The sequence below is a fragment of the Salvia hispanica genome, chromosome 4 (genome assembly GCF_029641045.1).
Source record: "Salvia hispanica isolate PSC_SH4W2 chromosome 4, Shi_PSC_v1, whole genome shotgun sequence".
Taxonomy (NCBI): domain Eukaryota; kingdom Viridiplantae; phylum Streptophyta; class Magnoliopsida; order Lamiales; family Lamiaceae; genus Salvia; species Salvia hispanica.
The window spans coordinates 52,900,228-52,970,984 of record NC_142695.1 but is presented as its reverse complement, the minus strand read 5'-3'; the positions used below and the strand labels follow the sequence as shown (position 1 = coordinate 52,970,984).

Here is a 70,757-nt window from a genome sequence, read left to right as displayed (position 1 = left end):
GTGTTCAGTATGATACATTCCGAGATGCCTGTTTTGCTTTTGGATTGTTGGACGATGATAAGGAATATGTTGATGGAATTATTGAGGCATCATTTTGGTCATCTGCCCATTCCATAAGATTGCTATTTGTTAGTTTGTTGACTTCAGATTCTATTTCTAGACCGGATTTTGTTTGGCGAAGTTGTTGGAAATATTTATCTGAAGATGTTTTGTATAATCAAAGAAAATTGAGAAGTCTTCCAGGTAATTTTTATATAAGTTATTTTACTTTTTGTAATTTTTTTCTATATTAAATAATATTGTTTAGTATAATAATAAATTACTATTTATTGTAGGGTTGTTGCTGAGCGACGAGGATGTCCAAAATTTTGCTTTGGCGGAGATTGAGAAGTTGTTGTTAAATATTGGTAAAAGTTTGCAAAATTTCCAGGGTATGCCTTATCCGAAATCTGAGTTTTTTGAAACATTTGAAAATAGATTGATTTGCGATGAGTTGTGTTATGATCGTGAAACTTTGGGAAGAGAACATTTGGACTTTCTTTCTAAGTTTACTGATGAACAACTTCATGTTCATAATACTATTATGTCATCCGTTGACTCAAATGCTGGGGGAATATGGTTATGGAGGTACTGGTAAAACTTTCATATGGAAGTCTTTGTCAGCCGGGATTCGTTCGAGGGGTGAAATTGTTTTAAATGTGGCATCAAGTGACATAGCTTCTTTATTGTTGCCTGGAGGTAGAACAGCTCATTCTCGCTTTAAGATTCCCATCATTGTTGATGAAGATTCTATGTGCAACATAAAACCTGGGAGCGCGCTTGCTGAACTCATTATTAGAGCTAAGCTTATCATATGGGATGAAGCTCCGATGGTTCATAAACATTCGATTGAAGCTGTCGGCAGGACCTTTAGAGATATCATGCGTGTATGTGATGAGGGTAGTATGCAGAAACCATTTGGTGGAAAAACTGTTGTTTTTGGTGGTGACTTTAGGCAAATCTTGCCTGTTGTTCCAAAGGGTAGTAGGCAAGATGTTGTGAATGTTGTTATCAACTCTTCTTACCTTTGGAAGTATTGTACGGTTTTGAGGCTTACGAAAAATATGAGACTGTTGAGTGCTGCATCATGTGATGAAGCGGAACGTTTGAAGGAATTTTCTTCTTGGGTTGCTTCAATAGGGGATGGTGTTCTTGGTGGTCCAAATGACGGTGAAGTGTCTATTGGTCTTCCTTCTGACATTGTTTTGTCTGATTCTGGTGATCCTTTGAAAACAATTGTTTCCAAGATATATCCCTCTTATATGAATCACGAAGAGTTGAGCGGTTGTTTGCGTGATCGTGCTATACTTGCTCCGACGTTGGAGATTGTTGACGAGGTTAATCAATTCATGATGTCGTTGGACCAGTCTGAAGGTCGTATTGATATGAGCTCCGATAGTATTGCTCACTCAGATTCGACATCGGGTGGTTTAGCTGCGCTACATTCAGTTGAGTTTTTGAACAACTTGAAGTGTTCAGGTACACCTAATCATGAATTGTTGCTGAAAGTTGGTACTCCTGTTATGCTCCTAAGGAATATAGATCACTCGAACGGATTATGTAATGGCACAAGATTGTTGATTACACGATTAGGTGATTATGTTCTGGAGGCTCAAGTGTTGGCTGGGCATAATGTTGGGCATAAAGTTTTGATCCCTCGAATGTCTTTAATTCCTTCTGATCCAAGGTTGCCGTTCAAATTACAACGACGGCAATTCCCTGTGGCTGTGTCGTATGTAATGACCATTAACAAAAGTCAAGGTCAATCTTTGGCTCATGTTGGGTTATTCCTACGAAAACCAGTATTCAGTCATGGACAGTTGTGTGTTGCTATATCTCGAGTCACGAGTCGCGCAGGTCTGAAGATTTTGGTCTGTAAAGACGAGGATGATGATAATAGGGGTGATTCGACTGTTAATGTTGTTTACAAAGAGGTTTTCCAAAATTTATGAACTATTACTGTTTTGTATATAGTATTTTGTTGAGTTTTTTGTCTTTTTCTATTTAGCCTGTAATTATTTTTTTTTTGCCTTTTTTTTTGCATATTGTTTATATTCTTATCTGTTTTATATATTTATTTTTACTTCTAATCTCTTTTTCATCGGACGTCGCACAATTTTATCTTTATTTACACATATTTTAAAAATCTTATGTCCCGTGCATAGCTCGGGTGTTGACACTAGTTAGGTAAAACTGCCGGTAGATAGACTACTACTTGGTTCAGTTGTAGAAAGTTAGTACCCCTTGCTAAAAGTTACTGTTACCTCCGTCCCAACTCAAGTTATTAATGTATTTTTAACTATTGTTTTGCGAAGATATAATAAATAGTCAAAGTGGCGAGAAAGTAAATAAGTTTCTCCAAACATGTATGAAAAAACAGTCAATCACTTGAGATAGGACATAAGGAGTACATCATTCTTAAATTGTAAAGTAGAAATATTACTAGTAAGTACTACCTCCGTCCCCCAAATTTTGAGACACTTTGACTCGGCACGGGTTTTAAGAAATGTAATGGATAGTGAGTTGAAAAAGTTGGTGGGATGCAGGTCCTACTTTTAAAGTATTAGTTTTATACTCCTTCCGTCCCAAGATAAGTGACATACTTCTTTTGGGCACGGGATTTAAGGAATGATATTTAAATAAGTTAAAGTGGAGAGAGTAAAGTATGAGAGAGGGAAAAGTAGACGAGAGAAGAGAGAATAAAGTAGGTGGAGAATAAAGTAAGAAAGATGACTTTTTGCTAAAAATGGAAATAGGTCACTTATAGTGGGACACCCCAAAAAGGAATACAAGTCACTTATCTTGGGACGGAGGGAGTAATAAAATGTGAGTAGGAATGAGTTAGTGGAATATGAGGTCCACTACCAAAAATGGTAAAGTGAAGTGTGTCAAATTTTCAGGGATGGACCGAAATGGTAAACTATGTCAAAATTTGGGAGATGGAGGTAGTATAATTTAAGAGAAGTCCACTAAATTACTATAGCATGGTGTAAGAAAAATAAATATAGCCGATCCACATTCTCAAACATTAATGTGAAGAATGGAATGATACCTGAAGGCAATGAGTTAATAAAATAAATAATTCCATTATTAAAATGATTGAATCTGAAAAAAACAAAAATTAGTCTCATATACCCACACACACTCTTTCTAAAATTTTTTTTGTAGTGAATGAAGATTTTGCTGCGTACAATAACCTTATAAGTATAGGACAACTCTTTAATCTCAAAAAGGGCATTTAGTTCTACTCAAAATAGAAAAAAAAAATGTTTTCACATATGAAGCTGGTTTTCATTCTATGCTACTTAGGTCTTGTGCTTGGAGGTGTAACGAAAGTTAATGCTGCAGTTCGTTTCTACAGATTTGAAGTAAGTATAATATATACTGGTGGTATTTTTTCCCCTCTTTTTGCTATTTATAAGAAAAAACTTGGTCTAAATATTTGAACTTGTTTCAGGTGGTAAATTTTGAACACACTAGGCTATGCACCAAAAAGACCATGCTCACCATAAACAGGCGACTCCTGGGACCAACCATATATGCCAGAAGGGGAGATCTAGTCACAATCAATATTGTTAATCATTCCGATCAAAATATAACTATCCACTGGTATATAGGAGTATATCTTATGATGATCATATATCTGGTAACGGAGCATTAGTAAAATTATATGTATGTGATAATTATTATATGTAGGCATGGAGTATAAATGCCAAGATATCCATGGACGGATGGGACCGAGTACGTGACACAATGCCCAATTCAACCTGGCAAAAACTTTACCCAGCGCATGATCCTCTCCGACGAGGAAGGCACATTGTGGTGGCATGCTCATTGCGAATGGTCGAGAAATTCTGTGTATGGCGCCATTGTCATTCTACCGCCGAGGAGAGAGACTTATCCTTTCCCCAAGCCTCATGCTCTTGTTCCCATCCTAATAGGTATGGCATCTCATTATCTGTTGAGATATTCATATGTTGATTTCTTTTTTGCGTCGAAAGTACGAGATAAAGAGAGAAAAATTCAAATGCCAATTGGTTTTACGATGAAACCTCTCTTATAACTAATGAGCATGGAGTGTTGCAGGAGAGTGGTGGAATTCTAAGGTTGAAACAATCTACAAGAAATTCCGTAGTAGTGGACTCGACCCGGATCCTTCTAATGCTTTCCTCATCAATGGCCAACCAGGCGACTCAAAACAAGGTATATTTAGGGTTTAGGGTTCACATTGTTTGGGAGTGCTAAGCAATGGAGTACTATTTTATGTAGATACTCCCTCCGTCCCAAATAATTCGACCCAATATTTCATTTCGGGTCGTCCCACATAATTTGTCCCACTTCACTTTTACCATTTTTGGTAGTGGACCTCATATTCCACTAACTCATTCCTAAAAACATTTTATTATAAAACTAATACTTTAAAAGTAGGACACACGTCCCACCAACTTTTTCAACTCACTTTCCATTAGATTTCTTAAAATCCGTGCCGGGTCAAAGTGTCCCGAATTATCTGGGACGGAGGGAGTACATACAAGTTGCGAGTGGAATATTGGAAAACATACCTAATCAAATTGGTTAACACGGCAATGAACAACATCATGTTCTTCAAAATCGGCAACCACAACTTCACCGTGGTCGGCGCTCTTCCCGGGCCAAACCCTAGATTTGCTTCTAGAAGCCAACCAGCCCCCGAGCCGTTACTACATGGCCGCAAGAATATACGCCAGCGGCACAACTGTCTTCTCACCACCCCCGCCACCGCAATCATCGAATATGTCGGGAAAAACATGCCTCCGTCATCCCTACCACCGCTGCTCCCATCCTTCCCTGAAGTCAACGACTCCACCGCGTCGATCGGCTTCACTGACCAACTAAAAAGCCTCGGCAACAACGTGGACGTTTCTAAAGAAGTCGACGAAACCTTCTTCTACACTCTCTCGGTGAACTATTGCCCTGCAACACCTGCTCCAATTCCACGAGGTTTCTCTCGAGCGTCAACAACGTGACGATGCTGCTCCCGACAACCATCGACATTCTCCAAGCTTACTACAGAGGGATACAGGGAGTGTTCACCACTGATTTCCCCGACTTCCCGCCTTCTTCCTTCAACTATGCGTACGGTGCACTCCTGCGGGAAGAGAGTGGGTCCCCGTTCGGAACCGCCGTTCGTGTGTTGGAGTATAACACCACCGTGGAAATAGTGTTCCAAGGGACCAACCTCGCCGGAGGCGAGGAGCATCCCATGCATTTACACGGTCACAGCTTCTACGTTGTCGGGTCCGGGTTAGGGAACTACGACAGGATCCGGGATCCACCCAAGTATAACCTCGTCGACCCGCCTTTAATGGAAAACATCGCCGTGCCCAAAAAGGGATGGACTGCTATAAGATTTAAGGCTAACAATCCAGGTAATTATTTTGTGTGTTAAGTCGATAGAGAATGATAAATGGAAAAAATAGAAAAAAATGGAATGAGCAAGGGGCTTTAATTTAGCCCCTATTAAATTCAATTTTTAATTTCTTTTTCTATTGTAAAGTTTTATATTTTGCTCATATTTTATATAGTATACTACTATATCATTATATGAGAGCCCCTAGTAATAATAATAATCTAAATCACCTAAAATTATATTTTTAAGTAATAAGCATATTATGAAAATCTAGCCCCTACTCACATCCATTTATGTTAACTCCAGGAGTGTGGTACATGCATTGTCATATCGAGCGACATCTGAGCTGGGGAATGGGAATGGTGTTCATTGTCAAGGACGGGGAGAGAGCCGAAGAGAAGATGCTGCCGCCTCCACCGAATATGCCACACTGCGGCGGTGAAATGTCATATCCTCCTCTTGTGTTTGGTGATCCTCATACAACAATGGATAAGACAGAAGAAGATGCTGAATAATTCTATATAGATTTATTTGAGCTTATTGTCTGGTTTGAGGGCTTTTTGGATTGTGCTAATATTATAAATTACTATATTCATGAATTTCAAATCCATGTCACAAGTTAGGCCTCTAAAATAAATGGGTTCATTGAAAAAGGAAAAAACGTGTCATTAGATGGGCTTTTGAGCTTATGGTTGTTGAGTGTAGTAATATTGTGAGCCTTTAATTGTCTTACCTTATTTACAGGCTTGGGTCCGTTAAAATGGCTTTCAAACATTTTTAAACTAACGGTAGAACAATTTTATGGAGTATTTTCAATCTGTAAAATTCTTATTCCCTATTAAAAATAAATAAATAAATAAAGAAGAAAAAGAATCTCTATAATCTCAATAAAAAATGGCATTCTATGATTCTATCGTATCATTTGTAAATATTTTATTTATCACCGTCTTTTATCTTATTCACCATTATTTTTCAATGATAAATTCTTATTGCATACCCTCTGTTAATAATGAATTTATCCATTGTCGATAAAACGAGTTTTGATAAAATGGTTGATAATGTATTAGTGGAGTGCCATATTATAAATGTGGTGAATATTGTTAATTGTACGAAACCATTACGCTACGGGTATAGCGTGACAATTTTTATGGACCAATAAAAAACAAACTTTTTGTAATTTTGGTGTTCGATATTCAACAAACTTTGACGGTTTGAACCTTGGAAAAGGGTTGGAGTTCTGAATCATTTTGTTTACTAGATAAATAAAAATTATCACTACCACAAAAAATAAGACGTTTTTAATACTAACATTTACGTGTTTAAATATTCCACCAAAGCTTTAAAAAGTGCTTTTATTGTTAGTGTTACAACTAAAATTAGAGAATCAAAATGAAAAGGTTCTAAACAAACCAAAAAATTAAGTTAATTTATCATTAATTTAGAAACAATTTTTTGGGTCTTAAATTGTTGTTATTTTTTAAAATTTTCCAACGCAAGTAATTGCATCTCGATTTTTATCTCTTTAAAAAGTAGTAATCCTTCCGTCCCACAAGAATATGCACTATTTCCTTTTTAGTCAGCCCCACAAGAATATGCACTTTCTAATTTTAGAAATTCTTTTCACTCTAAAAATTATGGATATTACCGCCGCTGCCGGGCGCCCTACGCCTCCGCTGGGTATCCGGCTCTTCCACCCCGCCGCGGCGCTTACGGTTTGCAACAGGGCGCCACGGCGGCTGCCGAGGCACACCTATTGTGGACACTCTTATGAATATAATTGAAATAGTTTTTTTAGAATTAAATACTTTGAATAGTTTAATATACCCATATTGTGTTTGATGTGGTTCACAGAACAAGAACTCAATTACTTTAAAAATGGGATGCTACCCAACAAATACCAATCGTTTTACAACAAGTTCAAAAATACAAGATTATTGAAACCCTAGCTAAGCAATATACATAGCATAAATGGCATTCAAACCCTGAAAAATTATTTCAATCATGTATTGAACATATAAAAACATTCAAACCCTAAATAATAGTTCTAGAGGAGGCGTATCACAATGCGGCATATCCGGCGGTGGCGGTAGCATCTTCTCGTTGGGGCGACCACCATCTTTGACGATGAACACCATCTTCATACCCCAAGTTTGATGACGCTCGAAATGGCAGTGCATGAACCAAACTCCTGTAGAATGAAACATTAGCAAGTTTAGCACTCACTCCATTCCTAATTACATAACTTACTTTTTGTCACTTGGGTTAATTTTAAGAATTTTGAACGCGGAAAAAGTTAGTGAAACATAGGTCTCATCTTTATATACTCAATTCATTCCATAACTATAGACACTATTCTATTTCTATATTTGACCATCTCGATAAAATAGCCAATTAGAGCTATTTGTCATCCCAAAAATGTTACTCCATTATTTGGGACAGAGAAAGTCGAATATTAGTAAAATAAGTTAAATAATAAAATGTTGGGTTTGTAAAAAGTGAAATGAGACAAATAGTACCCGGATTGCTAGCCTTAAATCTTATAATGGTCCATCCGTTTTTCGGAACGACCGTGGTGTCCACAAACGGCGGATCATCGAGGTTCAAGTTAGGGCGGTCCCGGGCTCCATCGAAGTTCCCCAATCCAGAGCCGAGGACGTAGAAGCTGTAGCCATGTAAATGGATGGGATGATCGATTCCACTCCTGAGAATAGTTCCTTGAAACACGATTTCAACAGTCGCGTTATAATCCAACATATACACAGCAGTCGCATAATGCGGATGCGACTCATTCTTCTCCAAACTAACTTGTGTATAATTGAAGACTCTTTCCGGTCGATCTGGGAAATCCGGCGTGAAAACCCCTCTTATCCCTTTGTAGTAAGCTTCTAGAATGCTTGTTTGCGGCATTATCATCGAGAAGTTGTTTATACTTGCCTGGAGCCTGTCGTCTTCCAAGCACGACGAATTCGTCCCACACGGCCACAGATTGATGGAGAGGACGAAGAAGAGGTTTACTGTGATGTTGATTGGGACATCAATGGGGTGTTTATCGTCGGCTAAGCTTCGGAGCTTGTTGCTGAAATAGATTGACCTCACGGAGCCTTTGAATTCCGGGAAAGAGGGGAACAGCGGCGACGGTGGCGGGGTGTAGTTCCCGACGTACTCGAGGATTCCGGTTGCCGGGACGTGGTCGGATTCCGTGTGTACTCTGGAAGCCATGTGGTAGTGGCTCGGCGGCTGGTTGGTTTCGACGAGGAAATCGATGGTCTGGCCGGGGGCGATCGCGATGTAGTGGGTGTTCAACGGCTTCGTGTAGGAACCGTCTGTTCCTACCACGGTGACGTTGTGGCCGGCGATCTTGAAGAACATGATGTAGTTCATCATTGCACTCACCAATTTGAAAAGGTAGGTCTTGCCTGGCTCGACTTTCAACCTGAATGTATCTGCAGGTCAAAATTAAGTCTAGCATGTCAAGAAAGAGAGTTCATTTAGTCTGTAAACATCATATCAATTGATTTATTAATCCACCTTGTGCTGAACATGGATACAGATCCCCAGGTTGACCATTCATGAGGAAAGCATCACAAGTCGCGGGATCGCGCCCCTCAGCAATAAAGTTATGATAGACTTCTTGAATATCGGCATTCCACCACTCTCCTGCACATCCCAAAAGACTAGCTTATCAAGACATACACAGACTCAATTTGGTCTATAAATCTGACATCAAATGTCACATTATGACATACTCACTCCGTTCCATAGTAATGGAGGCGTTTCTTTTTGGCACGAGGATTAAAAACAAATGTGTTAGGTGAGTTAAGTAAAGGGACAATAAAGTGGAAAATGAAAAAGGTAGAGAGATGAATAGAGAGAAAAGTAAGAGAGAGTAAAGTAGGTGTGAAAAAATGTGTTGACTTTTACTAAAAAGAGAAATGACTCTGTTATTATGGAACGTACCAAAATGGCAAAATGACCCTATTACTATGGAACGGATGGAGTACCTAGTAAGATGGGAATTTGAGCATGAGGCTTGGGGAAAGGATAACTTTCCGTGGTGGGCGGAAGGACGACAATGGCGCCATACACAGTAGCCCGAGACCAGTCACTGTGAGCGTGCCAAAATATTGTGCCTTCTTCGTCAGAGAGAATCATTCTCTGTCGAAACTTGTTGCCGGGAGTGATAGGACACATCGTCACAATGTTGGTGCCATCTGACCATGGGTATCTCGGCATTTTTACTCCATGCCTGAATTTACGAACCAATAATTAATTAACTAGGGTTTTCTTATAGTACTCATATAATAGCATTTTATGTATTTTTACGTACCAATGGATGGTTATATTTTGATCAGAGAGATTAATAATATCGACTAAGACCACATCTCCCCTTCGAGCATATATAGTTGGTCCCGGGAACTGTCCGTTCACCGTTAGCATGCTTTTGGTGGTGCATAGCCTAGTGTGTGATGATCTTCTCACCTGCAAAATAGGGTTTTCTAAAAATTTAAACATTACAAGAACAAAAAATACAGATTCCATATATTAGTGATGTGGAACTTACTTCAAACCTATGAACCAATGCATGGACCGGTGTCATGCCTCCCAGCAAAATAATACATGAGAAGCACACAAAGAAAAACTTCATAGCCGAAAATATTTTCTTTTTGGGGAAAGTATGGCTGCGTCTCTATTTTTTGAAAAAAAATCGGTTTATGTATAATTGAGATTGGAGAAAATTTGATCGATATTTATAGTTGATTTTAGAGTAACCATTCGATTTTCACAACTTCACACGTGGGAAAGTGTGGCTCCCTCTCTATTTTTTGAAATAAAAAATCGGTTTAAGTATAGTTGAAATTGGAGAAAACTTGATCGATATTCAGAGTAATCATTCGATTTTCATTTTTCACAACTTCACACGTTACACAACGCTATAGTCATTGACTGGATTAGTCCTTTTTTTTCTTATTCTTTTTTTTTTAATTATCAAGGGCTCTGATGGCGGGCTAAGTGACTATTCACCACGGCCCAAGGATTTAAAGTTGATTCATATCCAAAAGTATGGATCGATCTCCTGACCATTTGGTTAAGGATGGACGAGTCTCATGCCACTCAACCACACCCCTTGGGTTGGACTACTTTTTCAATATTTTAGTACAGTAAGTTTTAACAAAGTAACTTTTATTTTTAAAAAAAAAACGGCTAGCAGAAATTTGCAAAAGCGTGCACAGACACACAGTGTTCTTGCCTATTGTCGATCGAGTACTGTGTGTGTACATGCTCTCCCAAAACATTTTATTCTACAGAGTAATATCGCATGACGAATCTAGTAAACAAAATTAATGGGGTCAAAAAACTAAAGGCTTGAAAATGAATTTTATAGGTTGTAGAAATTTATTTCTCTATGCGTGTATGATTTATAGTTCCATTTTGACTTTACAACGATTTTAAGAAATTGTTTGATTGTGTGAAGAAATGAAGACGGGAAAAATTAGTGTATAGCTAGAGAGTTTTATTTATATTACTCCCTCCGTTCCGGATAATTCGGGTCACTTTGACCGGGCACGGATTTTAAGAATTGTAATGAAAAGTAGGTTGAAAAAGTTAGTGGATAGTGAGTCCTACCTTTATATATTAGTTTTATAATAAAATGTGAGTAGGAATGAGTTGGTGGAATATGAGGTCCACTACCAAAAATGGTAAAAGTGAAATGGGACAAATTATGTGGGACGGACCGAAATGGAAAACTGGAACGAATTATCTGGGACGGAGGGAGTATTAGTTTTATAATGAAATTTGAACATAAGGGATTCATGTAGTGTAAAGTTCAATTATAGAAAATAATAATAAAAGAAGTAAATTAAACTTTAAATTGAGGGTGTTATTTCGTTTAGGGAGGGGAATAGTATAAGCTCGTTTAAATTGTAACTGCATGCAGCAAAAGACAGCTACATAAATATTGACAAAATATTTAACAAAAGTCAAAAGTAGTACTACCAATTTTCTGATCATAGTGATAACTAATCAACAAGTAAGATATGATTATATGAATGAAATCTGATGTACTGTACCCATGTGGCCATATCTTAGCTGGATCTTATCGTGTGGACTTGTACGTACTGTGTTTGTTTGTATATTTGTAATTTGTTTTCTTTATTTAGTCAGAATTCCAATATCCATACATAGATCTTATTAACATGTGACACAATCTGAAATTCAATTCTGTTTATTTCACAAATTGTAATTATCTTTCTTGTAAACACATAATAAACATGAGTAAAAAATGAAACTCAAAACAAGAAAATCAAACGCCATAAACGGGATGATATATAACGTTTAAAGAAATAGAAATTTAAACTACTTTTTACCGACGTAACACTAATTAATACACCCCCGTTCATGTTAATTGAGTCATTTTTTCTATTTTGGGAACCTCTAAGATAACTGAGTCATTTCTCTTTCAAAGTAAATCTCTCTCACTTTATTCTCTTTTCATCTTTGTTACTTTATTTACCGTTCACTTAAAACACTATTCTTAATCTCCATGCCGAAAAGAAGTGTCTCTATTAGCAAGAAACGGTGGGAGTACTTAATACTCCCTCCGTCCCACAAAAGATGTCACACTTGTGGGACGGCACGAGATTTTAGGAGGTTTTGTTTTGTATGTTAAATGGAGAGAGAAAATATAATTTTTATATTCATGTGAGAGAGAACTTTTTCCAAAAAGGAAAATGTGACATCTTTTGTGGGATAAACTAAAAAAGAAAGTGTGACATCTTTTGTGGGACGGAGGGAGTATTACTTAGTAATATTTTATTTTAGTGTAAGTTATTCTAATGAGAAATTATTTGAACATTTAAAATTGAATTACCATATTCACAAAATTTTTGAAGAAATGAACTTATGGTAATACGTAGTCTCTTGTTTAGATTTAGAATACATCGAACATGTCCAAGGAAATTAGGAACAAATACTTTGGAAAATGTATTTAATAGAACAAAATATCTTATAGGTAAAAACGTTATATATCGTCTCTATCATTCTATGCAAATAATGTGCAAGTTATAACAACAAAGTCACAATTTCAAGAGAATATTAGGCTGCAAGAATGGACTATGGCAATTATGGCCTATTTAAGTCAAGTTCTGAACTTGAATCAATATGCAATTATAAAATCTGTCCAGTTGCAATTCGATCCTCAAATTATGATAGGTTATCAATATAAGTATGAATACTATAGTTGGATACCCATTTTAATGAATAATTTGTAAACTAAAAGAGAGGCAGAAAAATGAAAATATTGTTAGGGGAGAGTAGGGTCCACATTATAAGTAATGTAGTTGAATTTCCAAAATTGAAAAGTTAAATATTTTTCACATAGACTAATTAGAAAATAGTTCATATTTTTTATACCGGGAGTACAATTTTTTTTTAAAAAAAAATCAATCGAGGAACGTTGTACCCTCTGGTGTGTTATGTGTACTTGCCACTGCGATCAACACGTACGACCAATACAAGACTTGCACATAAATTTAAGGACAAGATTGCCAATTAATTCACAGAATTGTAGGAGTATAAAATGATTCAAAACGAATATTTAAAATTATGAAGTTTTGACTTATTATGTCTCACGTTAAAAATTATTTGCATTTCTGTGTTTTAATTTTACAGTAATTATGTAAATGGTCCCTAAACTTTGCGTTTTGTATGTCAGTACTCTCTAGACTTGAAAAATATTATATATAGTCTATGGACAAAGGTGTAATCATATTCATAAAATATCGTATTAAATCATTTCCACACAAGAGTTGAAGAAACAAATTAAATACTACTCCCGATCCGTCCCACAAGAATATGCACTTTTGGGCACGTGTTTTAATTCACAACTGATAAAGTAGGAGATAAGTAGAAACAAAAATTAATTAAAGTATTGTTACTGGAGAATTGGACCGACCTTAATAGATAGAAAATACTCCATCCGTCCGCGAATAAGAGTCTCATTTGTTTTCGGCACGAGTTTTAAGAAATGCTACGAGAAATGGGTGGAAGAAAGTTAGTGGAATAAGGGTCCTACGTGTATATATTAGTTTTAAATGATTTGTTAGTGAAATGAGTTAATGGAATGTGAGGTCTCTTTACCATTTGTGGTAATTATGAACCGAGACTCCTATTCGCAGAGGGAGGGATTAGTTTCTAAAATTTGAAAGTGCATATTCTTATGAGTCGTACTAAAAAGAAATAGTGCATATTCTTGTGGGACGAAGGGATTAGTAATTTTTAAAGTTAATTTATATGTGATTTATAGATGAAATGAATTTTCTTCTAATAGTCTTTTCAAACGAGTTTTCTTGTTTCGCTAATGTGTTATGTTAGTGCCTCATTGAAAAGTCCAACTATTCAAAATAGTGGCATATGGAGCAGTGGTCTAGGAAAAGAACTAGTCGTGACTAGAATTCAGTATAGTTGTCTGGCAAAAGAACTAGCATTGACCAATGAAGACTAGCCTATAAATAACTGATACGAGGATTATAGGCCAAATAAGCTCTCTCCTTTAACAATGTTAGTCTTTTGTGACAAGTTTTTTCTTTTGCCTCTAACAATTAGATATGAGTGCACCAAAATAATGGAATATAGTCTTTAAAAAATTTATTTTAGCACATAAGTTTAGAGTTCAATCTCCACCATTTTCCCCTTAAAATTATAAGTAATTGAAGTGCTCAAGGTATGAGTTGTGAATGTGACCGTGAAAAGTGCATACATTAATTGATCTTAATGTATTAATTCACGTGTCAAACACACTCTATATAATGTGAATGTTGTCATCAATTGCGAGAGAGAAAAATCGAGATATTCAAGAAGAATGTTCTACCTACTACCAAACACATGTCTTGAATAACATATAGAGATGTTAACGATCAGTTTTCTACCTACTAGTCTACTACACACAACACTACTTGATTAATTAATGATGATTAAATGCACACAATCAGATCGTTGGATCTATAAAAGGAGAGCAGTGCGATTCAATCATTATACACGGCCATGTTTGATTGTCAGGATTCTGTCTGGGAAAGTAATCTGATTCCTTAAATTTTAAATTCCTGCGTTTGTTTTAATTTTTAATCAAACTGGGAAAGTAATCAGAATCCGGAAACAAGGAAAGTTAGTACAACTTTCCAGGATTCTGAATCCTAATTTTTCTTAGGTATTCTTTTTCCTAGTTTTAGGATTCTTACATATTTAAGCAATATAGTGTAATTTTAATAATAATAATAATGATAAATAATAATAATAATAATAACAATTACAATGTTTAAAAAATAATTTAAAATTATAAATCATACTTAATTTCACTATAATAAATACTATAATTAAAATTATCATAATTATATTTATATTTTATAATAATTCATAATAGTAATAATAATTTATTAAATAATTAAAAAATATAATTATATAATATAAATCTTATAATAAATAATAAATTAATAATTAATCAATAAAGTCATAGTGCAATTTTAATTTATAAAATTTATTCAATCATAATATTCATAAATATTATAATTATAAATAATTATTATATTTATTATTATAATAAATGAATATTATAATACTCCATGTAACTATAATTATAATTATATTATTATATATTACGATGGATAATCCATATTTAAACTATCCATCGTAATAATAAATATAATTATAATAATAGTTATTATTATTTGTAATGAATAATTTATTTAAAATTTTATAATATTATTCTTTTTTATAAATAAATAAATAATAAGTATATTTTTAGTTTGGTGTTTAAATTAAATATAAATTTAAAATCTTGATATTTTCCAAATACGGGAAAGTAAAGTTACAGGAATCATATTCCTGGGATTCATTTTCCCAGGAATCATTTTCCTTGCCAACTTTACTTTCCCGCCAACCAAACATGGCCTAATAATAATATAAAGTTTTTTTGCATTAATACCACTTTAACTATATTTTCTCTTTCATATTTTACAAACTTAACATTAAAATTTATATCGTATTCAAACATTCTATTTTCAAGGGACGAATCAAATCAAATACTCCATCCGTCCCACATTTGGAGTCACTTATTGTTATGGCTCGGGTTTTAAGAAAGAGTTGAAGTGTGTAATAAATGAAGTGAGATGGTGGAGTGTGCAATAAATGAAGTGAGATGGTGGAGTGCGCAATAAATGAAGTGAGATGATAGAGTGTGTAATAAATGAAGTGAGATGGTAGAGTTGGTTGAAGGTGGGTCCCTTTTGACTTTTGATTTTTGTTTTGGTTTATTTTAATGTAGTAATGGCATTTTGATGTAATTTTAATGAAGAATGGGGTAAAATTGTATGACCAAATATGGAAAATTCTAAAAGTGACTCTTAAACTGGGACGGACTTTTATAGCAAAAAGTGACTCTTAATCTGGGACGGTAGTACACAATCTCTGATTTATGTAGGATTTATGATGCAAGCTACATCAGATAACGTTGATGACAATGACAATGTCATGTGTTTGAATTCACACTTGATTTTATTTTTATAACTCATTGTTTGGGCTTTTCTTAAATTCCATAATCTCATTTTATTTTATTTTCTTTTAATTTCATAGGGTTTCCAAACCACTTTAAATTGTGTATTTTATCGTTTTAGAGTCATTTTTAATCATTACTTGTAATCCTCACATATTGTTACTCGGTAAACACCTCTCTCATAATTAATCAATAATATAATTAATAATCACACACATTTCAAGGCAAAGCTAGTGTAGTTATAATTTATAGCACAGTTGAGAAAGCCAAGCGACCTTGATATTATGTCCAATATAACTAAAATCGTTATTATAAACTCACATAAATCTAAATAAAGCAAATAAACATACAACTTATAAATGAAGTGAACAATCATTCAGCATCTTCTCTTTTCCACATTGTGGTATCAGGTTCACCAATTACAAGAGGAGGAGACGAGACTTCGCCGCCGCAGCGTGGCATATCCGCCGGAGGCGGCAGCATCTTCTCGTTGGGGCGCTCCCCATCTTTGACAATGAACACCACTGCCATTCCCCAACTCACGTGTCGCTCAAAATGGCAATGCATGTACCATACTCCTGCAACTAGGGACGGAACTAGAATTTTAAGGAAGCGGGTGCTGAATTTTAAAATAATACTCCCTCCGTCCCGGATAATTCGCCCCACTTTGACCGGGCACGGGTTTTAGAAAATATAATAAAAAGTGAGTTGAAAAAATTAGTGGAATGTGGGTCCTACTTTTATATATTAGTTTTATAATAAAAATGTGAGTAGAAATGAGTTAGTGGAATATATGGTCAACTACCAAAAATGATAAAAAGTGAAATGGGACAAATTATGTGGAACAGACCGAAATGGAAAAATGAGACAAATTATCCGAGACGGATGGAGTATTAAAATATTTAATTTATTTGTAATAGTATTTTATAATTTTTAGGAGCCGTTAAATTATGTAATTGTATTAGACGGATCCTCATGACTTTAAACTATACTAACTTATAGTCTTGTTATCAAAAAAATTTTGAAAAATTATTTCACTTATTTTTGGATCACTTGAATACTCTACATGTACTTCTAATATAGTACTCCCTCCGTTCCATGTTAATAGAGTCACTTTTATTTTTGGGAAGTTCCAAGTTAATTGAGTCATTTTTATTTTTGGCAAAAAGTAATTCTCTCTTTTACTTTATTCTCTCTTTATATCTCTTACTTTCTTCACCATCCATTTAACACACTATTCTTAAACTTCGCGCTGAAAAGAAATGACTCTATTAACAAGGAACAAAGAAAGTACATGCGAGAGAGAGGACGTCTTTAACTTTACCATCAATATTTTTATAGTAAAAAGGATGTAATGGTCTCAAAACTTACATTATGACATAATAATATGTATAAAAAAGTACTTCATTTGTTTCGTTATAGTTGAAGCGGAACTTTTGGGCACGAAGTTTTAGAAATGAATGTTGAGTTTGTTAAATAAATAGATAAAAAAAATAAGAGAGAGAAAAAGGTAGAGAGAATAAAGTATAAAGTGAATAAAGTAGAGAATAAAGTAAGAGAGAGTAAAGTAAGAAAGAGAAAAAAATTATCAAATATGGAATGACTCAACTAAGAAGAAATTTTCCAAAATGGTAAAATGACTCAACTATGGCGAAACGAGGGGAGTAGTATATAAATATTCATAATATTGAAAAATAGATGAATATAAAAAAAGAGACTAAAGAAATATCCTAAATAAAGTATACACTATAATATTAGGAAGAAGATCACAAAAATATTAAATTAAAAATGGTGCGTGTAAACTTGGAAAGTGGACAGTGAGAGAATATTTATTATTGCATCTTCTTCTTAATAACGTGAAGCTCAATAAATTATTGTACTATTTAATATACTAGTAATTAATTAGATACTTATAAATTTGGGCTTTCATTCCAATCACTAAACCCTAGTGACCCAAGCTCAACCTAACATATAATTATAATAAAGCCCAGTATGGCTATCTTCTTCCCCAATCTCACACGCACAATTGCTGAGTGCGGCGATGGCGGCCAGGGATTGTGCAGAGCGCGGCGATGGTGTCCAGGGCGGGGATACTGGGTCCGGCACCGGCCAAGCCCCCGCTGGAGTGGCGGCTTGGCCAGTGCTATCTCCGTCCCTGCCTGCAACGTATTACATATCAAAAACGTCAGAACTCATCTCAAAAGACTAGTCAATTAATAAAAAAAGCACATTTAGTCTATAAACCCCACATCTTTTGCTACATACCTGGATTGTTGGCCTTAAATCTTATAGCGGTCCATCCCTTCATTGGCACCGCGATGTTCTCCATCAACGGCGGGCCGACAAGATTTTAGTTAGGCAGGTCCCGGATCCTGTTGTAGTTCCCTAACCCGGACCCGACCACGTAGAAGCTGTATCCATGTAAATGCATGGGATGCTCAAAGCCTCCGCCGAGATTGGTTCCTTGAAACACCACTTCCACCGTCATGTTATATTCCAATATACGAACCGCGGTCCCGAATTCAGACCGACTCTCCTCTTTCAGCGGCGTACCTTGCGTGTAGTTGAAAGAGGAGGCCGGGAAGTCAGGGAAATCAGGGGTGTAAACTCCCCTGATTCCCTTGTAATAAGCTGTGAGAATGTCGACAGTTTTTGGAAGTATCAGTGTCACGTTGTTGACGCTCGAGAGCAGCCTAGTGGACCCCGAGCACGACGGATTAGTACATGGAAATTGGTTCACCGAAAGAGTGTAGAAGAAGGTTTCGTCGACTTCCTTTGGAACGTCCACGTTGTTGCCTGGGCTTTTTAGGCTGTCTGTGAAGCCGATTGATGCGGCCGAGTCGTTGTATTCAGGGAAGGATGGAAGCACCGGTGACGGAGGTGGCGTGTAGTTTCCGTCATACTCGATTATTCCAGTGGCGGGCACTGGCGTATATTCTGGCCGCCATGTAGTAATGGCTCGGCGGCTGGTTGGCTTCTAGAAGCAAATCTAGGGTTTGACCAGGCGAAATCGCTACGTAATCCGTACGTAGCGGTTTCGTGTAGGCGCCGCCGTCAGTGCCGACGACGGTGAAGTCGTGGTTGCCAATTTTGAAGAACATTATGTTGTCAATCACGCCATTAATTAATTTGATTAGGTACCTTTTCCCATATTCCACTTGCAACTTGTAGGTATCTGCACCAAAAATAAATAAATAAATTGTTTAATAGTGGTAATTAATTTTATTATTGATCAACTTGGTTTGATCTTGTGAGACTAAATCTTACCTTGTTTAGAGCATGGATACAAGTCGCCTGGTTGGCCGTTGATGAGGAAAGCATTAGAAGTTTCGGGATCGTTCCACCGACGAGGAATCCCTTAAAGACATCTTCAATCTTAGAATTCCACCACTAGATCTAGCATTTCAAATTCATTAATTAGGCATGGTCTCAATGAATTTATCAATGGATCCAAATATGTATAAAGATATTGAGATACCATACCAATGATGATGGGAACATGAGCATAAGGCTTGGGGAAAGGATAAGTCTCCCTTGCCGGAGGTAGAATGACAATGGCGCCATGCACAGAATTTCTCGACCAAGCGCTACGAGCATGCCACCACAATGTGCCTTCCTCGTCCGTGAGGATCATCCGTTGCGTAAATCTTTTGCCAGGTTGAATCGGGCACTGTGTCACATAATCAGCTCCATCCGACCATGGATATCTCGGCATTTTTACTCCATGCCTATAATTACAATGCACTATTTCACCACCATTGCCATATCATATAAAAATCATAGGATAATTTTACCAGTGGATAGATATATTTTGATCGGATCGATTAACAATATCGAATTTGACAAGATCTCCCCTCCTAGCATGTAACATCTTAGAATTTCGAACCCTAATTTTTAGAGCCCTAGAATTTTATTGATGACGTGGGAGACGAGAATTTATTTGATGGGTGAATTTATTGCATGAGTTTCTTTGACCGAGTCAAGTCTAGGGTTTGCGTTGGAAGTTTGAAAAGTCAAACTTGTTGATTATATGATGTGGCATGTGATTAATTAAATTATGAGGTGAATTATTTGTTTAAGGGTGAGTGAAAATATTGGGAAATTTCCATAAATACTATAACCCCATTTTTCCTTGTTGAATTTTCGAACCCTTGACTCTTTGGAGAGGGAATTCTATTTTTCCGGATTTAATTTAATTCTTGGGATATTTATCCAAATTAAATCAAAAACCCAATTATTTCCCTATTTCTTAATGGGAAAAATCGAACCATATTATTATTAAGGTGATTTTCGAAAATCACCTATCTTTGGGAAGGAAGAATTTATTTTATTTTTATTGATCCCTTATTTGATTTCCTTCCATACCTAGAATTTAAATATTCTACCAAATCTTTCCATACCTCAAGAGACCTTGTCATATCTTATTTTAGTGAATATTAAAAATCCATTCCTTATTTAAAAGGCCTACTACACGCCTATTTTCCTTTCTCCAATGGGAGAATTTTTATTTTATTTTGCTCCGTGATATTTTATTCTACTCCGTAAAATATACCAAAACAAAATCTTGGCTAATTAAGAGCCATATATTTTGAAATTTCCATGCTTGATACCCTAGTTTATTTTTGTTATTCCTTCCTCCCTACTCCACAATATTTGGAGAATCAAATCTTACCAAATATTCTATTTTATTTACCTAAAGATCTTATTGAACACTATAAATAAGAGAAACCCCTAACCCTAGCCCCCACAATTTTCGCCCCCCACCCATAGTACACGCCTCCCTCTCTTCTCTCACTCTTTACATTTTTTTCTTCTATTCTCCAATATTTTGTCATCTTTTGAAGAAGAATTGAAGTTTGATCCAAGAATCTTGAAGAACCGAGTCTAATACTTAGTTTCTACCGTTCGTTTTTCTCAAAAAGGTATTCTTATATTAATCTTCTTCTTTCTAACAGATTTCTCTTCTTTCTAACCGATTAATCGGTATTCTTGAACTCTCATGCATCTTGTTTGAGTGAAAGTGGGATAAAGGAGATATGGAAGATATGTATGTGTGTGCGTGCATCGGGTGTGTGTGTGGCGTGTGTGTATGTGTGTGTTGCGTGTGTGTGTGTTGTGTAAATGTTGGCAAAATACTCATGTGTGACATGTTGATGTTAGATCTAGAGTTGAGATGCGAATGGAACTTATGCGATGAACATGACCTTGATTGATTAATGATGCTAAGATAAATCGGTGGGAAAAGGGAAAGCGTTGAGACATGCATGAGTTAGGAGTTTGTGTTGAATCTGATTTGTGATATATGCCTATGTGATTAGAAGGTGAAACCTCGGTTGCGAAGCCGGATAACAAGGGAAAGAACATACTTGAAATCTAAGCAGTCGAGGTGGGCTTTACTCTTAAACTCTTTTATGTGCAAATTTATGAATGTGGAGAGATAAGGGTGGTTTAACTGTTATGTCATGCCTATGTCTGTTTTGTTGTGATATTGTGCCCCTGATGCCCAGTTTGAGAGTTCGCTCCATTGGGCTATAGGGCTATGGATATGTTTAAACGAATTTGGGTCTGAGTAGGGCCGCAAACCCTACCAGGCTGTGTACACGGTGGGATCGGGAGCCGTCCTTGCTAGTCGGCCGGTCTCGTGGGCGAAAAGTGTGGCCACACTTTCGTCGCACCATGGAAATGTTGAGATTGTGGAAATTGATGAGAAAAGTGGGGAGTTGTTTGACTGGCCAGTCTATGGAAATATTTTTGTGATACTCGTTGAATATTTATTTTGATAATTGTTAAACCTCGAGTTCACTATGGTAAGGGTAGCATAACTTATAAAATGTTTTGGCAACGAGTTCACTGAGTATTTCAAAATACTCAGCCCTGCATGTGTTTTCCTTATGTGCAGGTTGAACGACGACGAGCGGCGGGGGGTGTTGAGCATATTAACTAATTAAGATGGATGTTTTGAACTTCAAGCGTAGTTGTGTCTTCATACATAGCTGCACTTTCTCTTGGTCGTTTCCGCTGAATTTTCTTTGAAACACTTTAGTTTTATTCGGATATTTTGCACTTGTTCCTTTCGTTTTAGAATCTTGAGACATCTTGTGGTATCATTGGGATTTGTTGAACCCTTAAGTTTTGATCATACTTTATAGTACTTATCCTTCATTATTTCTCTTGATTAAACCATTGACTTGCGACTCTGATAGTTCGTTTAATACTTAGGTCAAGCCTTTTTAAATGAAACCCTAGCCTATGTTAAATTCTATTAAGTCCGTTTTGGTAGCAGTCGCCGCATTTATTGTACCCTAGGAGGGCGGGCTGTTACATAGCATATACCGTTGGTCCCGGGAATTGTCCGTTTACGGTGAGCATTGTCTTTTTGGTGCATAGCCTATTGTGTGCAGAATTAACCACCTGAATTAGGTAACAATTAAGATTAGAAATAGAAACAAAAGCACCAGCTAGAACACTATCATTGATGAGGAAACATATACTTACTTCAAACTTGTAGAATCGCACTGCATTAACTTCTGCAAACACAAGACCTAAGAAGCACAGAATGAAAAACTTCATATGTGAAAACATTTTTTGTCTACTTTGTATAGTAGTGTGTGCCCTTTTGTGGAGTTGAGATTTTGTTGCAAATTTGTCCATTTATAAGACTTTTTTATATAGTTGTTTATAGTGAATCAAGTGAGTCATGTTATACACGTTGTTCGTTGTCATAACAATTTACCAATCTATATTACAAGATTCGAATCATTACAACTGAGAAATTATTATCAATCCGCTTTAATTTCGGATCCTGAGTCAAACAATTGCACAAATTTCTTTCTTCAATTACCAGGACGTGCTTTTTGAACGTGTTTTGAGATCTGCTTTTAATTAATTATGTAGTATATTAAAATGATACAACTTTTTAACGTGTGATTGATTAATTTACATATTTATTAATACTTGTGTAGTGTTGCGTGCCCGTGGTCTGTGGAGTTGAAACAAATATATCTTTATTTAATTTTTTCGAGAAATAATTTTTTAATTTTCTTTTGAAGCTACCTAAGATTTTGATTCCTTTTAACTTTACATTTCACTCAATATTGAAATTATATGGTGTTATAATTTTAGTTTTGATTAAAGATTGTCTTCAAATGCAACTAATCCTTAAGGCCATGTTTGATTGTCAGGATTCTGTTTGGGAAAGTAATCTGATTCCTTAAATTTTAAATTCTTGTGTTTGTTTAAGTTTTTAATCAAACTGGGAAAGTAATCAGAATCCGAGAACAAGGAAAGTTAGTACAATTTTCCAGGATTCTAAATCCTAGCTTTTCTTAGTTATTCTTTTTCCCAGTTTTAGGATTCTTACATATATAATGCAATATAGTATATTATTATTATTATTATTATTATTATTATTATTATTTAGAATATTTTAAAAATAATTTAAAAATATAAATCATACTACTTAATTTTAGAAAATAATTAACTATGATTAAAATTATCATAATTATAACTTATTTTATAATAATTCATAATAATAATTAATAATTTATTAAATAATTTAAATATAATTATATAATATAAATCGTATGATAAATAATTATTATTATTTTTATAAATTAATAATTAATCAATAAAGTTATAGTGTAATTTTCAGTTATTAAATTTATTCACTTATAACATCCTTAAATATTATAATTATAATACTAATTATTATTATTATTATTATTATTATTATTATTATAAATGAGTATAATATTTATTATTTTATATTATGATAAATAATCCATATTTAAACTATCCATTGTAATAATAAATATAATAATATAATTATTATTATTTGTAATTAATAGTTTATTAAGAATTTTATATTATTATTCTTTTTTATAAATAAAAAATAATAAGTATATTTTTAGTTTGGTGTTTAAATTAAATATAAATTTAAAATCATGATATTTTCTAAACACAGGAAAGTAAAGTTACTAGGAATCATATTCCCGGGATTCTTGTTCCCAGTAACCATTTTCCTTGCCAACTTTACTTTCCCGTCAACCAAATGATAAGGCTCGTTTCATGCATCGGTTTAGGGTTAAAATTCTGTGCATTTGGGGCGCTAATGTGCGTTATTGAGTTCAGGTGCGTAGTAAATCTGCCGGACCCAGGAGTTGTTGTTACCTGACCTGGCAGATGCAAAAGAGATGAAATTGAAGCAAAATCAGAAATCGTCGTTCAGACCTGGGAGAATCAAAAGTTGGCGACAGGAGCAGAATGGAGCGAGAGCAAATTATTTTAAAGATTCTTACTCAAGGGCAGGAGCGTAAAATCACCAGAGGGGATACCCTAGGGATCAGAGCCTCACATATATAAAGAGCTCAACCTTGAAGAAGAAGAAAATCCGTGAACAGCCACTTCTATGCTCTCCTAGCTCTAGTTCTAGTTCTCTACTTTAAAATTTTAATCTTCGACTGCTGCGCACTTGGACATGGAGGATTCTGGCCACCGTGGTTCTCATCATCGTCATTGTCATTTTGCTGTGTAACACCGCCTTGCGGAGGCGAAGAAACAATTTTATCTGCTTTCGTTTAGTACCTTGTTGGTTTTAAGTTTCGGAACTCTAGTTTCTTGCTTTGATCTACTCGATTCAGACCTATTTCTAGTTATTATGGAAGTTTATGTTGGTTTTTATTGGATCTCGCTAAGTTGATCTTTATTTCTTGCTTTTTACTTACGTCTTTGTTTATTGTTGGATGTTTGGAGCTGAGATATGTTGGTTTGTTGTTGGAGGTTGGGAATTTGCATATGAAGATGTTTGGATTTGTTAAATCTTGGTGTTTCAGAGTTGGAGTTTCTCATATTTGGTGCTTGATGTCTACGTTATGCATGATTATGGCTATTTACTTTCTGTTTCTGCATCCTTTAGGTCCAGTAGCGTAGATCTGTTAGTTTAGGCTTTAATTTCTCGTTTTAAGTCTCGTTTTAAGTTTAGATTTAAGGTTGCTCTGTTTTCATGGTGTTTAATACCCTGTTTTATCTGCTATTCTCGTTTGATTCCCGAAGAAGATGAAGTTGTTGGTAGTTAGAACCAGATCTGCTTTATGTCAGTACTTTTCTGCATGTACTTTACTTTTTCTGCATATCTGCTAGACCTGTCAGTACGATCTACTTTGTCTCTTTTACTTTTCTGCATGCTTTTCCAGACCCTAGTAGTTTACGGAAATTTGTCTTGCTTTTCGCTTTATGCTTGTCTGTCCAAATTAGGAAAGTCTGCCTAGTTAAGTTTACTCCAGTTGTCTTAGAACTTTAAAATATCTCACTTTCTCTGAGTCATGTATGTTCCGTACGCTTTCGTTTCCTAGGCCCAATAGGTAGAGTAAAGTTCTTCTGATCTATTAGACCAAGTAGGTAGAGTAAAGTTTCGCTTATCTCTCAGACCCAGTAGTTTTAAGTTCTCGACCCACAAAAATTGCGTGGCAGCAGCCAACCCTTTATTTTCCAAAACATCCTCAAATGCAGTTCCGTAACACCTGCTTCCTCGTGGGATCGATCCTTTACTTCCCTGTGCTAAGTTATAGTATAGTGGGTTGAGGTTTTTGAAGGGACAGAGTGCACCCAACGACCCCTTTCTGATAGTTCCACGATCTTCTAGTCTTCGAAGTCTAGTCGAATCATCTGAACCTGTTAGATCGAGTGACACATATCCTGCACTGCACTTCTGGGACCTGTCACCAAACATGGCCTAAAAGTAAAGTGCAGTTCAAACTATCTTATTATTTAACGAGCTAAGGGATATGATATGAATATTACTTCCACAGTTTTGAAAAATAGAAATTCTTTCATTTTTTATTCGTTTATTAAAATTCCACTACTTTTTTTTTTGTGCACTTCAATATCCCTTTTCATTTCTAAATTAGTAATGGGGTGTGACAGGACTAGAGTAGACGTGCGTGCGGTGTGATATGTGTCACTCGATCTAACAGGTCCAGAGGATTCGACTAGACTTCAGAGGCTAGAAGATCATGAAACTATCAGAAAGGGGTCGTTGGGTGCACTCTATTCCTTCAAAAACCTCAACCCACTATACTACAACTTAGCACAGGGAAGTAAATGATTGATCACACGAGGATGAAGGTGTTACGAAACTGCATTTGAGGATGTTTTGGGAAAAGGGGTTGGCTGCTGCCACGCAATTTTGTGGGTCGAGAACTTAAAACTACTGGGTTTGAGAGATAAGAAAAAAAAACTGTACTCTACCTACTGGGTCTAAGAACTGGGAACGTATGGAACATACATGACTTAGGGAAACTGAGATATTTTAAAGTTCTAAAACAGCTGGAGTAAACTTAACTAGACAGACTTTCCTAATTTGGACAAACAAGCATAAAGCGAAAAGTAAAGACAAATTTCCTTAAACTACCAGGGTCTAGAAAAGCATGCAGAAAAGTAAAAAGACAAAGCAGATCGTACTGACAGGTCTAGGGGACAATGCAGAAAAGTAAAGTACATGCTGAAAAGTGCTGACATAAAGCAGATCTGGTTCTAACTACCAACAACTTCATCTTCTTCGGGAATCAAACGAGAATAGCAGATAAAACAGAGTATTAAATACCATGAAAACAGAGCAAACTTCAGATCTAGACTTAAAACGAGAAATTAAAGCCTAAATTAACCAATCTACGCTACTGGACCTAAAGAATGCAGAAACAGAAAGTAAACAACCATAATCATGCACAACGTAAACAGCAAACTCCAAATACGCGAAACTCCAACTCAAATACACCACGTTTCAACAAATCCAGACATCTCCATACGCAAATCCCCAACCTCCAACAATAAACCAACAGATTTCAGCTCCAAACATCCAACAATAAACAATAACGCAAGTTAAAAGCAAGAAATAAAGATCAACTCAGCGAGATCCAACCAAAGCAAACATAAACTTCCATAATAACTAGAAATAGGTCTGAATCCAGTAGATCAAAGCAAGAACTAGAGTTATGAAACTTAAAACCAACAAGTTCTAAACGAAAGCAAGTAAAGATTGTTTCTTCGCCTTCACAAGGCGGTGTTACACAGCAGCAAAATAACAATGATGATGAGAACCACGGTGGCCAGAATCCTCCATATCCAAGTGCGCAGCAGACGAAATGAGAAAATTGAAATGTGGAACTAAAGCATGGAACGAAAGCTAGATCTAGGAAAGTGTAGAAGTGGCTGTCTTGTTCTTCAAGGTTGAGCTCCTTATATATGTGAGGCTCTGATCCCTAGGGTATCCCTCTGGTGATTTTACGCTCTTTCCCTTGAGTAAGACTCTTTAAAATAATCTGCTCTCGCTCCATTCTGCTCCTGTCGCCAACTTTTGATTCTCTCAGGTCCGAACGACGACTTCTGATTTTTGCTTCAATTTCATCTCTTTTGCATCTGTCAGGTCAGGTAACAGCAACTCCTAGGCCCAGCAGATTTACTACGCACCTGAACTCATAAACGCACATTAGCGCCCCAAATGCATAGAATTTCAACCCTAAACCAATGCATAAAATGAGCCTTATTAGAGTGTCGAAGGCTTTTAGCTAATTATAGAAGTTAACCTAACGGTCAATTACACACAGATCATGACTTTCTAGCTAGCAAGTATTTAAATCTCCGAGGAATAGGAATAGAAAATTAATTACTTGATTCTTATTTTAAGAAAACCTATATTTTATAACAAGAGGCACGACGCTAAGACTTTGAGTAAAAATTTGGTGGTCATGACATACAAGTAGCATTTAATTACTATGTGACACGTGGATATAGTAAGATTCTAGATATTTAAACTATATATGGTATTTAGTTTTAGGAATAGAATAAAGTTTTATAATTTGATTCAAATTGTGGAAATACAACCACGGATACTAAGATTTAATGGGATTATTCTACTATTATTTTTATTTTATGGAGTATATACTCAATAACCATAAGATAATTAATTACAATTTTATATTTTTATCTTATTCATTTATATATATAAAATCACAAATAAAACAAAAACAATACTATATAAATTTTTAAAATTTTATGCATTTAGTGCTAGCAAGATTAATTTTAAAAAATTTAATTTTGTCATTGTACAGTTTAATAATAGTGCTAGCAAGATTAATTTAAAAAAAATTAATTTTGTCATTGTACAGTTTAATAATAGTTCTAGCAAGATTAATTTATGATTTAATTTATCATTATATTTTTTATTTGTAAATTTTACAGATATAAATAAAAAAGAAAAAAATTATAAATATAGTATTGTTTTTGTTTTATTTGTGGTTTTATATATATAAATAAAAAAGATAAAATTGTAATTAATTATCTTATGGTTATTTAATATATACTCCATAAAATAAAAATAATAGTAGAATAATCCCATTAAATCTTAGTATCCGTGGTTGTATTTATCAACCATTCCACAATTTGGAAAGTTTTCAAATTATAAAACTTTATTCCATTCCTAAAACTAAATACCATATAAATTTAAATATCTAGAATCCTACTATATCCACATGTCATATAGTAATTAGTGGGACATACTAAGTCATCATGCCACTTGATATGCCATGACCACCAAATTTTTACTCTGACTTATTGTGAGGATATTTTATATAAGTTCCACGAGCCAAGCATCACGGGATCATTGGTAATTAAACTAATCAACATTTTAAAACAGAATGTCCTTGGAGCCTTTTATATTCCAGAAATAAAAAAATAAACGATCGTGGATCAATTACGATGAGATCAATCAAGAGAACAGATTTATTAATTGTTGACTATTAGTATATTATTTAAATTTTAAACTGAACTGAAAAATTGAGGTTAATTATCTGCAATATTTCAAAAAAATATAGGCCATTTAACAAACACTTATATCGTTTCGTTTGAACAATTTTTTTTTTTTTTTTTTAACCTTTTGCCTTAAGAGTTATTTTTGTCAATCTGTATATATTTATTATTTCTCTCTTACTATCCCTCTATCTCTTATTTCTATTTTTTTCTTTCTCATTCATTTAATTAATTTATTTTAAAATTGTGAGTTATACTTTCAAAGAATGGGATGCTAGCCAACAAATATCAATCGTTTTACAACAAGTTCAAAAATTACAAGATTATTGAAACCCTAGCAAAGCAATAAATAGCCCTAAAATTAAAAAAATATTCAATTATGTCTGACTTGCACAAGTCACAACATTCAAACCCTAAATAATAGTTGTAGAGGAGGCGTGTCACAAAGCGGCATATCCGGCGATGGTGGTAGCATCTTCTCGTTGTGGCGATCGCCATCTTTGACGAGGAACACCATCTTCAAACCCCCAAGTTTGATGACGCTCGAAATGGCAGTGCATGTACCAAAACTCCTGCAAAATGAAACATTAGCAAGTTTAGTACTCACTCCGTTCCTAATTACATGTCTTACTTTCTGGTCACTTGGGTTTTAGCAATTTTGAACCAAGGTAAAGCGGAAAAAGAGTGTGGAACATAAGTTTCATTTTTAGAGCATCTCCAATAGCGGCTAGCCGATTCACGTCGCTAGCCGGTCGGCTAGCCGAACCATTGGAATCGGCCAGCGCAATTTCAGCGAGAGAATAGGCGAGCGCTTGCCGCCATTGTGGCGTGCCGATCGGCGAGCGATCGGCCAGCGCTATTTTTTATTTTTTGAAATTTTTTGAAAAACTATATAAACGCGATTTTAGTTTCATTTTCATTTGCACCACTTGTTTTAACGAGTTTTCTCTCTCACTCTAAGTTTCTGTACAAGAGCAACATCGAGCGATGAGTAACGCGGGTGGTAGCAGTGGTGGTAGTGGTGGTAGTGGTGGGGACGCTGAGGAGTACGAAGGCAGATGAACGAGGCTATGGAGGCCTACATGAACCGCGAGATAGAGCGGTACATGCGAAGAGTCGAACAGCAGGCGGTACCTCGCCCTCCACCCGTTGTCCACCACCGAGCAGTGATTGATCAGGATCACGTAGCTGCACATCAGTGGCTATATGACGACTACTTCGCTCCGGACCCGCGGTTTCCTGCAAACATGTTCAAGCGGCATTTTAGAATGCGCAGGGAGTTGTTTATGCGTATCGTTGACGCTTTGGAGCGTCGATATCTGTATTTATACTTCAGGCACGATGCGGCTGGCAGACCCGACCACACCCCTATTCAAAAGTGCACGGAGGCAATCAAGCAGTTGGCCTACGGAGGCGCGGCAGACATGTGGGATGAGTACCTCCACATCGGTGAGTCGACAGTCCTGGAATGTCTGATGTATTTCTGTTAGGGCGTGATTGCAATTTTCCGTGATCAGTACCTTCGAAGCCCTACCCCCCAAGATTGTCAGGATCTGATGCAGATGCACGGGGAGCGGCATGGGTTCCCCGGGATGTTAGGCAGCATAGATTGTATGCACTGAGAGTGGAAGAACTGTCAGACTGCCTGGAAGGGGGCCTACACGACCGGCTACAAGGGAAAGAATCCAACGATGATCCTCGAGGCCGTAGCTGATTACCGGCTGTGGATCTGGAATGCGTATTTTGGGGTAGCCGGGTCGAACAACGACCTCAACGTCCTCAACTCGTCGCCCCTCTTCAACGAGCAGTGTCAGAGCATCGGTCCGGCCGTCTCATTTGTGGCCAACGGCAACCGGCATGATATGAGCTACTACTTGGTGGATGGGATATACCCTAGGTGGCCCGTCTTTGTGAAGACGATCAGGCACGCAAATGATGACAGGAAGGCCTACTTTGCGGAACGGCAGGAGTCGGCACGCAAGGACGTGGAGCGCGTATTTGGTGTGCTCCAGTCTCGATGGGCAGCAATCAAGGGTCCAATGCGTTTGTGAGATGTCGGCTGCATTGCTGATATAATGTACGCATGCATTATCTTGCACAACATGATCGTCGAAGACGAAGGCGTACAACTGACTAATTGGGCCAATGACGATGAAGCCGGTCCAAGCCACGGAATGACCACCGCTAACGTACGACGTGGGGTACCTCACGATGAAGCCGGCCGCCTCCAGGCACGTGCCGACATGCGCCAGTGAATGCTCATATTCAACTCCAAAAGGATATAATTGAAGAGTTGTGGGAACGGAAGACTGCACGACGATAGTTTTTTTCTTTATTATGCAAATTTTTTTTAATGAGTGTACTTTTTTTTTAAATGAAATTAATATGTCTCGTAATTTTAATTCTGTAATTTATCGTAAATTTAATTCCGTAAATTTAGTTGTTTTTGAATTATTTTTATTGCGGCTAGCCTGTGGCTAGCCTATTTGCTTAAAATGATGATGTGGCAGGTGGAATTTTAGTGCTGATGACTTAGCAGAGAGAGAGAGTGGCTAGCCTGTGGCTGGCCTAAAGCCATTGAAGATGCTCTTATACACTCCATATGTTCCATAACTATAGACACTATTTTTATATTTGACCATCTTGTTAAAATAGCCAACTTTTTTCAAAAGAGCTATTTGTCATCCCAAAAATGTTACTCCATTTTTTGGGATAGAGAAAGTATTAGTACTAATTTTCAATGGAATATTAGTAAAGTCAGTTAAAAAATAAAAATGTTGAGTTAAGTTGTATAATAAAAAGTGAAATGAGACAAATAATATTGAACAATTTACCTGGATTGCTAGCCGTTTTTCAGAATGACCATCGTATCCATAAACGGCGGATCAACGAGGTTCAAGTTAGGGCGATCCCGGGCTCCATCAAAGTTCCCGAATCCAGAGCCGAGGACGTAGAAGTTGTAGCCATGTAAATGGATGGGATGATCGATTCCATCCCCGAGAATAGTTCCTTGAAACACGATTTCAACTCTAGCATTATGATCCAACATATACACAGATAATTCGGATGCGACTCATTCCTCTCCAAACTAACTTGTGTATAATTGAAGATTCTTTCCGGACGATATTCTGGGAAATCTGGTGTGAAAACCCCTCTAATCCCTTTGTAGTAAGCTTCTAGAATATTTGTTGCTGAAATATCGACGTCACGTAGCCTGCGATTTCCGGGAGAGAGGGGAACAGCGGCGACGTTGGCGGGGTGTAGTTCTCGACCTACTCGAGCATTCCGGTTGTCGTCGGGACGTAGTCAGCGCCCATGGGATTTATATACTCCCTCCGTCCCACTTAAAATGCAACATTTGGGAATCGGCACGGGATTTTATGTAGTGTTGTTTTGTGGTTAATGAAGAGAGAGTAAAGTAAGAGAGATGAAAAAGTAGAGATAGAGTTATTTCCATTTTAGGAAACGTTTCATTTTTAATGGGACAACCAAAAAAGGAAAATGTTTCATTTTTAATGGGACAGATGGAGTACTTGTTTAAGTTCTTTATTGTCATCAATGTGGGATAGTTATATGTTATTTTTAAGAAGTAGTTTTAATTGTCAACACTCACCCTCAAACCCTTAAAGGTGAATCTTGGAGGGGTTAAACTCTTTTCTGATTGGTTGGACGCAATTTTTTTTTTTCAATCTATTGGACCATTGGTCCAAATTTTAAGCCTAGATATACTGCTGGGTCAGTCATTTTTTTTGTTTCAAACCAGATATACTGTTGGGTCAGTGAAAATTGCCCCATATATAGTTGGTGACCCGCTCTGATACCATCTTAGAAATCCATGGGTTTCATCCTAAAACCAAATGGTAAAGAAAAAGTGGCCCATGGAACCTCCCTGCGGTTCCCATTAAATGACCCATATTTGATCGGTGCGGTTTAAAGAAATTGATTGACTTTGTGAAGAAAAGTGAGTAGAAAAAATTAGAGGAATGTAGGTCCTACTTTTATATTAATAGTTTTATAATAAAATGCGAGTGTGAATGAGTTAGTGGAAAGTGGGGTCGCTACTAAAAATAGTAAATGTGAATGAGATGTTTATTGGGGACCATCCGAATAAGGAAATACAAGATATTTAATGGGGACCGAAGGAAGTATATACTAGTTTCCATTTTCTATTGAGACCGATGCAAAATAGTTATATGATATTTTACAATTTCAATTGCCAACGCTATGAACCAATGCATGGATCGGTGTAAGCATAATAATACCCCACAAGCATAAAAAGAAAAACTTTGTAGCCGAAAGCATTTTTGTTTTCCCTTCTTGGGGTAATTATGCTGCCTCTCTATTTTTTGAAACAACATGTATTATTGAGATTGGAGAAAATGTGATTCATATTTGTAGTTGAATATGGTGTACTCATTCGAATTGTTGGCATTAGTGGGTCCACTAATTACTTCAAACTTATAGAATCGCGCTGCATTAATTTCTCCAAACACAAGACCTAAGAAGCACAGAATGAAAAACTTCATAGGTGAAAACATTTTTTTGTCTACTTTAAAAAGTAGTGTGCCCGGTCTACTAATTTTTTTACATTCTATAAAAGTGGGGCTCACATTCTACTAATTTTTTCAATCAACTTTTTTTATATTTATTAAAAGTCGTGTCCGGTCAAAGAGTGACAATTAATCGGGAACGAAAGGAGTATTTGTTTATAGCGAATCAAGTGAAGTCATGTGATACACTTTGTTTGATGTGATTATAACAATTTGCCAAACACTATGGAGTACAAGATTCTATGACTACGTGTCTATTTGTCTTTTTGGTATGTTTTCTCAAGATTGGAGTTCAGTAATTTTGTAATATTGGTCGTAGTGTTTAGATATTGTTACTTTCTATTAACCAAATATGCATCCTTTTTATTACGTAAAGTAAAGGCTAATTATGGTCCTAAACATATGACATTTTTACGATTTTAGCCCTAGATATTACGTTTTGAATTATTCGGTCCTATACATTTGAAATCGGGCCAAACTCAGTCCAAAATGGATGACACCGTTAAAACTAAACGGTCAACGGCTGTTTAGCCGATTTTGACCCATTTATGAATTTAAAACAAGCCTTCTTCTCTTTCTTATTGAATTTCATACTCGAAGGAAATGTGAGAAACCTATTCTTCGAAGCCTCATTTTCAACGAAGAAGACTCAATGAAGAACATGAAAGCTTTAAACTCCAGTTTTGCAGAATCAAACAAATAGTGGCCTAATCAACTCTAAGCTGCAAACTGAGATTACAGTAATATTGGCAGCGAGGGGGACGACGGCGAGCGAGGCGCTTTTTGATTTGGATGGGTAGGATTTTTCCGTGAAAGAAGAGCTCGTCGTCGGCGGAGGATTCGTGGTCGAAGCTCTCGTGGAAGACGTAGAAGTCGAAATCATGGAGGAGGAGGAGGCGCTGGAGCGAATGTACTGCTCGATCGGAACGACGTCGGAAGAGATCGTGGGAGAGTGAGATGCTTGGGTTGATAGCCGGTCGCTTGGCTAAATTTAATTTAATTATTATTCTTTAAAAACTAAAATTATTAATTAGTTTTTTAAGAATAATAATTTTATTTTTTTTTAAAAAAAATTAAATTAATTTAAATTCATAAATGAGTCAAAATCGGAACGACGCTGTCAAATTCAGTGAAGGACCAAAATCGGCCTGATTTCAAATGCATAGGACCAAATAATTCAAAACGTAATGTCTAGGACCAAAATCGTAAAAATGTCATATGTTTAGGATCGTATTTGACCTTTACTCTATTATGTATATATCACTATTATAAAAGGCACATAGTGTTACATGGTTTTGCGTGTATTAATAAGTGAGCATATCACTAGTCAGAGGCCTCATGTGCCGCACATTCGTCCGCACGAGCCAATCGGCTGAACTCGTGCAGTTGTGCAGCACATGGCTTAGCCATGGGACCGATTTTCGTTAGGCTTCTAGCCTTTAATTTAATTTTTTTAGTTTTTCTAGTTATTTTTGAATTTATATTTTTATTTTTGAAAAAATCAGCTAAATATAATCACCCTTTCTTAAAGCATAATCCCTCCTTCCCGTGTCAAGCTGTTGCCTTTCTTTGGATATACAAGAAGTAAATAGAGAGAATAAAGTAAAAGAAATGTAAACATGATTAATTTTTATTAAAAGAGAAAGTGGTCACTTAAATTGAATGAAACGTCTGGAAAAAGAAATATTCAAATCGATTAACTTAGGCTGAGTATTATCGGTATCCAAAAGTCAAGCAAAGAAGTGAGTTTCAAATCTTTGGAGTAACTGTTAACGCTTAACCAAAAAATCTCTAATGCAAGAATTTATTAAATCAAATTATTTGCAAAAACACAAAACGACTTTGGTCATGGTCATGGACTGCTGAATTTGAGAAGTACATCTATGTTTGGTCAAGAATAGCCATATAGTGAATCAGTGACAGATAGCGTGGATTCTGCTTTAACAGTCGGTGCATCGATGAGATCCAAAGGTTAAGTAGCATTCTAGACTATAATTTCAGAAACAGATTATTACAGATTTACAGTCATACATTATACTATACGTATATTGGAAACATTATTAAGAAAAGGCACTGCTCTTTGTTACAATATGATTGTGTTTCAAAAATATTCCGACATAGGCCAAGACATATGAGTTATAGATATATGAGTTATGTGGGTTATTTGGCTGTTTGATATACGGAGTATAAAATAAGGTCATATTAGGCTATCAAAGTCCATCTCGGTCCACAGAGGTCAGAAACAAATTAGCAGTTCAAAAAGGTGGATTATTTAATATCTCAAAAGAGTGAGATAGCATATCATTATCTTAAAGTCCATCTTAATTAATTATCTTGTGTTAATTTAACATGCATGTCTACCAAATATGCACTCAGTTGATAATTTATATCCATTCACCAAGACATCAATTGGTAGATGAATAACAACGAACTAGGAATGTGAATGTGATACAAACAATTTTCTTTTTCGAACTAGCTAGGTAAAAGTTTAAGGAGTATTGAGCAATTAGTAGTGTCTGTTTTTAGGTTCCAAAATAAAAGCAGTACTGTATAGTTTCTCCATCAGCATTCAGCAACGTGATAAAATTACTCGATTTGGAAACCTGAAAACAAGACCAATCACTGGTTACTTTATAAATCACAGAAACATCATATCCCCTCGAAATCATACACCTCACAACGCTTAGATAAGAGTATTCCTAAATATTAAATGGAGAAAGAAAGATGATTGAATATTTAATTAGAGTGAGAAAAAAGTGATTAATTTACCAAAAATAAAAATATGTCATCTTAATTGGTATAAATTAAAAAGTTTGATTGGGATAAGGTTTGGATATTATTGATGGACTTTTGAGCATGTGGTTGATTTGAGATAAGTAGGAGTTATTGTAGACCTTATATTGTCTATCTTATACTGCTGTGATTGATATTTTTTGTATGTTCTTATAAATTATATTATACGTGTGGGTCCTATATTTTTGAAACAGGCTAGGAGGTCCGGCTTATTATCATGATATTTTATTTGAGTTCCACGAACCAAGCATTATGTATTGTATCTCGATCATTGCAAATTAAACTATTTCCTCCGTTCCTTCCTGAATAAGAGTTATTAATTTCCATTTTGGTCTATCTCCAATTAAGAGTAACACTTCATTTTTACCATAAATGGTAAGTAGGTCCCACATTCCACTAACGCATTTCACTCACATTTTATTATAAAATCAATAAAAAAAATAGATCTCATATTCTACTAACTTTTTCAATCAACTTTTTTTTACATTTCTTAAAACTCGTGTTCGGTCAAAGTGCTACTCATAATGGGGAACTGAGGGAGTATTTAGTAATGATCATAAATTATTGTTTATCAACACATGTAAAATAGTACTTCGTCCATCTATGATTACAAGTTTTTCTTTCTTTTTGCTAGTCCATAAGTTTTAAGAATTCTACTCCTATATAAAAAGTCATAGTTTAAAAATTTGTGAAATACTACTAAAAGTAAAATGAGATTTTTATTCACGCACAATATATATATATATATAGCAAATCCACATTTCAAAATATGAGATTAATGCATGCTTGCCACTTCAATTTAGATATTGTTTAAACATTCAATTCCTCAATAATAATAATTAAGAGGCCAATTGCGCTAGCTCCCTTGGCCCTAACGTGACTTTGCCACCAGGCATGTCACACCGAGGCATATCCGGTGGTGGCGGTAGCATCTTCTCCTCGGGGCGATCCCCGTCCTTAACAATGAACACCATCCTCATTCCCCAAGTCTGATGACGGTCGTAATGGCAGTGCATGTACCATACTCCTACAAAATATAACACTTTAATTACACCCTAAAACTGCAAAATAAATTATTTTTAAGAAAATGTGAAGGATTAAATTTTACCTGGGTTGTTAGCCTTAAATCTCACAACGGTCCATCCGAATCTCGGAACGTTCACCGTATCCATATACGGGGGGTCGACAAGGTTCAAGTTGGGGCGGTCCCGGGCCTCGTTGAAGTTCCCCAATCCACTGCCGAGAAGGTAGACGCTGTAGCCATGTAAATGCATGGGATGGTCCATTCCCTTGCCGAGGATGGTGCCTTGAAGCACGATTTCAACCTCGGCGTTGTAATCCAACATATACACCGCAGTCGCGAAACGCGGATGCGACTCACTCTGCTGCAGCGTCACGTATGTGAAGTTGAAGATTCTCTCCGGACGATCGGGGAAATTGGTTGTGAAAACGCCTCGAATCCCTCTGTAGTAAGCTTCTAGAATGCTCGTGTCGGGCACCATCATCGAGATGTTGTTTATGCTTGCCAGGAACCTGTCGCTGAACAAGCAGGAATCCGCGTTACACGGCCACAGGTTGATGGAGAGGGTGAAGAAGAGCTTCTCTGTGATGTTCATGGGGACGGAGATGGGGTGCTTGTCGTCGGCGAGGCTTCTGAGCTTCGTCTCGAAGTGCATTGACGTGGACGGCCACCCTTCCTGGTAGGAGGGGAACAGCGGGGACGGCAATGGGATGTAGTTTCCGGTGTACTCGAGGATTGCGGTGGACGGGGTGTAGTTGGAGCTCCGGGTGTATATTTTGTAAGCCATGTAGTAATGGGAGGGCTCCTGGTTGGTTTCGAGGAGGAAGTCGATGGTCTGGCCGGGGGAGATGACGATGTGGTTGGTGTTCAGCGGCTTCGTGTAGGCGCCGTCCATGCCCACCACCGTCATGTTGTGGCCGGCGATCTTGAAGAATACCATGAAGTGCATCAATCCACTTACCATCCTGATCAAGTAGGTCTTTCTTGGCTCGACTTTCAATCTGAATGTATCTGCGGGTCAAAAGTCAAACATATTATATTACTACTATATTAGGAAAGAGAGTTCATTTAGTCTCTAAACTTGTCTTACATAACAACTAATGTATAAATTATAATCCACCTTGTTTTGAGCATGGATACAGATCTCCGGGTTGACCATTCATGAGGAAAGCATCAACGGGTGCGGGATCCCGCCCCTCGGCAATAAAATTCGCATAAACTTGTTCTATTTCAGCATTCCACCATAGTCCTGCACGTGAGAATTCATCTCAATTAAAAGACTAGTTTATTAAAGAGAGAGTCGATATGATATATAAACCCTAACCGTACATTTACTATTCATACATTACAAAACAAAAGTTTTCTTGCACCGGAGTCCGTAACATTGACACATACCTAGTAATATAGGAATTTCGGCATGAGGCTTAGGGAAAGGATAACTCTCCGGCGTGGGAGGCAGGACGATGATCGCGCCATATACAGTAGCTCGAGACCAGTCACTGTGAGCGTGCCAAAACAATGTGCCTTCTTCGTCCGAGAGGATCATTCTCTGTCGAAACTTGTTGCCAGGAGTAATGGGACACATTGTCACGAGGTTGGTGCCATCCGCCCACGGGTATCTCGGCATTCTTACTCCATGCCTAAATTACAAACCATAAATTAATTCATTAATTAGGATTTTTTTTTATCATAAATAGTAGCAATTCTATGCATGTTTAAATTTACATACCAATGGATGGTTATATTTTGTTCGGAGAGATTTATAATATCGACTGTGACCAATTCTCCCCTTCTAGCATAGATCGTTGGTCCCGGGAACTGCCCGTTTACCGTTAGCATGCTTTTGTTGGTGCATAGCCTTGTGTGAAATGTTCTTCTCACCTGCAATACACATTATATTAGCTTTTCTAAAATGTAAAAACATACTACAAGAAAAATAAAACCAATTACTTATTAGAGATGTTGAACATACTTCAAACCTATGAACCAACGCTTGGACAGGTGTTATGCCTCCCAATAAAATAATAGCAGAGAAGCACAAAAATAAACAATTCGTAGGAGAAACCATTTCTCCTATTTGTTTTTTATCGGTATGTGTTGTGGAGATTGCGAAAATGTGTGCAGCATTTATAAGTTCCTAGTTTAAACTCTCATTAGTACTCCTACGTGGTAGAGAACGTGGGCCCGCCTAAATATTCTTGGCTCACCCTCAAAAAGACAATCAACAAAATTTATAAGTAACTGAAAATTTGAATTTTATTTGTGACCCCTGGGCATTGACATCGGGCGCCATATTACTGTTTGTTAAATTAAATATTTTTATTTTTATTTTGTTTAATTGATACTCCATTGCAAAAAGTAGTGTGTGAACAGATTCCACGGACTGAAAAGAAAACTCAATTTTTATGATTGACATAGTATATGATACTGTATTAAAAACACCAATTAGCTTATATTATTAAAGTAATTGACCTTATTAAAAATACTCCATAATTTATCAGCTTTATTATAAAAGCAATTGACCTAAATCCATGTTCAACGCCAGATGTGAGCCTCGTAACCCTGAATCTTTTAAAAAACCAAAGAGTATTTTCGAGCATGTGATAATAAAAAAAGCCATGTAACATATTTCTGAGCATGGATGTGCTCTAAATATCTCGCAATCAACGAGAAGGATGTACGTTCTCGGATTATGCCATTTTTCCGAGCACCTATAGCCATTTTGCCGAGCACATAGGTGCTCGGAATAATTCACAGTGTCCGATAAAAATATATGTGCTCAGAAAAACTTAGAATGTCCGATAAAGACATATACGCTCACAAATACTACCTCCGTCCTCCAAATATTGACACACTTTGACCCGACATGGGTTTTAAAAAATGTAATGGAAAGTGAGTTGAAAATGTTGGTGGGATGTGGGTCCTACTTTTAAAGTACTCCCTCCGTCCCGGCTAAGATGACACATTGCTTAGTCGGCACGGGATTTTAGGAGTTATTGGTTAAAGTGTTTAATTGGAGAGAGAAAAGGTGGATGCAAGTATTAAAGTAGAGAGATAAAGAAAGATGGATATTTTAATAGGAGTGAGAAAAAGTGGTTGAGTGTATTAATTGGAGAGAGAAAGTTACTAAAAAGAAAATGTGTCATCTTAGTTGGGACAAACTAAAAAGGAAAACGTGTCATCTTAAGCGGGACGGGGAGAGTATTAGTTTTATAATAAAATACGAGTAGGAATGAGTTAGTGGAATATGAGGTTCACTACAAAAAATGGTAAAAAGTGAAGTGTGTCAAACTTTCAGGGACGGATCGAAATGGTAAACTGTGTCAAACTTTCAGGGACGGGATAGTACTCTTAATTTTCAATAAAAACATATGTGCTCAGGCAAAGGTCTCACAATTTCTCCATAATACGTTGCTAGAACTTTGGTCGTGGTTGAAAAATGCATGCTAAATACACGATCTTTCCATTGTTTCAGACTATTCTTTTCGTGCTCAAAAAATGCTCAGCATTTTGGTTTTTTACTCAAAAAGTTCTTGGAAAATATTGAAACTACTTGTACTCTGTAAGTCCGTTCCATGTGTAGTGTTTAACACTACATTATCTGCATTATTCTTTCCACTTTAATTATTATATTATTTTTTATAAAATTAGTGAGCGTCTCGCTTATAATTTGACGGAGGGAATAGTGGAGTACTATAATTTTTTTTGTATGAAATTGATTCATAATTATGTACTCCCTTCGTTTATTTCGTTTATCTGTAGTAGATGCATTTCTTTTCGGCACGGGATTTAAAAAAAATTGGTTTAAATGAGTTAAGTATAAAGATAATAAAGTAGAAAGGAAAAAGATGGAGAGATAAAGAGAGAATAAAGTAATACAGAGTAAAACACTTTTCGCTAAAAAAAAGGAAATGACTCAGTTACAGTGAGACAACCCACAAAAGAATACGACTCAGCTACGTAGGATTGAGTCTACAAAGGGACGGTGTGAGTGCTAATTTAAATTTAGCATTTGGATTATATATTGGTTATTTTTATCATATTAATTCTCTAAAAAAAAGTAGATTTGATTTAGACGTGACTCTGCCTGAAGATACAAGTGGTAAAAGCTTCATGCATCACAGTAGAATATGTTGTTGTCGTCTTTCCCGCAACCGGTAGGAGTAACTATTCCAAAAGGATATAAACGTGCATCTATATAAATTGACGTGTGACATATGCGAACGATATCAATTGCCAGATAAAAATCTGACATTTAATTGATGGAGTAGTAAAATTAGAATGCACGAGCAAAGACAAAGAAAAAAATAGGTTTCCACCTACTACTCAAAAACAGGTTTCCACCTACTCACTTACTCACTTACTCACCTACTACACAAAACCCTAACTTGGTTAATTACATGATTCATGCTGCATATATATGTGACCGTTAAACAAATAGTACTCCCTCGTTTTATTCAAAATGTCCACATTCTCGAGTACTCGAGATTTTAGGAAGAGTTGTTAGAGTGTCTACAAAAGGTGGAACAGCCATGCCACAGCCACAAAAACTTGTCGAGCCACACCACCGCCACAAATCACATTATTTTATCAATTGTTGGTATATTTTAATTGGACTAAAATAAAATTAATTGGATAAAATAATTAGAAATAAAAAAACATAATTCATTAACAAAAAAATGAAATAATTAAGAAAATAAAAAAATTGCCAAAAATCACCGCCGCGGCGCCTCCGCCTCGCCACCGCCGGGTATACGGTGCGTCCACCACTGCCGCGGCGCTTGTGTGCCTTTCATTAGGGCGCCGCGGCCATCTACCATGGTTACAATTGAGTGGAGTAAGTAGAAAGAAAAAAAGTAGGTGAATACATTTAAATAAGGAGAGAAGAGAGAGAAAGATCTATTTTCAAATATATAAATTGGACATCTTGAGCAAGACAAACTAAAAATGAAAGGTGAACATCTTGTATGGAATGGAGGGAGTACTGCCTTCCTCGTAAGGTAGATGAGACACTTTCTTTTTAATTTTTCCCATAAAATGTTATTTCTCCGTCCCACTGAAGATGACCAATTTTTCTTTTGGTTTATCCCAACTAAAATAACCTATTACTAAAAATGAAAACATTTTTATCTCTACTTTATTCGCTCTCTCATACTTTAATCTTTCCACTTCACGCATAAAATAAAATAGTATAAATTCCGTGTCGCCCAAGGAATATTGGGTCGTCTTCCTTGGGACGGTGGGAATACTACATTTTCTTTTTTAAAAAATTTCTTTCATATTAAAATATAAAATTAAAGCTTTTGTAATTATCTCTAAATTCATGTTTATTGGATGTTTATTGTAAATCTGAAAATAAATGGAGAATAAGAAAGATGAATAAGAAATTAAATAAATAATACTAGTACTAGAAAATAGAAGAAAATGGGAAAAGAGAGAGAAGTGATGAGAGAGAAATATTAAGTATAAGGACTATAATATCTCTCAAAATTAAAATAGTGAAAAACAACAGAAAAGTCTGAAAATAGGAGTACAAAAATACCACAAATGTAATTATGTTAAGGTGCATAATTACAAATACAAATGGTGTAGTACTATATTTTTGCCTTTTCTTTTTCTTCTCTCTTTTTGGGTAGTTGTATCTTCCTCTTTCGAAAAACAAAAATCGGTATGTGTGGTTGAAATTGGATAAAATTGATTGATAATTACAGAATCCACTTTTTGGGTAGTTGTATCTCCCTAATTCGGTATGTATGGTTGTAATTTCGATTTGTTGACATCGATGTAAAGAACTTGACTCCACTATTTATTTCTTACGCAAAAGTCACTGATCGAATGGACTTCTTTTTACAGATTTGTGTACTTTTAAAATTTTTAACAAAGCAGTACTTCCTCCGTCCCATTGAAGATAACTCATTTTCCTTTTTAGTTTGTTCCAACTAAGATGACTCATTACTTAAAATGGAAACACATTTATCTCTACTTTATTCTATTTCTCTTACTTTACTCTTTCCCCTCAACACACAAACTAAAGTTGCATAAAATCCCATGCCGCCCAAGAAAGAGATCATCTTGCTTGGGATGGAGGAAGTACTAACTTTTTGTTATAACTTCCTTTAAAAAAAAACTTTTTATTAAAACCAGCATTTATCGAGCATAATCTACAAGCACGCGATGCGCTTGCCGTTTATCGAGCACTCTGTTCTCCCAAACCTATTTTACTTAAGTATTTTATTCACTTAATTCATTTTATTCAATTTTCTCTAATTTCATGCCCCTAAGAAAAATCTCTACGGAGGAGCATAACATGAAAAAACAACTCAAAAGAGGAAAAGCATTGGAATGATGATAATTCTAGTGTTAAAATCACAATGATTAGAAAGTTACATGGTACTACTTGATAATAATTTGGAATAGAATAAAATGGATTAAAAATTAAAGTGGTTGTCAATCTTGCATTATAAAAATATATTGATAATTTTGATGTGGACATCTTAATGCTATACATTGAGGAAGTAATATTTGCAACAATTTATAAACAAATAGTTCCAAGTTATTTTTATAATATGGATACTTAGTAGAAGTCAATTATTACGCAATTATTACGCACAACATAAGACATAACTATTTAAATCATAATTAGTCCTTTATTTTCTGATCCAACCCCACGATTATCAATATCTAGATCCGTCATTGCTCACTCACGCCTTCGACCAACCACTGCCCCGTGCCATCGGCCCCATATCACCTTTGTTCACTATCACGTTACCTTGCGTCTCGCTCTCTTTGGCAACTAGTCATTTTGTTTTCCGAATCATCGGCGTGGCTCTCGCGCCTCCCTTTCCGCCTTATCCAAAACCGTCCTACCACCACTAAACAGGCGCCTCCTGCAACCTGTTCTTGTTGGGCAGAATCAGAATGAGCTCTAATTTTATTGTTATTATTATTGTTAATATCAACAATGTGCCTCAGACATCTCTTTCGAAAATCTTTGTTTCTATATTTGGTTATGATGCATAGTAAATTTGGACGGTCTTCATATCATAAACGTCTTTGCTTTAGGTTACAATATGTTTTTATGTCTATGCTTTCGGTTACAATATGTTTATGCATAGTCCTTGTCCTTTAATTATTTCCCAATCATCTATGACTATGGATTTGTGGGGTTCTTGTTTTTTTTTAATAGTGACTAGGGCGTTTTAATTATTTCCCAATCATCTATGACTACGGATTTGTGGGGTTCTTGTTCTTTTTAATAGTAACTTGTGAAACATCCGTGGGCAAAATACATTCTTAGGTCATTATATATTAGTCAAAATGTTCATTAGGTTCTTGTACAATTTTTTCGTTTTAATTGGTCCTTATACCTTTCTCATAAATTGTATCACATCCTCGTACAATTTTTTTGTTTTAGTACGTCCTTACACTTTTATCATAACTTTCATTAGGTCCTCGTACAATCTTTTATTTTAGGAACTTTTTTACATTTATCTTGGATAATAATCTAAATTTAATTAAACTTAATGAACTTTTTAATATTCCATTATTTAACTTAGCATAGTCTATAAAGATAATATCATCTTGTTATCCAATAATCGCAATAAGTTGCAGTGAATAATAAAAAGATTAACCGTGATGATTGCAGATTAAAATCGAAGTTTTTTTTTAGAATAACTATCTGAATTTTCAATTGATTATTTATATTTATATTGAAAGATACGTTTCCCTGAATATTTATAATCATAAGATAAGTTAAATAATAAATTAAAAGGTTTATTAAATTTAATTAAATATAAATTATTATCTAAGATAAAAGTAAAAGAATATTTTAAAATAAAAAAATGTATAAGGACCTAATAAAAGTTATAATCAAAGTATAATGACCTACTAAAACGAAAAAATTGTACGAGGATGTGATGAAATTTATGAGAAAGGTAAAAGGACCTATTAAAACGAAAAAATTGTATAATGATCTAATGAACATTTAAATTAAAGTATAAGGACCTAAGAATGTGTTTACCAACATCCGTGCTATACATGAAACTTTAATTTATTATTATATATATTTAGATTTTGAAAAATTAAACATCTACTTTGCATTTTTCTAATATTCATTTACTAAATAAATGTTCTTTCATTTAGTTAATGTAATATTGTATAAAAAAGTTGTCGTGGTGGTATTTAAATATAAAATTACACGGAATGTGTTAAAATGACAACCCCTCTTAAAATAACACCATACCACCATTCCTAGCCAATCATTTGTACACATGGACGAATAATTAGCTGCCATGTAGCAATCATAAAAAATTAGCAATGGTAAATTTACGCGGACTGCAACATCCAATACTCTAGGTTGCAATATCCAATAACTCTAAGCGCTATAGAATTGTTTCGCAGATAGATTACAAAATGCATTAGGGTAACAACAGAATGACTTAGGTGCACATAGCACAGAGGGCGCGAACAACGTATAAAGTATTGTTTTAGAGCTTAGGCGCACAGTGTTAGAAGGCTTTGCGTGTGTTTTAATAAGTGAGCATATCACTACTCGGAGGCCTCGTGTGCCGCACATTCGTGCACCCGAGCCAATCAGCTCAACTCGTGCAGCACACAGCTTAGCCATGGAACTGAGTTTCATGGACTGCTGAATTTGAGAACTACAACTATTCTGACTGTTTGCGACCAACTCTATCAGAAATCACGGAAACTCATTTTCGGATCTTGCTGTTTCCTGTTGCCCCTTCCTCTCCGTCCTCTTCCCCGGCCTCTTCCCCTGCCTCTGAAAAACGACCTCCCGTGCTTCATCTCTACGAGTGAATGCAACAGTACATCGCACAGAATGCACCCAACATGCAGTGTGCCTCCATCCTTCAAAGGGGTGGTCTTCTTGTTGAAATCCACCTCTAAGATGGTGGAATCACAATTAGGGCAATGATCCTTGGTTGTCGAGATCTTATGAGCGCCTTCAGGAAGGGAAACGAGACAGTTGCACATATTGCAGTAGAGCCTCCATTTGGGAGCGCTGACTGGATCGAGCACTAGTGTACCATCGCACTCGGGACAAGCACAAACACCTTGGGATATCATAGAGTGCGGGCATGTAGGATGTGGGCATTGGAAACATGGCATGCCGGCTCCTTTGCCCAATGTCACAGCACCAGCAGTCTTAGCCGCACCATATAAATTACCGATCCCTTCAAATGGAGGGCTGTTGTAACAGTACGGGCAGAACGGAAAGGATTTTCCCTCTGGACCAGGCAATGAGAAGATCAAAAGCTCAAAGTTATCCAAAGGGCAGGTGAGTTCCTTGTACAGCTGAAACGAAACAAACGTATCAAGTCTATAAACATCTCATGAGAAAAACATGCCACTACAGATCAAATGAACAAACATGAATAAAATTTCAGATATGCCAAGTTTTACTAAAATCATCCAATTCGTGACCTTGCACTTCATCGTATGCACTGAATTTATGTTTACCTTGACTGTACCCTTCTGAGGAGTGTAATAAATTTCTTCACACGTCCCACAATATAAACGTGATGGCTGGGAAGAAATGAGCTTCATGTACCGCAAACATTTGCCACATTTGCTAAGAACGCGTCCAGTGTCTGAGAGTGGAGAAAATTCAGCTTCAAATAATGCATCCATGTCTTCAATCTACATGAGCAGGAAGAAGGTTTTCCAAACAAATTTACACTCGTCAAAATTTATTTAAAAAATAATTATTTTTATGTGAGAATGCATGTCTCTGCTGGTATCTGAAAAAGTACAAACAAAAATGCTTCCCACTTAAAGGAAAAAATTACCTGCTTGACAAAGTAGGTAAACTTCCTTCGGAACTGCTCTATCACATGCTGCACGACTAAAGAATGGTCTGCTTGACCTTTAGCAACAAGGCCAATTTGATGCTCAATAAAACTCCGGATATCAGGCAAACAGAGATCTGGGTCTATGCACTGGTAGCCTCTTATTAAGCTGATACCCAAAACAGTAGGAACCAATCTCCTTCCAGCTTGTACCTGCCCATCAAATAAAGACTTACAATAAGTCTTGCTTATCATTTCAGCATATAGCATAAGGTACCCCGTCCCCTTGTTGACAGGTTCTCGGTTTTTTTTGCTTTTTTCTTCTTTTTTTTGTGCTTTTCGTTTATATTTTTGGTTTTATACCAGAAGGGTCCGTGGTGTCTTTCAACAAGAAGAGTATTCATGCGCTCCAATTTCATAGAAAGAGTGATTTAAGATTGCGAACCTGTACATAATTCCGTTCACATATGTTGTTAATGTGTACAGGAATGGATGCATCTGTTCCTATTCCATTCTTTTCCATCAAAGAGATAACTTCACTTTCAGTAAGGTAATCTGGAGGCTGTGTACTCCCCTGAAAATCATAAAGTTAAAGATAGCCAGCCAGGACAGCAATAAATTTTACTCGTTAGCAAGACATTAATAGAAAACACATACTATATGACATCTGCTGTTTCAATACCAAAAGAAAGAAAATTGAGTAGCTCTTAAATGCTAATGGTCAATACCTCTTCTACTTCAATTCGAGCTATGTCAATTTTTTTCCCTTCAGTAAACTGGGGTATGTTTTTCTCACTAACTGCCAGCCATGGCATAATGGATGTGAATCCTTTGGCTGTTACATGCTGCCCAACACAATGGAATGATTCTCCACCAGATTCAAATTCAACCGTTCTCTTGATATACTTGCATTCAGGAGAAAGAGTTCCCAGAAAATGTTGACAAATATACTGATAGAGTTTCCATGAATCATGCCCTAGCATATCCTCTGTAGCTGAGCACATTGGAGTTATTGGAGGATGATCGCCTACATCAGTTCCAGATCGCGGCTTGTGATAGCCATCAGACAGAAGCAACTGCACATAATTACCAAATTCTGGATTCCTGGCTAGTGCTCCAAGAGTACCTTTGTAATCAAAGGAAGATGGGTACGCAGTGCTCTCTGTTCGGGGATAGCTGCAGTAGCACAAAGAAGAAACAACGCATCCAACAAAGAAAATTCTTCAATTAGAATAAAAAATAGACTATTATGAAGGCGATACAATGTGTGAACCACATTCTAATTGTCATCAAATTGTTGTGCTCAACACTCTTTTAACAAAGCTATATCCAGTATCCTTTACATTCACTGCTGCAATTATGCAACAGAAGAAATACTAGAAACGATGCAGGAGATACTAGTGCTTACTGACTTACAGTTAACTACTCCCTTTGTCCCGGCTAAGATGACACATTTCTTAGTCGGCACGAGATTTTAGAAGTTGTTAGTTAATGTGTTAATTGAGAAAAAAGTGATTGGGTGGATTAATTGGAGAGAAAAAATTTCAAAAAATTTCCAAAAATTTCAAACATGACCCCTGGTCCCAATTAATCACTGGTGATAGTTATTTTTAACTCTTTTTGTACGTCTGAAAATCGTGATATACATTGAAGGCATTGTCAAAGACATTAGCATAAAGTTGTTATACATCATATCATTTGTCTTCTTGGCCTGAATATATTAAAATTAAATGGCCTGTCGGCCAGGAGCTCCTAGGGCCATTTCCATGCCTACCTGCCTAGCCCTAGACTGATTATTACGATTATGCTGCAGAGCAAAGCAAAGATACTTTATAACACGGAAATTCTCCATATGATGAATCTTATGATTGATTCCCTAATATATTGAATTGACCAAACAAAATGCATAAATAATGTTGATTTATTTATAACAGATTACTGTTGATGTCCCGGTGCATGAAAAAGTCATAAAAAGTAAAAAATGGAAAACAAACACTTGCTATGAATCTGAATCACATAGGTTTCATATACACGTGTTTTGAGATTCTAGAAAGAGATGCTGCTGCCAAACACATACATGTATATATATGTAGTATATAAGAGAAATAGTGACAATATCAAACCTGATGTAACCTTGGGTATATAAACGCTCAGCCAATTGCATAGCCAGCTGCGGACCCAGGCCCATAGCACTTGAAGCTATCTAAATCAGTCAAGACACAATTACAATCTATAGTAAGATTTCATACTGGACTATTTGAGAATCAAAACCAAATTAGAGATTCAACTTCAAACATTATTGAGGCTATTTTATTCTTAATTTTATTTTTCTCTTTTTAACATTTTTTCCCTTCTCTTCAAGACATAGACTGTGAAATTGTGGGTTCATCAATCAGTTGGTCTCAGATTGGGGTTAAAAACGAAGTAGATCAGAAAATAGAAATAGAAAATAAATCACTTTGAATAGGAGGGACAAATTATGAAATCTAGAGGAAATTTATTGCATACGAAAAAAAAGATGCCATGAACCAACCTTCAGAAGTTTTACTGTGTTGAGACCAGAAGGGCGACTTTTTGACTCCTGTTTTTCTGATATACGAACAACTTTCAGCATTCCATCCTCTTTTACTATGTTTTGGAACATATGAGTTGTCTGTTATCAAATAAATTAACATGGCTTTTAAGATATGAGTATCACATATAGAACATCACAGAGAATTCAAGAAAACCTTACATCTGAATCAAATAGTCTATGGCGCTCCCATTGTAATTTGAGTTCATACCCTTGGTGTAATATATATGGATGCAATGCCCAAAACTTTTCTGGCTTAAAAGTGGAAATGTCTAGGTGTCGTTGCACACAAAAGCCTAGAGTTGGAGTTTGACACGGCCCATAACTGAATGTGGAATTTGAGTTAGTTAGTAACACACAATTAGAATTTTACACGGTAACTAAGTACACATGCACCCAAAGTAACAGAATTACAGAAATAATTTGGGTTAGTCACACAAATATTTAGAATTACACAAATATCCAGCTGCCGTTGCAAGCAAAAATTATTATACGGAGAGATACTAACGAAATAACTCGTGAATCAAGGTTTCCATATTTCCCATTGAAATAGCTCGTTTGAAACCGGGTGAAGGCAACTCCAACTTTGAGATCTATCTCTTGCCGTGCATCCACAGCCAGTGCCTCATTTTTGTTAGGTTCAACAAGGTTACTCATGGCATTCAAAATATCCTTCTCGGTTACAGATGAAAATCGAGCACGATAAATCTTTTTTCCATCCTTTGACTGGAAACCAGTGGACTCAATTACTGAAAAAATAAAAAAGAAATATTTTGATTAAGAATGGACTTTGTTCCCCAAAAAGTATCAGCCTAGAACCAACCAGAAATATAGGTTTTTTTTCTGAGGAAATTAACTTCTCATTCTTGTGTCATAAACTAAAGAGATCTACTTCTACATAAAAGGGTAATGTGAAGAAGATAATCAACTAATTGATGCCATATAACATCCATCCACTTTCTTAAACTATTATGCCTCATCTTTTACATATAGCTCCTTTTATGTACATCACTCCCATGTTCTACATACAGCAAGCAAAGTATAACAACAAACTCTGATCTTTACTTTTAAATACATTCATATTATCATTCAACCAACCAAAGCTTCTCCCCCAAAATAAGTAGGTTTTCTATAGTTCTCCGCATCTTCCAGTACTTTGTACTCTTGCCATTTTTATACGAATAACACTTCTAAATAAATCATACTCCCTCCATCCGCCCATTAACGACGCATTTTGAATCGGTGCAGGTTTTAGGATATTGTTTCACTTTATAAAGAAAAGTGAAAAAGTTAGTGGAATGTGGGTCCCATTTTTACATATTAATTTCATAGTAGAATGTGAGTGGAATGAGTTAGTGGAGTATGGGGCCCACTTACTAAAAGTGAAAAAAAAGGTAAATGTGTCTTTAAATGGCGGACACCCCAAAATGGCAAAATGTGTCAGGTTTTAGCGGACGGGGGGAGTACCTCCTCCTGGACTGAATGTCTGAAGATACATTGGCATGCCCAGTGCCACAACATACAGGTATTAACTCGTGATTAGACAAGTGCGGGGTAATTCGAGGTGATTAAACACATCCATAAAGCATAGTTTTGTTACATTTTCAGTGTGTTGAAAGACTGAAAGAGAGCAATACAATAAATAAAGTTACCTTCAAAGCATATATTTTCTCCCTCACGGTCACAATCAAGCCACAGTACCAAGTGCCCACAACCACGAGCTTCTTGGTTCAAATGCCTAACAATATGAGCCTTTCCAAGCATGAAAGGAATTATAATCATAAATAATGAAAATAAAATCAGAGACCACCCTGATAGCACCCAAAAGACAAAGACCAAAGCACCTCAAAATTTATGTTATCACATGGATGATAAAAAAACATGGGGATGGAAAGCAATAGAGGTTATAACCACTTATGTTTGGTCAAGAATAGCCATATATACATGCTATATATATAGTAGACTTGGTGCAATGCATTAAAATAAATGTTCTTAGCACATATGGCGAATCAATGAGATAAGAGAAACCTTCGGTGTGGATTCTGCTTTAACAGTTGGTGCATCGAAGAGATCCAAAGGATTGGTAGCATTCCAGTCCTGATAACGTCCATGAAAATCTAGACTAGAATTTCAGAAACAGATTATTCCAGTCATACATTATATATTGGAAACATTATTACAGAAAAGAATAGCAGTTCCCTTTGTTACAATATAATTGTGTTTTTTGAAATATTGCAATTTGCAACTGTTCAGTTGATAAATTATCCACCAAGACATTGCTAGAGAAATAAATAAGAAATGCACCAATCAATTGGTAGATGAATAACAACTCACTAGGAAGAAATGTGATACAGAGTATTTTCTTTTTCAAACTAAAAGTGTAAGTTCCATTTGGCTACAACTTATATGTTACTATCGAGTATTGAGCAATTATTTGTTTCTAGGTTACAAAATGAATGCAGTGCATGGTTTCTCCATCAACATCATGAGAAAATTTATTAGGCAAGCAATCTTACTAAATAGCAAGGAATTCTCCTAAAGGACATACTCGCAAGTCAAGGATATGGAAACCTGAAAACATGACCAATCACTGATGTTACTCTATAAAGCACGGGAAATCCCAGAAACTTCCCCTCAAACTCATGCACCTCAGTGCTACCCCTTCTTGTTGACATCTGCAATTAGAAAAGCCTAACTATGTCATGCAATTTTATCAAAAGTAAAGCACATACTTTAATCGATACAGAGTCGGGCAGAATAGGGAATTGTTTTTCAAAAAAAACAAAAACAGAGAGAAAAGAAACCGGAACTAAACTAAAGCATAGCATATCTGCCAATAAGATGAGCGCATATTCACTAAACAAACACAACATTCTGCCTTTAGATGCAAAGTTTAGTCTATCTATGATAAGCTGTACTAGTCCTCAAACCAATAGAAATTCCTTTTAAACTTTCCAAGCAAAGAGACATTAATTTCAAGTATGTTCCTCTTTATGACCGTAATACCAAACTCCACCACAACCAAACACTATAAGAGCAACTTCACTTTATAATGATTTCACATCCCAAAAATGCAACTATAGGGTTGACTCACTAATAAACACCGCTACCTGCTCCATGAATAGGTAAAAACCAGTTCTATTGAATATGGAAAAATGTAAAAGTATCCTGTAGCTAAAGTCCAATCTTTAACATTTAGCTAGCTTATGCCAAAAGAGAAAAATGATGAAACTTCGGTATCTAAATTCATCATTTCCTCATTTCTTTCCTACTCGAAGAGCAAGCTAAAATATTACTAGCTACTTTTGACTAATTCATGTTCACATAAACAACAAGCATCACAATAAATGCGAAATTATTGAAAAGAAACGGAAATGGCTTACTCGACCGCCGGAAAGAACTGTAGCAATCGAAAGAGCAATGCTCGGCTTCTCGGCTACCTGAATCCATTGAGAATATCGTTAGCACGGCAACAAAAAAAGAATTACTACAAATTAAAAAGTTAGAAAAAGTAGGATTTGAGAAATCATATGCATAAACTTCACAGACGTCTGCTAATTTCTTACCATTAGAACTTTGGGAGCCATTATTGGTTTCTGGCGGTGATTTTGCAGACTTTGCTGCTTGAATTTGTGAGGAGCTTCTATAAGGGTTTGGGTTATTCAATTAACCAAAAATAGTAAGCTTACATGTTTTTAATTGGACGCCATGAGCTTCAGCAATTTTGATTAAAAAATGGAGATGAGTACATTTTTTCATAATTTTATATTTATAAAAAATATAATTAAATATTGAATTCATTTGAAAAATAAAACTTATAAATGATTTTAAGTTTTATTATTAATCTATTTCTTTTAGTATAAGTCTTATATATTGTTGATACGTAGTGTGATAAATTGTTAATTTTTTTAAGTTTCTAATTTTGCTTAGCTCATTAATGCAATGTATTAAAAATGCAACACGATTATAATAAAATGTCAAGATATAATTTTGTTGGCATTTCAATATATTGTGTTGACATTATGCATTGACATGTTAATATCACTGTGTTTATATTTTTAATAAGCATTGATGAGTTAGCACTATAACTCACCTCTCGTTGATACCGTGTATTCTCATTCTAATCTTACCAATGCTTAAATAATTAAATTGCTTAATACTAATTAAATTGGTCTCGATCAATTGGTTTATTCGCTTATTGAACCAATTATAAAAGCATTGGATAAAAATTGGTGAAAACCGCAAAACAAACGTTGCTTTTGATTGAAACTACCAATTGACATGAAAAAATTGAACTTCTACCAAAGTCCGTGATATTAGTAGATTATTTTTTTATATCATGTCAAATACGTGTGAATTATATGTTTGCAATCTCAAGTTTCGACGACATATAGTAGTGATTTTTATTCAATGAAGGCAGTTGGTCTCGTCTTCTCAGCCATGAAAACCTCGTCAAACTAGCAAATTCGACAGACGAAAACAGATTACAGAACTGGAACCAGATTTTCAGACTATCAAACCTAGTTTTTCTTTGTGCAAATTGGAACACGGTGGTCTCAGGTATCGACTTTCCAAGATGACAACGGTGGAGTGTCGGAATGCATCCATGTATTCTCCATGAACACATGCCTCTCCCCCTTAACCATGTCAGCCAAAGCCGAGAGCTCAGTCATCTCTTCCGGGGTTAGTTTCACCGAGAGGGCTCCAATATTCTCATTGATGTTGTCGATCTTGGTGGTGCCCGGTATAGGGCACACATCATCTCCTTGGTGATGAACCCAAGCTAACGCCAGTTGAGACGGGGTGCAGCCTTTACTCGTAGCTATTTCACTGATCTTCTCATACACCACCTTGTTGGTTTCAAGATTTTCAGCACTGAACCTTGGAAAGAGCTACAAAATTCAACAAACTATAATCAGCAAATGCAAGTTAAAGAGAATGCGTTCATGCTTCAATATTTTAGTTGCAACTGCGTTAAATGTAGCTAATATTCATCTATCTGCTAGATAGATACGGATAAAGCTTAAGTTACTCTATACGCATAAAAGATTGAGAAGCTTTACAAGATATGAACCAACCTTACGGAAGTCGCCCTCCGGCAAGTTCTGTATCAACTTGGGACCAAGTGAAAAGAAGCCACGCCCAAGTGGACTGTATGGGACAATTCCAATGCCAAGTTCCCTGAAATAACAATACATGAAGAAATCTGATTTTAACCAGTTTCTCAAGACTTAAATCCTGAATTACTGACAAATTACCTCAACCTCGTACCTGCAAGTAGGAACTAATTCTTCTTCCAAATCTCTCGACCATAGTGACCATTCGTTCTGGATCGCAGTAATTGGGTGTACAGCGTGAGCCCTTCTGATTGTCGAAACAGAAGCCTCTGAGAGCCCAACATATTTTATCTTCCCTTCTTCAACCAGTTTCTTAAGCTCTCCCATCTTGGAAATGAAAACAAATCATTATAGGAAGAAGAACAGAGGAAATAACACAAATGTAGTCAGTTTTACTCATAATTTCAATTAAGATCATATAGGTTAACTATCAAACGCAGCATATTTTGAATTTTGAAATCACCAATATGAACCATAAGTGTACTGGAAAATTTTCAGCTTCAAATAGTTCATGGATCATTAAGTATATAACTACATATCCAGCCTTCACATTCCAACAGAGTTATTTAATCTTCGCAAGGGTACTGACCGTGACTTCAATGGGCACACGAGTGTCGATTCTATGAACATAATAGAGATCAATACAGTCAATATCAAGACGCTTCAAGCTCGCCTCACACGAAGCCCTCACATATTCTGGCTCACCATGTATATCCATTTTCCCATCCTTGTGTGTTATCCCAAACTTAGTAGCAATTTGCACTTTCTCCCTCAGCCCCCCTTTCAAAGCCTGCAACAGTTTCAACGCACTAGTTCAGGAAAATCATGGTACACTTTATTCAAATCTCAGTCTCCATGAGAATCTCCTCAAACCTCAACGAAATTAAGCTCAAATAATCATGAAGATTGTCACAATCACAAAGCATAACTGCACAATTGCATCTTCACTTCAATTATCTCTTCTCAAAAGTGTTCTAACATTAATACTCGGCGAAAATCAGCAAACAAGATCAATCAACTAATCAGCACAAATTACAAACAGAGTAAACCTCGATGAGTGAATACAATCGATTGAATTCAGAAGTTAAGCGGAGAGAAATAATACCTTTCCAATAAGAATTTCGTTGGTGTGGGGACCGTAGGCGTCGGAGGTGTCGAGAAAAGTGACGCCGGAGTTGATGGCGTGGTGGATGAGTTGGATCATCTCGTCGTCGGGCTTCCGCTGGCCATAGCCGGATGACATGCCCATGCAGCCGAGGCCTTGTTTGGAGACCTCGAGCCCCTGCGACCCCAGCTTGATTCTCGGCACATTCACCCCCATTTCACTTAATTAGGGCTTCTGCAATTTGGGATTCAATGTGTTTTACTGGAAAGCAAATGAAGTGAGCTGATTTATAGTGCTTCTAAGAGGGAAAAGGAAAGATGATAACGTAAGCGATGACGCCATTGGACCTCTCTTCACTCACTCAACTCAAACTCAGATTAAATAAATTTCTTTTTTCACTAATAAAAGTATTAGTAGTATAACTAGACAATAATTTTCAATGTTATATTTTTATAGTATTTTATTAATTTATTATGATGGTATAAGATTTTGCATCAAAATTCGATATTATTTTACAAATAAAAAAAGCTAATGCAAGAAAGCATAAATAAGACCAGTACACATTTCTTCAATATAAGAATTAGGAGCTATTGATTAGTGTGTTTAGGTATAGAGATTAAATTTGATTGAATGTAGTATAAGGAGCTATTAAAAAAAGACCAGAAATGGCGATTGAATAATCACGCAGGTATCGATTTTACTGGAATTGTCGAATCGTTGGAAATTCCAAACAACAGCAAAGTTCATGACTTTTACCATCAAATTTAAGTTCATGAAAAAATCCCAAAATTTAGTTTACGTTCGTGATCTTAGTGACCAATTAAGCTCAGGCGATTTCAGGCTTCACAGCCATGAAACCTTGAAAAAAAACTGTAAATTCGACAGACGAAAACAGCTTACAGAACCGGAAATAGATTTCCAGACGATCAAACCCAGCTTTCTGTGGAAATTTGAACATGGTAATCTCAGGTATAGACTTTCCAAGATGACAATGGTGGCGTGTTGGAATGCATCCATGTATTCTCCATGAACACATGCCGATCCCCCTTAACCATGTCAGCCAAAGCCGAGAGCTCAGTCATCTCTTCTAAGGTTAGTTTCACAGAGAGGGCTCCGATATTCTCATTGATGTTATCGATCTTGGTAGTGCCTGGTATAGGGAACACATCATCTCCTTGGTGATGAACCCAAGCTAACGCCAGTTGAGACGGGGTGCAGCCTTTCCTCGTTGCAATCTCACTGATCTTTTCATACACCACCTTGTTGGATTCAAGATTCTTAGCATTGAACCTTGGAAAGTGCTACAAAATTCGACAGACTACTATCAAGAAATGCAAGTAAAAACAGTTTTTGGCATCTTCATCGTTAAAAAGACAAAGAACTGAAAATAGATTCAGAAACCATCTGCTTCAAGCAGAAACATCATAAAACAAATGGCATTGGACAATAAAGAGAACTTCTTCCTGCTTCAATATTTTAGTTGCAACCGCGTTAAATATTAGCTGATATTCATCTTACTGTTAGACAGGTATGGATAAAGCTATTATGCTATATGCATAAATGATTTCATATTTGGATTTATCGAGAAGCTTTACAAGATATATGCACCAACCTTACGCCAGTCACCCTCCAGCATGTTCTGTACCAACTTGGGACCTAGTGACAAGAAGCCACGCCCAAGTGGACTGTATGAAACAATTCCAATGCCAAGTTCCCTGAAATCACAATACAAGAAGAAGAAAGCTGATTTTGACCATTTCCACAAATGCTAAATTGCTGAAAAACTACCTCAACCTTGTACCTGCAAGTAGGAACTAATTCTTCTTCCAAATCTCTCGACCACAGTGACCATTCGTTCTGGACCGCAGTAATTGGGTGAACAGCATGAGCCCTTCTGATTGTCGAAACAGAAGCCTCTGAGAGGCCAACATATTTTATCTTCCCTTCTTCAACCAGTTTCTTAAGCTCTCCCATCTTGGAAAGCATGAGAACAAATCATTTTAGGAAGAAGAGCAGAGGAAATATAACCAATGTAGTCACTTTTACTCATACTAGTTTTAATTCAAGATCATATAGGTTAACTATCAAACACAGCATTTTTTTGAATTTGGAATCATCAATATCTAAATTCTAACATAAGTATCACTATGTATACAGTCTTCACATTCCAACAGAGATATTTATTCTTCACAAGGGTACTGACCGTGACTTCAATGGGCACACGAGTGTCGATTCTATGAGCGTAATAGAGATCAATACAGTCAACATCAAGACGCTTCAAGCTCGCCTCACACGCAGCCCTCACATATTCTGGCTCACCATGTACATCGACTCCCCCATCCTTGTGTATTACTCCAAACTTAGAAGCAATTTGCACCTTTTCCCTCATCACCCCTTTTAAAGCCTGCAACAGTTTCAACAAACATGAAACCTGAGACTCTATAAATGCAATGCATGAAGATTGTCACAATCAGATTGTTATTTAAAGCATACATTGCTAATTGCTCAGCCCATATAACAATGCATAACTGCACAAGTAGATCTTAACTTGAATATCTCTTCTCTGAAATGTTCAAACATTAATACTCGGCGGGAAAATCAATCAACTAATTAGCACAAATTACAAACGCATCAAATCGATTGAATCAGAAAGAAATAGTAGTAATACCTTTCCAATAAGAATTTCGTTGGTGTGGGGGCCATAGGAGTCGGAGGTGTCGAGAAATGTGACGCCGGAGTTGATGGCGTGGCGGATGACTTGGATCATCTCGGATTCGGGCTTCCGCTGGCCATAGCTGGCTGACATGCCGAAGCAGCCGAGGCCTTGTTTGGAGACCTCGAGGCCCTGCGAACCCAGCTTGACTGTCGGCACAATCGCCCCCATTTCGCTTAATTAGGGCTTCTGCCTTCAATTGACACTCGATTTTTGAATGATAGCAAATGATTGGGGAAAACGAAAGATGGTAACGTAAGTGTGCTGCGTAATGCTATCGCCAGCGATGACGCCATTGTTAGATCTCTCTTCCACGACCTCAAATACAAAACCATTGAAAACCGAATTTTCCTTCCGAAGTAAACAGAAATTTAAAAATTAATTTCAATTTCAATAACTGAATCGAAAATCGAATACTCACCTACTTCCACATAAGTATTTATTCTTCTTTACAGTCATAAAAAAAATACTACAGTGAATTGCACTAATTCAGATTTTGATATTCTAATAGAAAATATAGATTTCAAGATTTTATAGTAATGATTCAGTATAAAATACGTACTACATGTATTCATCAAAAATAATTTATTGGTAGACGATACGAATTTTACGACCAAATAAATAAAGTAGGAAACATAAAAAAATAAAAATTAGTACAATAATAAGTACTGTTAGTTAAAAATGGGATCTATATAGTAGTAGTATAAAAAAAACTATTACTCCTACTACGGAGTACTCCCTCCGTCCGCCATTAGGATTCCCGGTTACTTTTGCGCACTCGTTTTTTGAAAATGATAAAAAATAGTTAAAGTGAATAAATGGTAAAATAAGAGAGAGAGTAATGCTGAGACTTCTCAACGTTATTCTCTCTCTTACTTTAACAATTCTCCATTTTAACTATTTATGGAGTATCTTTTTTCCAAAACAACAACGCAAAAATGACCGGGACTCCTAGTGGCGGACGTACAACATAGCATAAAAAATTCAATAATACTTTACTCTCTTATGCTATACTAATTTCCAATTAAAATCCATTTCGTCTTTTTATAGAACTATTAGCAGTCCGACATGATAAGAACACACATTTTAGATTATTTTTTGTTATATAAGAGCACTCTCAATGGGTCGGCGTTAAATCCGGCGAAAAATCGCCGATTATCGCCGGGCGTTGGGGAGAATTCGGCGATAATTCGGCGTTAATTCTAACTCCCGAAAATTCGCCGGATTATCGCCGACCACTGTGGGCGATAATCCGGCGATAAAAATAGTTTTTTTTTTTTTTAATTTCCCCCCCTATAAATACACACCTTCTCTTCATTCTCTCCTCATCCTCATCCCTTTTCTCTCTTCATTCTCTCCTCATCCTCATCCCTTTTCTCTCTTCATTTATTTTCTCTCTCTCCATCTATATTTAATGAATTCTGAATCATCTTCTCATTCTCGGTCCGACGAGGAGATATCTCATTCTTCTTCCGAAGAGGAGGTACCTCCCGCTCCCACCGGATGGGATGTCGCGGGTTTCGCCAACAACCCAGTCAACAACTATATCTCCCGTTTAATACAACGAACTTTATTACTATTATTTGTCTTGTCTTATAAATTAGCTAGCTTTATTATATAAAAAAATAAAACAATTAAATTAGTAATGATGTAAAAATGAAATGTTGAGTTAGGGAGAAATAAGGGAGAAATAAGGGAGAAACCATTGGAGCAGTTGGCTAAAAGTTGGCTAAAAACTGGGGATAAATTTTGGTGCTGATGTGACGCTGATGTGGCAGGAGTTAGGGAGAAATAAGAGAGTTTTTAGCCGGACCATTGGGAGTGCTCTAACTCCAGGATAGAAGAGGCAAAATAAGACATTTAATTGCAAATGGAAAGAGTAGTATTATTACAAGCTTATCCAAGAAAACATAAGATCAGTACTATGTTTGGAAGCGGATACTTATCAAACAAACATTCAGCAACAAAGGAGTAGAGAAACTGCTCTAAGAATGTAAGTAAATTTTGCATTCCAAACATGGAAAGAACAGAGCTTATCAGGCCTCGCCTTTCCACGATTCCAACGGGGGCGTGTCTGCGTTTTTCCACGTTCTCGCCATGGAAGCGTACCTTTCTCCCTTCACGTTGTCAGCCAAAGTAGAGAGCTGAGCCATATCCTCCCGAGTCAGTTTCACAGAGAGCGCTCCAACATTGTCCTTGAGGTTGTCGATCTTGGTGGTGCCCGGTATAGGAGACACATCGTCTCCTCGGTGATGAACCCATGCTAACGCCAGTTGAGACGGGCTGCACCCTTTACTTGCTGCCATTACACATATCTTCTCGTATATCAGCTTGTTGCTCTCAAGATTTTCGTCGTGAAACCTCGGATAAAAGGCCTAGCATATAAACCAGACAGATCTCGTTCATCATTTTTCACAAATACAACAAATTGAACAAAGTCATTGATAATGCACCAACCTTACGAAAGTCGCCCTGTGAAGCAGTCTCGAACATCTTGGGTCCGGCTGAAAGGAAACCGCGTCCAAGTGGGCTATACGGGACAATTCCAATACCGAGCTCTCTGAAATTCATCACACAAGCCAAATGCTGATATAACATCAGAATGCAACAAAAAGGAAACTCTGTTACCTGCAAGTAGGAATCACTTCTTCTTCAGCATCTCTTGACCACAACGACCATTCGATTTGAACAGCAGTTATCGGATGAACAGCATGAGCCCTTCTAATAGTTGAAGGAGAGGCCTCTGAGAGGCCAATGTATTTAATTTTTCCTTCTTCAACCAGTTTCTTAAGTTCCCCCATCTTCATAATTTTGGGAAACATTCAGCAATTGAAAAAATGAGGAAACCGAATTCAAGATGGAGCTGCTTACTGTGATTTCAATGGGCACACGTGTGTCAATCCGATGAACATAATACAGATCAATGCAGTCGACATCAAGACGCTTCAAGCTGGACTCGCACGCCGACCTGACATAGGTAGGGACACCACGAATCTCCCTTTTGCCATCCTGATTAAATGCAGCAAACTTGGAAGCAAGCTGCACTTTTTCCCTCATTCCCCCTTTCAAAGCCTGCAGATCAGTGGCGGATGTAGGAATTTTTTTCAGTAGGGATAAAAGATCCCTTTGTTCCCCAATATATGTCCTATTTTGATCTAACACGGGTTTATAGAAAAACACTTTTACTTATTATGTTTGCACTTTCATTTTATTTTTATTATTTTTAGTAAATAGACCGTGTATTCTAAAAGAGTAGACTCTGGTTCTAAAAGATTTTGCTAACTTTTTCTTTATTTTTTTTAAAAAATGCAGAAAGAAAACACATACTCACAAAAATATGTGAAGTAATAGCATAGTATAAAAAATCACAATTATAAAATCTACGAAAATTCATAAATATTTTTTTATTGCAAGAAACTAATTAACAAACACCTAATCAAAAGAAAGAAACAATTCATATTTACCTATTCTTTTTCTTATCCTCGAATGTTAATAAAGAAATAAAGAATGATAAAAAAAATAAATTTCTGCATAATTTAATTAAAAACTGAAGAGAAAAGAAATAATTAGAAAATTGAATAGTAACAACAGCAAAAAAACATCGCCTAAAAAGAATTAAAGGTTCCAATGTAGAAAATGCCAGATAAGGAATTAAAATGATAAATAGAATAAGTTAGTTTCATTTTAAAACTAATCGATAGTAGTGTTGCACGTTTAGAGAGAAAAAAAAAAGTTACTCTCTCCGTTTCTTTATAATTGAGTCATTTTCTCATTTCGGAAAGTTTCTTCATAGTTGAGTCATTTTTATATATAGTAACCTTTTTCTCATTCTTATTTACTCTCTCTTACTTTATTCTCTCTACTTTATTCACTTTATACTTTATTCTCTCTACTTTTTCCTCTCTCTTACTTTTTATATATTCATTTAACACACCAATATTCATTTCTAAAACTCCGTGCCGAAAAGTTTCGCCTCAAATATGGCGAAACGGAGGAAGTACTGTAATAATGATAGTATTATAATAATATTTTTTTAATCGGCCAACATCATCTTCTTCCTTAAGAGCATCCACAATAAGAATAGGCCAGCCATAGGCCAGCCACTCTCTCTCTCTGCCACGTCATCAGCACTAAAAATCCACATGTCACATCAGCATTTTACGATTAAATTACGGAATTACATTTACGAGACATATACTGGAAAATTCATTAATTGCATTAAAAAAAATATATTCATTTAAAGAGAGAGAGAAATTTACTAGCCTTACTACCACCACTGCTACCACCCGCGTTACTCATCGCTCGATGTTGCTCTTGTACAGAAATTTAGAGAGAGAGAAAACTCGTTAAAACAAGTGGTGCAAATGAAAATGAAACTAAAATCGCGTATATATAGGTTTTCAAAAAAAAAAATTAAAAAAAAAATGAAAATTGGCGCTGGCCGATCGCTGGCTGATCGGCAAGCCACAATGGCGGCCAGCGCATCGGTCAGCGCCCTCAAATCGGCTAGCCCACGCCGATTTTTTAGCCGATTCGCGGCTGGCCGATTCCAATAGTTCGGCTAGCCGACCGGCTAGCGACGTGAATCGGCTAGCCGGTGGGCTAGCCGCTATTGTGGATGCTCTAAAACACCAAACTCTTTCTTATTGTTTTCTCTACTATTTAAGAATTTTTAATTTTCAGCCATTTTTATCCTTCAATTTCATTAAATTGGTGAGGGCTGAGGTAAATTTTTTAAGATTTCAAAAATTTTATAAATAGAAAAAATACAAAAAAAAGGGGCTTAAAGCCCTCCCTCTCTTCCTACGGTGTCCGCCCCATGTGCAGGATTATGACTCGTTCAATAAATTGACAGATACAGGAAACAGAACTTGTTGGATTGGAATTTTCCTATCACTGTATACAACCAATATGTCATGATGTTTGTAATGACCGACTCTACTTCCTCCCTCAGCATACAACGCATCGGATGACGACCTATAAACCATGTGGTCTATATATCATTCCAGCACATCCACCAAAATCCATCCAACAAACTTTTCTAGTTTTAAATTTATTTCCCTCTCAAAACTCCATTTTCATACATAAAACACAATAAATTTCAGGGAAACATTAAAAGTTGAAAAGATAAAATTGTCATTGAAAATGAAGACAATATATTTGAATCCTGATTGAAAAAGAGAAAGCTACTAGAAACGAGAAGAGTTGTGGGGTCGGAGGTGGAGATGACATAGATTTCAGGCAATTTAGAAAAGTGAATCAAAGAAAAGAGTACCTTTCCAATGAGGAGTTCGTTGGTATGAGGGTCGTAGGCGTCAGAGGTGTCGAGAAAGGTGACGCCAGAGTTGATGGCGTGGTGGATGAGTTTGATCATGTCGGACTCGGGCTTCGGAGGCCCGTAAAATGCTGACATGCCCATGCAGCCGAGGCCTTGTTTGGACACTTCCAGGCCCTGAGACCCTAGCTTGATTCTCGGCACATTCATCCCCATTTTGAGTAATTGGTGCATCTGTTGATCTTTAAATAAAGACATCACCACCAGCGGTGGCGGAGCCACGGTGGGTAGACATGCCAACGGTTCGTAAACCGGCGGTTTCGGTTCGGAACCGCCGGTTCTGGTTTCGAGAAATGTGGAACTGGAACCGAACCGTGAGGCTATTTCACTGTTCCGGTTCCGGTTCTGGTTTGGAACCGCTGGTTTTCCGGTGATTTTTTAACGGTTTTTCACGCTTCCGGTTTGGAACCGATTATTCCGGCACGGTTTCGGTTCGTAAAATTTGAAATCGGAACCGGCCCACGGTTCAAAATATGGCGGTTCCGGTTCAAGAAAAAAGTCACGGTTCCGGTTCGGAACCGGAACCTTGAGCCCCCAGCCGTTTGAGCATTTATTATATAAAATAAATATATGCGGCATTATTAATATCAGTAGCCAGCCTAGTTGGTGTGAATATGAGCCATTCATGCACGAGATACCAAAACCGTTTCTTGTTGTGTTTTAATGTTTTAATGTATATGTCCCTTCTACGCAGGCAATTTGAGTATATTACTATTACATCATGTTACAATAAAAGGGAAATTTGGGTATATTACTACTGCATTATGTTACATTAAAGGACAATTTGTATATATTACTATTTCATCATTTATATGGATTAGTATATGTCCCTTCTACGTAATGTAGATTATAATTTATTGAATGAATGGCGAAAGTTATATCCATTCCTTATAATTTATTGAATTAATGGTGAAAGTTATATCCATTCCCTAAGGGTTTAGCAATCCATGAGGCTAACTTCCTCCGGTTAGTGAACGTTATGTTAATATGATGGTACTACACCCTAGCCCCATGGACTACTAAACCCTTGGTGAATGATGTTAACTTTCGGTCCTAAGGGACTTAATACGAGTAGGGGTAAGCAAAAAAACCAAAAACCGAATATCTGAACCGAACCAAACCAAAAATTTGAAATTCGGTTCGGTTCGGTTTTAAAAATAAAAAAAATTCAATTTTCCGGTTCGGTTCTGTTCGAGTCGGGCGAAAAAAAAATCGAGAAGCCGAAAAACTGAATCGTATTTTAAATAAAAATAATATATATATTTATTCTATTAATTGAAATATATTATATCATATATATAATATATATTCTTTTAATATATTTTATATAATATGTATTATATATATTCTATTAATGAGTCTCATTATTCACAAATCCACTTTGAAAACCGAACTAGAGACTAGGACCATCCATTTTCTTAATCTTGTGGTTAGAATTAATTTACAATTAATTCAATATTTTATTCAATCAATTTTTTTTTTATAATAAAAATTTGTAATTTTTTTAAAATTTTTTTTATTCAATAAAAACTTGTTAGAGTAAATAATGAACTATATTCACTAAATAATGAACTAAATGAAGTATGTTATGAAGTAATTTTGACATGGTATTGAAATACATTAATGATACAACAAATTTTAGTGTTAAACATTAAGCGGTAGTAATGAACTATATCCAATATATAATTACCCAAATGAAGATTAGTAATGAAGTAAAATGACATTTTATTGAAATACAATGTTAACTGTGTTAAACGTCAACCAGTAGTGATGAACTTATTACTTCATTCAGTCATTCTATTACTTCATCTCATTAGTTTATTACTTCATTCCGTTAGTTTATTACTTCATTCAATCATGCTATTATTTCATTCAATTATGCTATTACTCCATTCAATTAGTAATTAATGTGTATTACCAACTATAGTATTTTCTACCCTAAACCATTAACCACAAGTGCATCTTATTTTATCAATACAAATAATAATAGAAAATAGTAATTAATGTGTATTACCCACTATTTCTACCCTAAACCATTAACTACAAATGTAGGTTATTTGATATGGTCATATTATAATTTACAATGTTTATAGCACCCTAATCCAAAATCAAGACTAAATCTTCATTCTTAAATTTTAAAATAAGTGGATGAGATTAAATCTTACGAATCTCAATAAATAGTAGACAAAATATCAACAAAAGGGTAATATCGTCATTATGTTATCATATGATAATTTTCGTGAATGTTTTTTTATATCAACATAGTGCATTACAAATATCAACAATATGACATAAGAATATCAACACTTATACAAGAAAATATGAACACATATTTATTGAGATTTTTACATGGTTTTATTGAGATTTTTTATGTATTTGTTGATAAAAATCTGATTATCAACATTTACGAAAACTGAAATAAAAAATATCAAATTTCATCATCCGAACGTCGTCGGAACATATGCAATTGAGATCTCGTTGGAATCATTACAAAATTATCTTTAATTTGATATATTTTTTGCGAAAAATAATTTAAATCAAGAGAGTTACGTAAATTTAAAGTTTTAAGATGATTTTTAATGAGAGAGAATTGACATTAATACCCTCTAATTATATTTATTAATTTTTTAATTAAAAATATAATCCATGTGGCATTATTTCAGCCACTAGATATTCTAATCTAATAGCTAAAATTTAGTCTTAGTTTGGGATTGCTAATTAGTTAGCAATTGATTACTTCCTCATTTTATATTTAATAATATTACAATCATGTTCGCTGGCATCAATAAATATTACACATATTTAATAAATATTGGAAAGTATTCGAGAATCGATTTGATATTTTTGATATAGAAAACAATAAGAAAAAAATGGATATACTACTAATTTCTGTTTCCTTCCTTTCTTCTTCCCCACTTTAATATTCCACCAAACAACATAGCACTAATTAACCAAATCAACGCCACATATTTTTTCTCACTGTTTTCTCCCAAACAAGAGAGAAATCAACAGACTTACTTATTACTCTAGACCGACAAATCCCCAAATTCATTAATCGCCATGGATTCTCAGATCTATGGCCTCTCTCTCGCCTTCCTCGCTCTTCTCGCCACCACCGCCTCCGCATTGCCGGCCCAAACAGCAAACTCCGCCGCTCAGATCAATTCCAATTCAGTCCTCGTCGCTCTCCTCGATTCGCATTACACCGAGCTCTACTTTTCGCATTACACCGAGCTCTACTTTGTAAATATTAAATAAAATATTAAATTAATTCATAATCACAAGATTAAGAAAAATGGATGGCCCAAATTTGGTCTCTAGTTCGGTCTTTAAGAAGAGTTCGACATTAATCACAACTCTTCTAATTTTATATTATATATTAATATTATATTAGTATATTAAATAAAATAAATTATATATATATAGGGTCCTATTCTAATGTTTTTAGCACCCTGATCCAAAATCAAGACTAAATTTCCACCCTTGGATTTTAAAATGAGTGGATGAGATTAAAGCTCACAAAATATCAATAAATAGTAGACAAAATATCAACAAAAGGGTAATATCGTCATTATGTTATCATATGATAATTTTCGTGAGTGTTTTTTTATATTAACATTGTGTATTACAAATATCAACAATATGACATTGGAATATCAACACATTTTTATTGAGATTGGACATGCATAATATTGAGATTTTGCCTACAATATATTGAGATTTTTTGTTGCATTCGTTGAAAATAGCTGCTTATCAACATGTACGAAAATTAAAATATAATTTATCAAATTTCATCACCCGAACATCGTCGGAACATATGCAATTGAGATCTCGTTGGAATCCTTATTAAATTATCTTTAATTTGATATATTTTTTGCGAAAAAATAATTTAAATTGAGAGAATTACATAAATTTAAAGATTTGAGATGATTTTGAAGAGAGAGAAAGTAGTTAATTATAATTACTACATATAGGATTTGACATTAATACCCTTTTAATTTAATTAATAATTATTTAAATTTAAAATATATTACACTTGCATCATATTAACCACAAGATCTTCTAATCTAATGGTTGAAAATTGGTCTCAATTTGGGATTGGTAATTAGTTAGCAATTGATTACATCCCTATATATATATATATATATTAATATATGCTCCATTATTTTTTCGGTTTAATTCGACTTTTTTAGTTCGATTTTTCGGTTGGGTTCAGTTTTAATTTTCAAGGAAATTTGGTTTTTCGGGTTCAATTCAGTTTTTTCCCCGGTTTGGTTCGATTTGGGCAAAAAATTGAACCGAAACCCGAATATACACCCCTAAATACGATGCTATATTAATGAATACGTGATGTACGATATACCTATGATAATGTATATCATAGGCATATCGTACATTACTTTCTGACTTTGTTAATTTGTAGATGCTATATAGTATAGCTTCCATCCACAAGAGCATGAGTTGAACAGTAATGTACGATATAACCGTGATAATGTATACATTATTCAGTCACCTACATTAATGTGTGTGACTCGTACATTTAAATACCGCTTTCATACATTAACATCATATACTAATAGAACATGATGTACAAATATAACTAGATCATGTAGCAAGTCATGTACAATTGTGATTTACCATTTTTACCTTTTAATGTACGAAAACGATACAATAATGTACGTCATTAGTTTTGATCATAGCCATCAGATTAATAGATCCAAGGGTGGAGATTTGTTTCTGTTTTACAAATATTTAGTGTAATGATATGAATACATCCCTATAATAAAATTAGTAAAATTGATTTAAAAGGTATGTTAAATTCATTTATGGCTTTATTTTTAAATTTATTAAATTAGTAATTCTTTTGATTTTTCTCATATTAGTATTTTTTATTAATTTTCTCTCTAGCGAATTTCACAAACGATTTAAATATGTACTGATATTTATAATTTAAGAATAGGAAATAATTCTATAGATATGTAAATATATAATCTAATCCTAGTAAAATTAATATCAATGCTATGCTCTTTAAAAAAATATTTATATTTTTCTTATTATCTATTTCTCACGCACGACTTTTTCTATAGCTTGTGTTCGAGTTGTTTCCGAACACTGAACATACTCAATAAATTTTAAAACTCTCTCCGTTCATGAAAAAAGTTTCATTTTGCCATTTGGGGATGTTCATAAAAAATTGTTCCATTTATAAAAATGGAAAATTTTCATCCCATACTTTACCTCTTTTTCCATCATCTGTCTAACTTTACCCATATTTTTATACATTTTTTCTCTTATTTTACTAAGTTCTCATTAAAACTCGTGTCGTCTACAAATGAGCCTATTTTTTGCCGACGGAGGGAGTAGTTGTTTGAGCCCCTTATCATTAAAAGTCTGGCTCCACCATTAACCACCATGTTGTCGCCATTAAATGTCTTTTTGTATATAAGCCGCCTTTGTCTTAATTGCTGAGTTTGATAAGAACAACACACAACAATACCGGTACCACTAAAAGTCGAACCAGAAAGCAACATAACATCAATGTATGAGGTGCCGAGTTCGAGTCATCTTGACATCAGTTGTAATTTCCTTATTTCTTAGGAGTTTGTTTGTAATTTGTAATTTCCTCCTTCATATGAGTTAATTATAGAAAAAAAAAAAACATCAAAATTAACGCTGAAAATAAAATGGGGGAGGACCGCACCTGGGGTCTGGCCTAGGCCCAGCAGCATTGGAGGTAGCGGTGGAGAGGCCTGGGCCGTGCCTGAGGACGGGGAAGAGTCCCGGGGCCGCGCCTGGTTGCAGCCCGACCTAGAGTTATGGGGTGTTCGGGTCGGACCCGAACCCCAAATACTTTTTTTTTTTTAATATTTTATATCAAATTTTTGCCTATTTATATACCATTTGCCTAATATTCTTCCACCAATTTCTCACTTTATTCTACCTCTATTTATAATTTTTAATTTGTAGTTGTAATTTTTATTTTCTAGGATTTGTAATTTTTTTTTTCTAGGATTTGTAACCTTTTATTTTCGACTGAACAATGAATTTTTATGTTTTAATTGTTCAACGCTTTTTATTTTACAAATAAAATAACTTGTAATTGTAAATAGTGCAATTTAATAGTTGAGGTCTGGATGGGGCCTGCCCTGCAGGATTATAGGAGTTGTGGCCTGACCCTGAAAATTAGGGGAAGGATGATGTGGAGGGAATTTTGGTTGGATCCGGATCGGGGTTAATGAATAATGATTCTCTAAAAAAGAAGAGCAAATATTATTGCAAAAATTTCAATGCTTCCCTTTATTCCACAACTCAAATATGGAGTAACAAATAAACAGAAAGGGAAGAAATTGGATTCTCAAGTAGTTAACAATACTACAAGAATTATTGGAGTGTTGAGGAGCATGCATATCAACACTCAGCTTTCCACGATTCCAATGGGGGCATGTCTGAGTTGTTCCATGTGTAAGTCATGGCCATATACCTTTCTCCTTTGACATTCTCAGCCAAAGAAGATAGCAGGGTTATCTCTTCTGAAGAAACATGGAGTACCATTATTCTGGTTTTGCTATGAACTATAAAGGACGGCTTTATACAGCACGAAAATGTCAGTTTCAAATGCAAATCGTAATAATTCACTTCTCAGACAAACAAAAAGTCTTTTCCCAGTATAAAATACTACATATATTCATCAAAAACAATTTATTGGTAGACAATACGAATTTTATGACCAAATAAATAAAGTAGGTAACATAAAAAATAAAAATTAGTACAATAATAAGTAGTTAAAAATGGGATCTATATAGACTCTATAGTATATAAACAAAAAAACTATTACTACTATGGAGTATTTTTTATGGGCAGAATGTAGTATACAAAATTCAATAGTTCTATACTCTCTCGTGCTTTACTAATTTCGCATTAAAACTCATGTCGTCTTTTTATAGAACTATTAGCAGTCCAACAT

At 35.7% G+C, this 70,757-nt stretch overlaps 7 protein-coding genes and 3 pseudogenes across 10 annotated transcripts; 3 read left to right on the top strand and 7 right to left on the bottom strand.

The window, feature by feature from the left end:
• LOC125195385 (uncharacterized) overlaps positions 1-1,336 on the top strand; it is a 1,517-nt pseudogene extending 181 nt beyond the window's left edge.
• A 1-nt stretch (position 1,337) lies between these two features.
• Positions 1,338-1,991, top strand: LOC148929419 (uncharacterized). The gene has a single exon (XM_089070286.1). It carries the CDS (start codon positions 1,389-1,391, stop codon positions 1,989-1,991), a length of 603 nt encoding a protein of 200 aa, XP_088926412.1. The 5' UTR covers positions 1,338-1,388.
• A 1,314-nt stretch (positions 1,992-3,305) lies between these two features.
• Positions 3,306-5,943, top strand: LOC125195384 (putative laccase-9; annotated as a pseudogene).
• A 1,358-nt stretch (positions 5,944-7,301) lies between these two features.
• On the bottom strand, positions 7,302-9,901 carry LOC125197447 (laccase-14-like). The gene is made up of 5 exons (XM_089057493.1): positions 9,756-9,901; positions 9,430-9,674; positions 8,957-9,085; positions 7,945-8,871; positions 7,302-7,616 (listed from the first exon to the last, which is right to left on the bottom strand). Exons 1-5 carry the CDS (start codon positions 9,863-9,865, stop codon positions 7,453-7,455), a joined length of 1,575 nt encoding a protein of 524 aa, XP_088913619.1. The 5' UTR covers positions 9,866-9,901; the 3' UTR covers positions 7,302-7,452.
• A 6,445-nt stretch (positions 9,902-16,346) lies between these two features.
• Positions 16,347-22,556, bottom strand: LOC125195383 (laccase-14-like; annotated as a pseudogene).
• Positions 22,557-36,818: 14,262 nt separating this feature from the next.
• LOC125192103 (laccase-14-like) lies at positions 36,819-39,261 on the bottom strand. Its single transcript, XM_048089558.2, has 6 exons — positions 39,112-39,261; positions 38,869-39,020; positions 38,535-38,779; positions 38,260-38,388; positions 37,227-38,150; positions 36,819-37,145 (listed from the first exon to the last, which is right to left on the bottom strand). Exons 1-6 carry the CDS (start codon positions 39,205-39,207, stop codon positions 36,958-36,960), a joined length of 1,734 nt encoding a protein of 577 aa, XP_047945515.2. The 5' UTR covers positions 39,208-39,261; the 3' UTR covers positions 36,819-36,957.
• Positions 39,262-45,418: 6,157 nt separating this feature from the next.
• LOC125194476 (DNA topoisomerase, type IA, core) lies at positions 45,419-53,232 on the bottom strand. Of its 4 annotated transcripts, XM_089056485.1 has the most exons (14): positions 53,090-53,232; positions 52,907-52,963; positions 52,095-52,198; positions 51,552-51,645; positions 51,176-51,275; positions 50,032-50,272; positions 49,686-49,848; positions 49,485-49,604; positions 49,075-49,154; positions 47,680-48,127; positions 47,397-47,525; positions 46,952-47,164; positions 46,623-46,802; positions 45,419-46,457 (listed from the first exon to the last, which is right to left on the bottom strand). In XM_089056485.1, the coding sequence occupies exons 1-14, from the start codon at positions 53,108-53,110 to the stop codon at positions 45,834-45,836; spliced, it is 2,574 nt and encodes an 857-aa protein (XP_088912611.1). In that variant the 5' UTR covers positions 53,111-53,232; the 3' UTR covers positions 45,419-45,833. The 4 variants fall into 4 exon arrangements, with proteins under 4 accessions (XP_088912611.1, XP_088912612.1, XP_088912613.1 ...); XM_089056486.1 differs by lacking the exon at positions 53,090-53,232 and having other exon boundaries at positions 52,040-52,198; positions 52,907-52,943; XM_089056487.1 differs by lacking the exons at positions 52,907-52,963; positions 53,090-53,232 and having other exon boundaries at positions 51,552-51,640.
• Positions 53,233-53,901: 669 nt separating this feature from the next.
• LOC125194036 (auxin-induced protein PCNT115-like) lies at positions 53,902-55,961 on the bottom strand. Its single transcript, XM_048092036.2, has 5 exons — positions 55,746-55,961; positions 55,230-55,430; positions 54,795-54,967; positions 54,602-54,704; positions 53,902-54,415 (listed from the first exon to the last, which is right to left on the bottom strand). The coding sequence occupies exons 1-5, from the start codon at positions 55,959-55,961 to the stop codon at positions 54,080-54,082; spliced, it is 1,029 nt and encodes a 342-aa protein (XP_047947993.2). The 3' UTR covers positions 53,902-54,079.
• A 450-nt stretch (positions 55,962-56,411) lies between these two features.
• On the bottom strand, positions 56,412-58,846 carry LOC125194037 (auxin-induced protein PCNT115-like). The gene is made up of 5 exons (XM_048092038.2): positions 58,414-58,846; positions 57,949-58,149; positions 57,547-57,719; positions 57,358-57,460; positions 56,412-57,046 (listed from the first exon to the last, which is right to left on the bottom strand). Exons 1-5 carry the CDS (start codon positions 58,627-58,629, stop codon positions 56,711-56,713), a joined length of 1,029 nt encoding a protein of 342 aa, XP_047947995.1. The 5' UTR covers positions 58,630-58,846; the 3' UTR covers positions 56,412-56,710.
• Positions 58,847-60,301: 1,455 nt separating this feature from the next.
• LOC125195382 (auxin-induced protein PCNT115-like) lies at positions 60,302-63,952 on the bottom strand. The gene is made up of 5 exons (XM_089069834.1): positions 63,734-63,952; positions 61,330-61,530; positions 61,087-61,259; positions 60,916-61,018; positions 60,302-60,833 (listed from the first exon to the last, which is right to left on the bottom strand). Exons 1-5 carry the CDS (start codon positions 63,947-63,949, stop codon positions 60,495-60,497), a joined length of 1,032 nt encoding a protein of 343 aa, XP_088925960.1. The 5' UTR covers positions 63,950-63,952; the 3' UTR covers positions 60,302-60,494.
• Between the last annotated feature and the right edge of the window lie 6,805 nt (positions 63,953-70,757).

Bases quoted from the DNA above. Each gene is read 5' to 3' on its own strand.
- LOC148929419 (XM_089070286.1), top strand. From the start codon at position 1,389: ATGATGTCGTTGGACCAGTCTGAAGGTCGTATTGATATGAGCTCCGAT.
- LOC125197447 (XM_089057493.1), bottom strand. From the start codon at position 9,865: ATGCTAACGGTGAACGGACAGTTCCCGGGACCAACTATATATGCTCGA. The intron at 8,872-8,956 runs GTGGATTAATAA...TTTGACCTGCAG, and splicing joins GTATCCATGTTCAGCACAAG to ATACATTCAGGTTGAAAGTC. The intron at 7,617-7,944 runs GTACTATTTGTC...TTCATTCTACAG, and splicing joins ATTTAAGGCTAGCAATCCGG to GAGTTTGGTTCATGCACTGC.
- LOC125192103 (XM_048089558.2), bottom strand. From the start codon at position 39,207: ATGGTTTCTCCTACGAATTGTTTATTTTTGTGCTTCTCTGCTATTATT. The intron at 38,780-38,868 runs GTATGTAAATTT...TTTGTAATTTAG, and splicing joins CAAAATATAACCATCCATTG to GCATGGAGTAAGAATGCCGA. The intron at 38,389-38,534 runs GTATGTGTCAAT...TCTCACGTGCAG, and splicing joins CGAAATTCCTATATTACTAG to GACTATGGTGGAATGCTGAA.
- LOC125194476 (XM_089056485.1), bottom strand. From the start codon at position 53,110: ATGGCTCCCAAAGTTCTAATG. The intron at 52,199-52,906 runs GTAAGCCATTTC...TTCTAATTGCAG, and splicing joins CAGTTCTTTCCGGCGGTCGA to ATGTCAACAAGAAGGGGTAG. The intron at 49,849-50,031 runs GTTAGTATCTCT...TTCCACATTCAG, and splicing joins CTTGATTCACGAGTTATTTC to TTATGGGCCGTGTCAAACTC.
- LOC125194036 (XM_048092036.2), bottom strand. From the start codon at position 55,961: ATGGGGGTGAATGTGCCGAGAATCAAGCTGGGGTCGCAGGGGCTCGAG. The intron at 55,431-55,745 runs GTATTATTTCTC...AAACTGTTGCAG, and splicing joins ACGAAATTCTTATTGGAAAG to GCTTTGAAAGGGGGGCTGAG. The intron at 54,705-54,794 runs GTACGAGGTTGA...TTGTTATTTCAG, and splicing joins GAATTAGTTCCTACTTGCAG to GGAACTTGGCATTGGAATTG.
- LOC125194037 (XM_048092038.2), bottom strand. From the start codon at position 58,629: ATGGGGGCGATTGTGCCGACAGTCAAGCTGGGTTCGCAGGGCCTCGAG. The intron at 57,720-57,948 runs GTCAGTACCCTT...ATGCTTTCCAAG, and splicing joins GTGTGCCCATTGAAGTCACG to ATGGGAGAGCTTAAGAAACT. The intron at 57,461-57,546 runs GTACAAGGTTGA...TTGTGATTTCAG, and splicing joins GAATTAGTTCCTACTTGCAG to GGAACTTGGCATTGGAATTG.
- LOC125195382 (XM_089069834.1), bottom strand. From the start codon at position 63,949: ATGGGGATGAATGTGCCGAGAATCAAGCTAGGGTCTCAGGGCCTGGAA. The intron at 61,531-63,733 runs GTACTCTTTTCT...ACTGATCTGCAG, and splicing joins ACGAACTCCTCATTGGAAAG to GCTTTGAAAGGGGGAATGAG. The intron at 61,019-61,086 runs GTAACAGAGTTT...GATGAATTTCAG, and splicing joins GAAGTGATTCCTACTTGCAG to AGAGCTCGGTATTGGAATTG.